The 72,089-nt window shown below is 41.1% G+C and overlaps 2 protein-coding genes and 2 pseudogenes across 2 annotated transcripts; all 4 read left to right on the top strand.

Moving 5' to 3' along the window:
- Positions 1–13,073: 13,073 nt before the first annotated feature.
- LOC142842052 (spindlin-2-like) lies at positions 13,074–22,014 on the top strand. The gene is made up of 3 exons (XM_075959031.1): positions 13,074–13,373; positions 21,424–21,761; positions 21,855–22,014. The coding sequence occupies exons 1-3, from the start codon at positions 13,074–13,076 to the stop codon at positions 22,012–22,014; spliced, it is 798 nt and encodes a 265-aa protein (XP_075815146.1).
- A 916-nt stretch (positions 22,015–22,930) lies between these two features.
- On the top strand, positions 22,931–31,635 carry LOC142842051 (spindlin-2-like; annotated as a pseudogene).
- A 10,135-nt stretch (positions 31,636–41,770) lies between these two features.
- On the top strand, positions 41,771–50,341 carry LOC142842050 (spindlin-2-like; annotated as a pseudogene).
- A 367-nt stretch (positions 50,342–50,708) lies between these two features.
- Positions 50,709–67,075, top strand: LOC142842049 (spindlin-2-like). Its single transcript, XM_075959030.1, has 3 exons — positions 50,709–50,738; positions 66,242–66,737; positions 66,876–67,075. The coding sequence occupies exons 1-3, from the start codon at positions 50,709–50,711 to the stop codon at positions 67,073–67,075; spliced, it is 726 nt and encodes a 241-aa protein (XP_075815145.1).
- Positions 67,076–72,089: the final 5,014 nt, after the last annotated feature.

Below are 72,089 nucleotides of genomic sequence, written 5' to 3'. Positions count from 1 at the left end.
CTGCTTGCTAGAAGAAAGCAAGGGCTCTCATCTAAAAGAGGCTTGCTGACTCACCTTCAGCTGCAAAACCCTGCAGCCCTTAAGATTTCCTGCCACAAAACATTTAAATGGTGTTGATAAAAGCCAACTGAATGCTTGTATGTTTTCAGCAGTAGCAGGAAAAAACCTGTTCTGTTTTAAAATGCCGGCTTTCTGGGCCATCCTGCCTGGGCAAACTCTGACTGTTTGAGGCAGGAGGGCCAGCTCCAGAGAGTGGGCTTGAGTGTTGTCTGTTGCAGCCTCTTGGATGGCAAGGACCTTGAAACACTCTAGACTTGTGGCACTGAATGCGGCTCTGTTCGGTACCGCAGCCACAAGGTTGGAATGGCAGAAAGCTAAGGAATGGGCTACATCTGGCCAGCAAAGCCACGGCTTTAGTCCTACTGAGATTGCTTGGTAAATGAAAGACTCATGTGGTCAGAAAAACAGAGAGAGAAATAGAGTAAAGAGAGATTCAAAGACAAAGAAAATTTTTAAATGATTTACAGTGTGTTAAAAATATGTGGAGTCGGTTTTCTCCATTCATCATGTTTGCCCTGGATCATTGGGCTACTGGCGGCCCTGTTTAGTTGCTGAGGAATCCCATCAGGACGGGTGAGTGTGTGCTATCCAGCGGCAGACTGTCCTGGAAGAGAGCACAAACCCCCTCCCCCAGCTCCTTCTGCAGGGCTGTCTTTCTTTTGCACGACCCAGCACCCCCAGCACCCCTCCCCATCCCTGCCCTGCTGTATGCTAGGACCAGTGCTCAAGTACAGTTTCAAGCTTCTAAACTAAGGCGACCCACCCAGAGTGGTGAGTGCCTGCCTACCGGACAAGCCTAAGGGTCCCCTGTAAGGGACCCTGGCACTTTCAGCTCAGGAGTCAGGCTTCCTGCGCGCTCCTGGATACCACCCCCCCTTGCTCCATTCATCCTGTTGGCCCTGGATCATTGGGCTACTGGTGGCCCTGTTTAGTTGCTGAGGAATCCCATCAGGACGGGTGAGTGTGTGCTATCCAGGGGCCGACCATCCGGAAGAGAGCACAAACCCCCTCCCCCAGCTCCTTCTGCAGGGCTGTCTTTCTGTTGCACGACCCAGCACCCCCAGCACCCCTCCCCAACCCTGCCCTGCTGTATGCTAGGACCAGTGCTCAAGTACATTTTTAAGCTCCTAAACTAAGGCGACCCACCCAGAGTGGTGAGCGCCTGCCTACCGGGCAGGCCTCAGGGTCCCCTGTAAGGGAGCCTGGCACCTTCAGCTCTGGTGCCAGGCTTCCTGCGCACTCCAGGATACCATACCCCCCTTGCTCCATTCATCCTGTTGGCTCTTGATCATTGGGCTACTGGCGGCCCTGTTTAGTTGCTGAGGAATCCCATCAGGACGGGTGAGTGTGTGCTATCCAGGGGCAGACTGTCCCGGAAGAGAGCACAAACCCCCTCCCCCAGCTCCTTCTGCAGGGCTGTCTTTCTTTCGCACGACCCAGCCCCCCCAGCACCCCTCCCCAACCCTGCCCTGCTGTATGCTAGGACCAGTGCTCAAGTATAGTTTTAAGCTCCTAAACTAAGGCGACCCACCCAGAGCGGTGAGTGCCTGCCTACCGGGCAGGCCTCAGGGTCCCCTGTAAGGGAGCCTGGCACCTTCAGCTCTGGTGCCAGGCTTCCTGCGCACTCCTGGATACCATACCCCCTTGCTCCATTCATCCTGTTGGCTCTTGATCATTGGGCTACTGGTGGCCCTGTTTAGTTGCTGAGGAATCCCATCGGGTCGGGAACGGTTCCTACTTCTACACTGAAGAGATATACCCAGAGAGTCAATCACAGCAAAGACTGGACAAGACACCAGGCCTCTCCTGGCTCCATTTGAATGAAGAGATGGGAAGGCGCCAATACAAGAATTCCTCCAACAACCTGAAAGGCAACATGACACCACCAGAAACCAGGGATCCCGAAATAAGAAGAATTGTACACCCTACTCCTGAAGAAATAGAAGAAATCGACTCAAAAGTTAACTATATGAAAATAATAGAGGACCTTAAACAGGAGGTGAAAAACTGCCATAAACAATTAGAGATTACAAACAAAAAGGTAGAGGAAATGAATAAATCGCTCAAAGACACGCAAGAAAACCAAGAGAAACAAGAAAAAGCAATCAAACAGGTTAGGGAAGCGGTTCAAGACATGAAGAATGAAATGGAAGCAATGAAGAAAGCACAAACCGAGGGAAGAATGGAGATGGAAAATCTGGGTAAACGAACAGGAACGACAGAGACAGGTACTAACAACAGATTACAAGAGATAGAAGAAAGAATATCAGACACTGAAGATACCATAGAGAAAATAAACACACTGATCAAAGAAAACAGCAAAACCAACAAATTCTCATCACAAAACATTCAGGAAATTTGGGACACAATAAAAACACCAAACCTAAGAATAATTGGAGTAGAAGAAGGAGAAGAAGTGCAGCTCAACGGTACAGAAAATATACTTAATAAAATTATAGAAGAAAACTTTCCAACCTGAAGAAAGAGGTACCTATGAAGGTTCAATAAGTATACAGAACACCAAATAGGCTGGATCAAAAGAAAACATCCCCTCGCCATATAATAATCAAAACACAAAATATACAGAATAAAGAAAGAATATTAAGAGCCGCAAAGGAAAAAGGCCAAGTTACTTATAAAGGTAAACCTATCAGACTTACACCTGACTTCTCTATGGAAACCATGGAAGCCAGAACGTCCTGGATAGATGTACTGCAAAAACTAAGAGATCATGGATGCAAGCCCAGACTACTATATCCAGCCAAGCTTTCGTTCACTATAAATGGAGAAAACAAATTTTTCCAGGATAAAAACAAATTTAAACAATACGTAGCCACAAATCCAGCCTTACAGAAAATTATAGAAGGAAAATCACTAACCAAGGAGTCCAACAATGCCCACAATACCTCAGTCATCTAGAGACCTTTCACCAGCGCATCTCAAAGAAGGGAAACACACAAACCCTACTACTAAAAAAGTGACCGGAGTTAACAACCACTGGTCATTAATATCACTTAATGTCAATGGGCTCAACTCACCTATAAAAAGGCACAGACTAAGGGATTGGATACGAAAACAGGATCCAACATTCTGCTGTCTACAAGAAACACACCTCAACCACAAAGACAGGCACCTACTCAGAGTAAAGGGCTGGGAAAAGGCCTATCAAGCAAATGGACCTAAGAAACAAGCAGGTGTGGCCATACTAATCTCTAACAAAGTTGACTTCAAACTTAAATCAATCAGAAGAGATGGAGAGGGACATTTTATACTCATAACAGGAACAATTCATCAGGATGAAGTCTCAATTCTGAATATCTACGCCCCTAATATAAAAGCACCCACGTATGTAAAAGAAACATTACTAAAACTCAAGGCAGCCATCAAACCACACACACTATTAGTAGGAGACTTCAACACTCCTCTCTCACCAATGGACAGGTCAATCAAACAGAAACCTAACAGAGAAATTAGAGAATTAAAGGAGGTAATGAAGCAAATGGACTTAACAGACATCTATAGATTATTCCGCCCGAACAGGAAAAATATACCTTCTTCTCTGCAGCTCATGGAACCTTTTCGAAAATTGACCACATACTCGGTAGCAAAGCTAACTTACACAGTTACAAAAAAAATATTAGTAACCACCTGCGTCTTATCAGATCACCATGGATTAAAGTTAGAATTCAACAACAATGCTACCCCCAGAAAGCCTACAAACTCATGGAAACCGAAAAGTCAACTACTGAACCATACCTGGATTAAGGAAGAAATAAAGAAAGAAATTAAAGTCTTCCTTGAATTCAATGAAAATAAAGAAACAACATACTCAAACTTATGGGACACTATGAAAGCAGTGCTAAGAGGAAAGTTCATCGCACTAAGTGCCCACTTAAAGAAAACAGAGAAAGCACATATGGAAGACTTAACAGCCCACCTGAAAGCTCTAGAAAAAAAAAGAAGCAGACTCACCTAGGAGGAGTAGAAGATTGGAAATAATCAAACTGAGGGCTGAAATCAACAAAATAGAAACACAGAAAACAATACAAAGAATCAATGGAACAAAAAGCTGGTTCCTGGAGAAAATCAACAAGATTGATAAACCCCTATCCAAACTAATCAAACGGCAGAGAGAGAACACGCAAATTAATAAGATCAGGAATGAAAAGGGGGACATAACCACAAACACAGAGGAAATTCAGAGAGTCGTTAGATCTTACTACAAAAGCCTGTATGCCACTAAACTGGAAAATGTAAAAGAAATGGACACTTTTTTAGATAAATACCATTTACCAAAATTAAACCAGGACCAGGTGAACAATCTAAACAGACCTGTAAGTCGCGAAGAATTAGATGCTGTTATTAAAAACTTCCCTACCAAAAAAAGCCCAGGGCCAGAGGGGTTCAATGCGGAAATCTACCAGAACTTCCAAGAAGACCTAATTCCTATACTCCTCAATGTATTCCACAATATAGAAACAGAAGGGTCATTACCAAATTCCTTTTATGAAGCTACAATTACTCTGATACCAAACCCACACAAAGACTCAACCAGGAAAGAGAATTACAGGCCGATCTCACTCATGAATATTGACACAAAAATCCTCAACAAAATACTGGCAAGCCGAATCCAAGAACACATCTGAAAAATTATACATTATGATCAAGTAGGCTTCATTCCTGAGATGCAGGGCTGGTTCAACATACGAAAATCTATCAATGTAATCCAGCATATAAATAAACTGAAAGAAAAAAACCATATGATCATTTCCTTAGATGCTGAAAAAGCATTTGACAAAATTCAGCATCCATTTATGTTAAAAGTCTTGGAGAGATTAGGGATACAAGGGTCATACCTAAATATAATAAAAGCTATATACAGCAAACCAACAGCTAACATCAAATTAAGTGGAGAGAAACTCAAAGCCATCCCGCTTAACTCAGGAACACGACAAGGCTGTCCACTTTCGCCATACCTCTTCAATATAGTGCTGGAAGTTCAAGCAATAGCAATAAGACAACATAATGGGATCAAGGGGATTCGAATTGGAAAGGAAGAAGTTAAACTTTCGTTATTTGCAGATGATATGATGGTGTACATAAGCGACCCCCAAAACTCCACCAAAGAACTTTTACAGCTGATAAACAGCTTTAGTAATGTGGCAGGATACAAGAGCACCTCCGAAAAATCAGTCGCCCTCTTATACACAAAGGATATGGAAGCAGAGAGGGAAATCAGCGAAGCTTCTCCATTCACGATAGCCACAAACAGCATAAAATATCTTGGGGTAAATCTAACCAAGGAAGTGAAAGATCTATTTGACAAGAACTTTAAGGCATTGAAGAAAGAAATTGAGGAGGATACCAAAAAATGGATGGACATCCCTTGCTCTTGGATTGGGAGGATCAACATAGTAAAAATGGCAATTCTACCAAAGGCAATTTATAGATTCAATGCAATCCCCATCAAGATCCCATCAAAATTCTTCACAGATCTTGAGAGGACAATAATCAACTTTATATGGAAAAACAAAAAAACCAGGATAGCCAAAACAATCCTATACAATAAAGGATTGTCTGGAGGCATTACCATCCCTGACTTCAAACTCTATTACAGAGCTACAGTAATGAAAACAGGGTGGTACTGGCATAAAAACAGAGAAGTCGACCAATGGAATCGTATAGAAGACCCAGATTTAATCCCACAAACCTATGAACACCTCATTTTCGATAAAGGTGCTAAAAGTGTACAATGGAAGAAAGACAGCGTCTTTAACAAATGGTGCTGGCACAACTGGATGTCAACCTGTAGAAGAATGAAAATAGACCCATATATATCACCGTGCACAAAACTCAAGTCCAAATGGATTAAAGACCTCAATATCAGCCCAAAAACACTGAACCTGATAGAAGAGAAATTGCGAAATACCCTACAACAGATGGGCACAGGTGATCGCTTCTTAGGTATAACCCCAGAAGCACAGACATTAAGGGCAACATTGAATAAATGGGACCTACTAAAACTGAGAAGCTTCTGTAAAGCAAAGGACACTGTCACTAAGACACAAAGGCAACCTACTGACTGGGAGAAGATCTTCACCAACCCCGCAACAGACAAAGGTCTGATCACCAAAATATATAGAGAACTCAAGAAATTAGACTTTAAAAGGCTAATTAACCCAATTAAAAAATGGGGCACTGAACTGAACAGAGAATTCTCAACAGAAGAAGTTCAAATGGCCAAAAGACACTTAAGGTCATGCTCAATCTCCTTAGCAATCAGGGAAATGCAAATCAAAACAACTTTGAGATATCATCTTACACCTCTCAGAATGGCTAAAGTCAAAAACACCAAGGATAGCCTTTGCTGGAGAGGCTGTGGAGGAAGGGGTACACTCATCCATTGCTGGTGGGAATGCAATCTTGTGCAACCACTGTGGAAGTCAGTGTTTCGGTCTCAGGAAATTCGGGATCAACCTACCCCTCGACCCAGCAATACCACTCTTGGGAATTTACCCAAGAGATGCTCTATCATATGTCAAAAGCATTTGTTCAACTATGTTCATAGCAGTATTATTTGTAATAGCCAGAACCTGGAAACAACCTAGATGCCCTTCAATGGAAGAATGGATGAAGAAAGTATGGAATATATACACACTAGAGTACTACGCTGCGGTAAAAAACAATGACTTCTCGAATTTTGCATGCAAATGGATGGAAATAGAAAACACTATCCTGAGTGAGGTATCCCAGACCCAAAGAGATGAACATGGGATGTACTCACTCATAATTGGTTTCTAGCCATAAATAGGGGTCACGGAGTCTACAATAGGCAAATCTAAAGAAGCTAAGTAAGAAGATGAACCCAAGGAAAAACATATAGTTATCCTCTTGAATAAGGGAAGTAGACAAAATTGCCGGGGAGAAAAGTGGGATGTTGTGGGTGGTGTCGGATGGGGGTAAGGGGAGATGGGGAGAGAAAAGTTAGAAGAAAAGGAGGGGGGACTTGGGGAAACAGGAGGATCGGGATAATGGAAGGTTGGATAGGGGAGCACGGAACCCCATTTCTTAGTTAAAGGACCCACTTTAGGATGGGCAGGAGACTTGACCCAAGAGGGGCTCCCAGGTTCCCAAGATGAGGCCCCCAGTTAGTTCCTTGGGCAGCTGAGGATAGGGAACCTGAAATGACCCTATCCTAGAGCAATACTGACCAATATCATGCATATCATCCTAGAACTTTCATCTGGCGATGGATGGAGATAGAGACAGAGACCCACACTGGAACACTGGATAGAGCTCCCAAGGTCCCAATGAGGAGCAGATGGAGGGAGAACATGAGCAAAGAAGCAGGACCACGAGGGGTGCACCCACCCACTGAGACAGTGGAGCTGATCTATTGGGAGCTCACCAAGGCCAGCTGGACTGTGACTGAAAAAGCATGGGTTAAAACTGGACTCTCGGAACATGGCGAACAATGAGGGCTGATGAGACACCAAGGACAATAGCACGCAGTTTTGATCCAACGCAATGTACTGGCTTGGTGGCAGCCTAGCCAGTTTGGATGCTCACCTTCCTAGAAATGGACGGAGGGGGGAGGACCTAGGATTTACCACAGGGCAGGGAACCCTGAATGCTCTTTGGACTGGAGAGGGAGGGGGAGAAAAGTGGGGGGAAAGGGAGAGGGGTGGGAGGAGGGGGAGAAGAATGGGAGGAGGGGGAGGAAATGTGAGGCTGGGAGGAGGTGGAAATTTGTTTTTTTTTTCTTTTTTTTTCTTTATTCTCCTTTTATCAATATAAAAATAATTAAAAAAATTAAATAAATAAAAAATAAAAAAAGAACTTCCAATTTTAGCCTGCACATATATTTAACACACTGTAAATCATTTAAAAATTTTCTTTGTCTTTGAATCTCTCTTTACTCTATTTCTCTCTCTGTTTTTCTGACCACACGAGGCTTTCATTTACAATGCAATCTCAGTAGGACTAAAGCCATGGCTTTGCTGGGCAGATGTAGCCCATTCCTTAGCTTTCTGCAATTCCAACCTTGTGGCTGAGGTACCGAACAGAGCCGCATTCAGTGCCACAAGTCTACAGTGTTTCAAGGTCCTTGCAATCAAAGAGGCTGCAACAGACAACACTCAAGCCCTCTTTCTCTAGCTGGCCCTCCTTCCTCAAACAGTCAGAGTTTGCCCAGGCAGGATGGCCCAGAATGCCGGCATTTTAAAACAACACAGTTTTTTTTCCTGCTACTTCTGAAAACATACAAGCATTCAGTTGGCTTTTATCAACACCATTTAAATGTTTTGTGGCAGGACCTCTTAAGGGCTGCAGGGTTTTGCACCTGAAGCTGAGTCAGCATGCCTCTTTTAGATGAGAGCCCTTGCTTTCATCTAGCAAGGAGAGCAGACCGAGATATCACTGATACCAAGAAAACATGCTTTACTCTTTCCCAAGCTTTCTCAGGCTTTCAGAAGATTCAGTTGTCCACAAGGCTACACGCCATTCTATAGCTATTTGAGCAGATAGGCTGCGTCCCCAGCACCACGGCCGCATGAAGGTTATACCTGAAACAAGTACACAAGAACTGTATTCTTTTAAACACTGCTGGCCCATTAGATTCAGCATTTTAACCCATTTCTAATAATCAGTGTAGTATAACGAGCTGCACTTACCAGGAAAAATTCAGCATGTCTAACATGGTGGCTGGCTGCATCGACATCTGCCTCAGAGAGCAGAGCTATGGCATCTGCCGGGGAGAGAGGAGCATGGCTTCTCTGAGCTCACTACCTCTTCCTCCCAGCATTATATTTTGTTTACCCCACCTACCTATGTTCTAAACAATCAGCAGAAGCAGATTCTTTCTTTAATTAATCAATAAACTTCTTCCGTCACTTTATCCTTTCAACAGCTTGCCCATATAAATCTCCCATGTGTCTTCTGTTGTATAATCTTTCATTTGTAAAGAACTTGCACTCTCAGGGGAGGATTTTTCTGACATCTCTGTGGATGGAGATCATATGAGGAAGATCAGATGAGCAACCATGACAACTCTAATGCTGTAGAGTTAGGTGGACCAGAGATTGATGGCTGACATTCCTGTGCTATGCATCAGATGCCACTGAACTCTGGCCCTGTTGACAGACAGGCAGACATCAAGTTGGTCACACATACTTAACTCATTCAGGTTCACAGATACTGTAAATGGAGTTTTAATTCTTCTCCTAAACTAATAAAGAAACCAAGATTAGGAGAAGAGAAGAGCCTGAAGTAAGGCCTCAAAATGGGTCATTTTGCAAAGGAAAGGTTACCTGCCTCCATGTATGCTGTCTCCCTTTCTTAGTCAAATCCATCCTTCCAGTATCTAGCTAACAGCTAACCATAGGATTGAACCCAACTGCCTTTGATTTCTGAAATAAGTGCTGTCCCCTTAAGGTCTCATAACAGCACAGGAAGGTTTGTAAGACTGTCCCAGCAACAATTTAAAGCAATTCTAGGACACCAAAGATGCAGCAAATTTGGTAAATTGGTAATATAGATCGTTCTGATGGGACAAAATAATATAGAATTAAAAAAAAAAACAGATTGGTGTACTCAGGATGAATTTATGTGATATGGCACACACAGGCTTCTGGTTCTGAATACTTCATGCTCGGTGGGTTTTGGAGATTGTCGTGACCCTGAACCTAGCTGGAGGCTTTGGGGCCTTGAAAGGACAAGACTTAATATTTCAGGACATCCTTGTACTTGGTGCCCACTGTTTACTGATTTCCTTACAGAGAATGAGCAGCCATCTACTCCTGCTGCCATGCCTTCCCCACATGAACAGAGAGAAGACCCTATACACACAGGTCGCTTGTAATACATGTGAAGGCATAAGTCACAAACAAACTCCCACAGCAGTTTAGAACTGTGATTAATAGAATGATTAGTTCTTGAAAGGGGAAAAACTTAGAGATCACAATCCCTGACAAAAGCCCTCTGCAGGATCAGAAAAGGAGCCTAGTAGCCGGAAGGGAAGCTCAAGCAAGAGATCAAGCTGAAGGTAGAAGTTGCTTTTTAAAAGAGAGAGAGACCACAACTCAATGGGCTGGTATCTCAGTGGCTATTCAGGAAACATCACAGAGAAAGGATCTGCTTCATGCAGGAGAGTCACTGATAATTTCCCTTTAAGAAAAAAACCATCAAAACAACAAATAACATCATCAGCATTCAACAACATGTCTATGATTTCTTTGCCTTGCCTTTGATTGTGCAGGAAATGATGCTGATAGTTAATCTGTGCAATTAATGCAAATTTCCTTGTAACTGACAAGACAGAATTGACAGGTTATCTTAAACACAGCAGGGAGTCACTCTACGATGGAACTGGTTCATCGTCACCTGTGTGACAGTGACATAATTAAGATCTTTCCTTTGTCTATAAATCTCAGAATGTTCAACATGATATGTTGTCATACAGATATCTTAGGGTTTTTTCCCACTGGTAGTTTCCTTGGTATGCTTACATAATTTTTGCCAGATCCAATCAGTTTTGCCATGCACTCTCAGCTCCACGTCATTGTGTTCCCCTTATGTTCCAGTCCAGGCATTTTAGACCTCTTGTAACTGTTGTAAGAGTATCTCATGTTCCACCTAAATGATTTAGTGTTTTATTTAGGCTGGGTTTTATCTTCCATCACTGAGTTCATTGACTTTCCTTGGGCATAATTCCTGGGACACTGAGCCTAACTCCTGGGGGATTCCTCCAGTTATTTCTCCTTTCTTAGATAGTTTACACTCTCACTATTCCTGTGAGAGTGTTTCTGTAGCAAATATTCTTCTCAAGATGAGAAGAAACTTCAATATTATAATCCATTTGTTATTGTGATTTAAATACACACACAAACACACACAAGTTAATGAACATATTCTGATGATATCTCAATTTAGGGGGCCATTCTGGGGATGTCAAGATCGATATCTCTCGAGTGGTTCTCAGAAGGCCATAGGGTGATCCTCTCTAGGTACTTAAGCAGGGAGGAGAAGTTGACTGCACTGTGACATGTCCCTAGGAACTATGTGTGCCTTGTCCCATAGTCAGACTGATGACTGACTATCTTGAAAACCACCATGGAACTTTTGTTTGGCAAATGATGGAGATCTAGTCAGGGTCAAAATCAGAAAGCTAGATGGAGCTTCCAAGCTCCAGTGGAAGAGCTGATGGATGGAGAAAAAGAGCAAGGATGTCAGGAATATAAGGGCTTGGTCCACACTATGAGACACTGTGCCTTAACTAAGGGGATTTCAACTAATCCAGTGACCTGGGAATGAAAGAATATGGTATCAAACTGGAAGCTCTGAATGTGGCTGAAAATTGGGGCAGACGGAGAAGCCAAAGATAATGGCACTTGCAATTGTCTGCATATCATACACTGGCTTTTTGTGATCATATTTTTTGTGGATGCATACCTGGCTAAATCTAGATGGATGAAGGGAGGGCTTGGACTTTCCACAGCTCAATGTACCCTGCCCTCTATTTGGACTGGTGTTTGAGAGGAGAGGTTTATTTGCGGAGCAAGAAGAATGTGGGAGGAGGAAAAAAGTGGAAAGTTTGATATTTATTATTATGAAGTAACGGAAAAATCAATAGAAAATAACCAATGAGGACATTGGAGCTAGGAAAAAAAAAACATTCATGTGAGTTGTTGTCTCGGACCAAAAATTATTTTACAGAAAAAAAAAAACAACACATAAAGGGGTTGAGTTACTTGTAAAATATGACTCAAGTAATTGGGAAGAAGAATGGGGTTTTTATTTTGGGTCTTCATGGGGCTGTATGAGCAGCATTTTAGAATCTGTATGCTGGATATTTCTGGGGGTTAGTAGGGAAGAAACCTGGCTAGGAGGAGTTTTATGACATAAATAGAGCCTTGATGATGTCACAAAGCTTTGGTTGCGGGTGGCAACTCTGTTCCACATGAAGCACTAGTCTTTTTTGAAGGTGGGCTTACTATCTTCATGGTGGCTGAGGAGGTCAGTTCAGCTCTTGGGCTCCACAACTGTTCAACCGAATTTCCAGAAGTTGGAATCTAGAGAGCCAAGATATTTTCTTTTGGTAAATATGTTTAGGAAGCAACTAGGACCTCTGTAGTCAAAGAAAGGTTTCCTTCAAATCTGCTCTGAGTCCAAATTTTATGTCGTTAACAGCTCCTGTATTTGATAACTGGGAGACGGTTAATGTCAGGTAATCTCCCCACTCTATCTTTGCTAAAAATGTCCAATTCCTCAGTCCACTTAAATGGCAAAGATCCTCTTTGTCCATATGTGTTTTAAAAGATAATTATTTCTAATAGGTGCTGTTGCCCAGATTAATTTCTTTCTTTTGGCAGTTTGACTCACAGTACTCACTTCTCTAATGAAGACACAGAATATCTTTATGTAATCAACCTGGATCTGGATCAGGAGACACAATAGAGAGAGCCAGTGGACTGGAGTGCCATGACCTTGGACAGGTGGTTATAGATCAGTCAACTAACCAATAGCTTGAGTGGTAAGGAGAGGAGTGGCTGTTCTTTGAATTCTTTGCCATCTGTTCAGATATTTCTTTCTCACTTTAGGTATAGGCATAGCTTCCTCTCTCATTGATGTAGTAAGTCAGGAAGTAGGTTTCTCTGTAGAGGTCAATTGCATTTGCAGCAGGAATATGTCTCTGATACACATATACTGAGCGGTAGACAAGAGTTTGATAATTTTCCTATTAATTTCTTAAGAACAAATTACATTTAGGTATCCAAATCTATTCAGCCCTGCCTTTTTCACCTGCTCCAAAGTTATTCCTAAAAAGAGCCTTGACCTCACATCCTCACCTTCTTATCCTTGCAGGCACTTATGGTGGAGGAAACCACTTTGTGTCTGATTTAAACTGAAGAGTTCTTCCTATGCAGAGATTGGCAGCTATGAAGCCCAAGCACAGAAACAGAGCCAAGAGACAGTGGAACAGGAGTGCTGTGGCCTATCTCAGAAAGTCTCCCGCCATGATGAAGAAGCCTCTTAGTATGAGTTGCATGCCACATCTCCAGAAGAAGAATGGGCCTTCGCTCCAGAAGCAAAAACGTAGTAAGCCTTTTGAGGCCCTGGAGAATATTGTTGGCCGCAGAATTTCTCATGGCTTGAAGGAAGCCAATGAACCAGTCACCCATTGGAAAGCCATCATTCTAGATCAACTGCCAACATATCCCTCTCTCTATTTGTTGAAATATGATGGGATTGATTGTGTCTATGGCTTGGAGCTTCATAGTGATGAAAGGATTTTAAACCTGAAGATCCTTGAAGGCGTAAGTCACAAACAATGCCACACCAATTTGGGATTGTGATTAATAGGGTGATATTTATTTAAAGGGGAAAAAACTTACAGATCACTGTCCCAGGCAACGGCCCTCTACGCAACGCAACCAGGAGTCTAGTCGCCGGCGGAGCAGGAAGTGAAGAGAGAGAGGAGAGGGAAGTCCCCGCTTTTTTAAAGGGAGAGAGACCACGCCCCAAGGGGCTGGTATCTCAGTGGCGATAGGTTGGAGGAGTGCGAGGACCTCCAGCAACACTTCCCCCTTCTGTTTAAATAAGAGAGTTCTAAACCTACTATGAAATTATATACAATAAGTACAAATATCCTATTCTAACTAGCTTAGGTCTTGTATAATAAATAACTTGGCCAAGTCATAAGAGAAAGTAACTACATTTATATAGTCTTCAACCCCATCAAAGATCTGAGAAGGGAAATAATGTTACCTGGGTAATTAGGAAGTTCAGTAAAACAACTTACAAAACATGCATCAAATCACAGAGACAACTAGCTACCTAGGCAATCACCCAAAGTCACATTAGCAGCGTTGAAGCAACCAACTTTGGCTAAGGCCAAACATAACTGACACACCATTTTCAAAGGCAAGCAACTTTCAAAACTATCGTACCCTGTCTTGGCAGGATAAGACAGCCCTGTTTTATCCATTGATGCATGCTCTGTATCTTTGTCAGTGGTTGAGGTATGGGCATTTTTTTGCCCCAAGGCCAGTTCTGCCAAAAAGAAATGCTCCAGGTGGAGTGTCTTTGGTGCTCAACATTCTCTCGGGAATAGAGTGGTGTTGCCAGGAGCAATTGTGTCTCACTACCACAAAACTCTGAGTTAGATTAAAGGCCATTTTCTACAGCTCTTTGAAGAAGTTGAAGATTATCTATCTATACTGAGTATAATCTCTATATATCTAAAGAACCTGATTAGTCTAATTATAAATGACAAACTTAGATGACTATTAGTCTATATAATTCTCAATATCTATCTAACTTAAAGACTAAGACAATAAACGACTGTGAAACAAATGAGGACAATGACCTCCAAATATAAACAATGTACAAATATACATTGCAGTAGGTAAATATATATCAATACACAAACATTATATAAGTATCTTAATCAGAGGTAGAAATGTACACTGCAATATGGTAAATATATACAATATATATATATATATATATATATATATATATATCAATACAATATATGTCAATACATAAAAAATGTTTTAAACAGAGGTAGAAACATGAATGCATACAATAGTCAATACAATTTAACTTTGTATCAATATACAAGAATCTATATCAATATATTTGTCTAACAACAGTAACTCACAATTACAAATCTATTATCCCATCATCCCTCTTTTTTTTCAAAATGATCCCTGAGCTTATAAAATTCCTCCCCCAAGCCTCAATCGTATACTAATTATAATCAACCCCTAAATGATGTCCCTAAACCCAAGGGCAAACTTTACTGGGAGAGGGGACGTCGTCCTCTAAAATTACTTCCAGCTGTCATAGGGGCGACGTTCTTTCTGGGGGATCCTGTGAAAGTAAAATGATGGTTAAATTTCAAGATCAATGTCTTTTAAAATTGCCAATAGTCTCTGAGTATTTTGTGCAGGTCTGGCCAAAATATTGTATAAGATGTGCACCATTTCAGCTAAACAAGTTGGAACTGTCTCGTGCAGCTGGTACCCAAAGCAGGTCTTGTTGTAGAGCTATCAGTATCATGACGTCATATCAACCAGGTGGAGTTGTTGTTATGGGGCCCCATCTTCTTCCTGGAAACTTCAAATGTCACTTCAGGAAAAACTCATTGTTCATTATGAAAAACTTAAGCATTAATCATATAGACATATATATATATATATATATATATATATATATATATATATATATTCAATGAAAGACATGATAGATATATTCAATGAAAAGTATGATAGATATGAAGAAAAGCAAAGATGTTTTCTAAACTCATATTTATTTCTGTCCCATATCATGGCTCTTGACATGAGACAGAAACTCCAGAAACTCTGGGTTTTTCTCTTACTAACAGGCTTGGAATGGGAGAAGGACTGAGCCAGAGTCCAACTTCAAAACCAGCTTTATAAATTTAGAAATATGGTTTAATATTACTTACAAACCCATTCAGTTTTCTTGATATTTCCTATTGGGCAGGTATTTTTCCATCTGTCAGTATCCAAACATCCACGGTCCCTTGAATTTCTCAAAGATGAGTGTTTTCCTGTGGAGATAAGAACAGAATCCTGCCCCCATTTTATATGTTTTTCTTACCACCTGTATGAATATCATCATTGTGGATGAGTTGTCATTTCTCCTTTCCAAGAGGTTTCTCCTCTTCAAATCGAAACTTTATTAATTTTGATGGTATCCACAGTTTTTCTTCTCCTGTGGAAACAAGAGCAAAACCCCTTCCCCAACGTAGCACATCTCCTGGCTTCCATTGAGAGGTCAGCACATCTTTGAAATAAATCGGTTGATTTAGTTCAGCAGACTTTTCCATTATCCAATGTCTCTCTGCTGCTGTCGTTCCTTTCTCATTAGCGTTAAGAAAATTCAAGGTTAATAAAGCATTATGTAATCTATTTCTGGGGGTATTTTCAGTCCCTTTCTGTTTGTTCAGCATATCCTTTATAGTACGATTTGATCTTTCTATAACTGCCTGACCTGTAGGATTATTTGGTATACCTGTAATGTGTTTTATATTATATTAATCAAAAAAAGAGTTTCATTTTCTTAGATACATATTCTGGACCATTATCTGTCTTTATTTGCGCAGGTATACCCATGATGGCCATAACTTCCAATAAATGTGTGATTACTGAATCAGCCTTTTCTGAGCTCAGGGCAGTAGCCCATTGAAAACCTGAATACGTGTCTATGGTATGGTGTACATATTTTAATTTACCAAATTCCATAAAGTGGAACACATCCATCTGCCAGATTTCATTTCTCTTAGTACCCTTTGGGTTACTCCCTGCAGGCAACGGTGTTTGATTATAGAAAGAACAAGTAGGACATCTCTTTATAATGTCCTTAGCTTGTTGCCAAGTAATGGAAAATTCTTTCTTTAGGCCTTTACTATTGACATGATGCTTCTTATGAAATTCTGAGGCCTGCAACACACGTCCAATCAATAATTGATCAATCTCAGCATTGCCTTGGGCTAGAGGACCAGGCAGACCTGTATGGGACCGGATGTGTGTTATGTACATCGGACAAAGCCTGTTCCTGATTATGTCTTGTACCTGGATAAACAATGAAGTCAACTCTGTGTCATCTGGTATAAATTCAGCTGTCTCAATATGCAAGATAACTCTTTCTGCATATTGTAAATCTGTAACTATATTAAGAGGTTCTTTAAAATCCCTTAGCACCATAAGAATGGCATATAATTCTGCCTTCTGGACAGAATTATAAGGGCTTTGTTCCACCTTACTCAATTCATCTGACTTGTAACCTGCTTTCCCTGATTTATTTGGATCAGTATAGAAAGTACGGGCTCCAGTTATTGGAGCATCACGTACAATTCTAGGAAGAATCCAAGAAGTTCTTTTTATGAGGTTAAGTCTACCACTTTTGGGATAGTTGCTATTAATTTCTCCCCAAAAATTAGCACAAGCTCTTTGCCACGGTTCATTGTCTTCCCATAACTTTTTTATTTCTTCAGTAGTAAAAGGCACTGTAATTTCTGCTGGGTCTATACCTGCTAGTTGACGAAGTCTCAGCTTACCTTTTATAATTAATTCAGAGACTTTTTCCACATAAGTTTTTAATTTTTTCCTTGGTTTATTAGGTATAAATATCCACTCTAAAATAATATCTTCCCTCTGCATTAGAATCCCTGTAGGAGAAATTCTGGAAGGCAATATGACTAGGATGCAGCTAAGATTTGGGTTCACCCTATCCACATGTGCCTCCTGTAATTTTTCCTCAATCATTGTCAGTTCCTTTTCTGCTTCAGCTGTCCATTCTCTTGGACTATTCAAATCTTTATCACCATCTAAGGTTTTGTTTAAATGAACTACTAGATCAGGTGTTATCCCAACAGCTGGTCGTAGACTGGAAATGTCTCCTAACAATCTTTGGAAGTCATTAAGAGTCTTTAAGCGGTCTCTCCTAATTTGTGCCTTTTGCGTTTTAATTTTCTCTAACCCTATTCTGTAACCTAGGTAATTAATAGAGTTTTCTCTTTGAATCTTTTCAGGGGCAATTTGTAATCCCCACCTAGGCAAGACTTTCTGTACTTCTTCAAACATCCTTTCTAAAGTATCTTTATTTGAATCAGATAACAAGATGTCATCCATGTAATGATAAATGATGGACTTGGGGAATTGTTTACGAATTATTTCCAATGGCTTACTTACAAAATATTGGCACAGTGTAGGATTATTGAGCATACCCTGTGGGAGGACAGTCCACTGATATCTCTTATTAGGCTGAGAATTATTATAAGTAGGCACTGTGAAGGCAAATTTTTCTCTATCCTTTTCTTGTAATGGTATAGTGAAAAAACAATCTTTCAAATCAATAACTATAAGAGGCCATCCTTTTGGTAACAGAGAAGGCAAAGGAATTCCAGACTGTAGTGGGCCCATAGGTTGAATTACTTTGTTGACAGCTCTTAGATCTGTCACCATTCTCCATTTACCAGATTTCTTTTTTACAACAAACACAGGAGAATTCCAAGGGCTGGTTGATTCTTCAATATGGTGAGCATCTAGTTGCTCTTGCACCAGCTGTTCCAATGCCTGTAGTTTATCTTCAGCTAGAGGCCACTGTTTGATCCATATTGGCTTCTCAGTTAGCCATTTTAAAGGTAGGGCTGTTGGTACCTCTAAAGGTATGGTATTTGCTGTATGTTCTTGTACAGCCTGAATGGCTGGTGACCTTTTTCCATAATACCTCATCATATCCTTCCCCGAATTATGAATTCCTGGAAATACAGGAATGTTAATCTGGGTATTCCATTGCTGTAGCAGGTCACGGCCCCATAAATTTATGGCAATATTGGCTATATATGGCCTTAGTCTTCCTATTTGCCCTTCGGGCCCTATGCATTCAACCCATCTTGTGCTTTGTTTTACACGAGATAGGGTTCCAATTCCTAGGAACTGAACATCTACCTCTTGAAGAGGCCAATTCGGATGCCAAGATTCTGGGGTAATGATACTTACATCCGCACCTGTGTCTAATAAGCCTTCAATAAAAGTGCCATTTATACAGACTCTTAGCTTTGGTCTTTGATCATTAATAGAAGTCTGCCAAAATATATGTTTACTCTGTCCTACTGGGTTTTTTGACTCATCCTCCACATGTAATTCATCATTTAGACCAGTATTACTTTTTACAGCAGAAATTGGAGCTTTTAATTTTCTTGGTAAGGCACGTTCTCCACTGTGACTGGGAATGACTGGGCCACTGTTGGCTTGGGGGCCTGCGAGAGGCCCCCCATGGAGTTTCCCGATGATATCGGATTGCCCCGTCTATCTGTTGTTGACCTACATTCGTTGGACCAATGCCTGCCTTTACCACATCTCCTACATATACCTGAAGGCCGAGGTCTCCTATTTTTGTCATTCCCAGAAGAGATATTATTCCTAGAAATTCTTTGACTGCAATCCCTTTGTAAATGTCCTAATTTACCACAATTAAAACACCTGGCAGTTTGATGTCTCCTCATTGCTTTGGAAATCACTTCTCCTACCCAAGATTCATCATTATAGCTAAACATCTCAACATTCATCGTATGCTGAATCCATTCATCCATAGGTGCTGATCTAGACTTTAAAGGCACAATTATCTTTTTGCATTCTATGTTTGCATTCTCAAAAGATAGAGATTCAAGAAGTATTTGTCTAGCTTCTGGGTCTGTTACCCCTATGTCCAGAGCCTTAATTAATCTTTGCAAAAAGTCAATAAAGGGTTCTCTCTGTCCCTGCCTAATTCTGGTATATGATTCCACCCTTTTTGCTGGATCTTGTATCCTATTCAAAGCATTTAAAGCTGCTTGGTGACATAGACACAGTACTTCATCATCATAAAGAGCTTGGACCTGTAGATCAGCATATTCTCCTGCACCAAGAATTTGATCTTGGGAAACCTCAATACCTTTTGCTCTTCCTTGCTGTTCCATATGTTTGGATTCTTCTCTGAAATAAATTCCAAACATCAAGGAAGGTCCCTTATCTAAAACTGCAGACACTAACTGATGGAAATCATGGGGGATAGCTCTAGCATTAGAAGCCCAAGTCTTTATCATTTCCTTTACATATGCATTGTGCAAGCCAAAATTAACAACAGCTTGCTTAATTTCTTTCAGATCATTCATTGCTATTGGCATCCGTCTAGCTTCTCTGACTCCCTTTGAGCCTTTAGAAGTTGACGCTTTGTCAGAATTAAGCACAGGGTATGTCGCTAGAACCCTGGGTAAGCCAGTTCTAATAGCTGGTGGAGGCATTGTATCCTGTCCTTGTGCCTCCTTACTCTGTTCACCAGCTGCAATAATTTCTCCAATCTTTTCAAATCTTTTTATCATTGTCTCTCTTAAATCCTGAATCTCTTGACCTGTATATATTTCCAGTGATTTCACTGAGGTATCAATTTTTTGGTCCCCATTCTGCACCTGTGATTCCAAAGCTTTAATTTTTTCCTTCAAAGATAACATGTCCTCCTTAAACTTTTCTTGTATATCATGTAGATTCCCATCTTGGAGGTACATTCTGTCTGTTACCTTATCAAAACATTGTGATAAACTCTGAAGGTCAAATTCAACAGCCTGAACCCTTTCAGGTAACTTTCTAATACCCTTGGATATGGAATCAATTTTGTCTGTCATAGTATCCACTTGTTCAGATAACCTCTGATTTTCAATAATTTTAATCCTGTCAATTAGTTGTTCATTATTAGTTCGTAAAGATTCTATCATTCTTAGGAGTGCCATATTCTTCTGTTCATTATTAGTTTGTAAAGATTCTATCATTCTTAGGAGTGCCATATTTTTCTGTTCATTATTAGTATGTAAAGATTCAATCATTCTTAGGAGTGCCATATTCTTCCTTAATGATAGAATATGGAAAAGAAAACTGAAGCCTAGTAACAAGCAAATTAAGGTATTCCCATAATCATATAAACCTTGTATGATGTAATTCATTGTATTAGTAAATATAAAATTACTAATCCATTGTATTAGTGAAAACAAAGCAGTAAAATTTGCGTTAGAAACGAAAATTGCCATATTACCTATTATCCAGCAGGTGGCGCTGTTGCAGAATCGCGATGAAAACATGGTCCTGTTTCAGTGCCTTAGTAGATGTTAAAAACTGGAAAACGCAAGTTTCTCAACAAAGTAAATGTAATTAAATCAATTCCAGAGATGGAACCAGAAACCCAGAATCCAGGGGTAGAGAAGAGCAATCTGAAAGCTGCTTATGCCTCCACGTGACAGAGTCACCCTGAGGGGTTGCAGCTTTCAGTAACCGCGTGCTCTGGTTCGCGCCACTTTAAGAGCTGTGCTTGCAAGGGAGATTAAAAAACAACTCAGAAAAGAGCAAACCATGGGAGGCCAAGGCCGCCGCTGCAAGGCACAGGCAGCAGCTGAGAAAGCAAGGGCTCCCGCCAAGCCGAACTTGCGGCCGCCAAGCCGAACTTGCAGCCGCCAATCCGAACTTCTGGCCGCCAAGCCGAACTTGCGGCTGCAAGCCGGGAGAGGTTCTAAAACCAAACGTTGGGTGCCAAAATGAAGGCGTAAGTCACAAACAATGCCACACCAATTTGGGATTATGATTAATACGGTGATATTTATTTAAAGGGGAAAAAACTTACAGATCACTGTCCCAGGCAACGGCCCTCTACGCAACACAACCAGGAGTCTAGTCGCCAGGGGAGCAGGAAGTGAAGAGAGAGAGGAGAGGGAAGTGGCCGCTTTTTTAAAGGGAGAGAGACCACGCCCCAAGGGGCTGGTATCTCAGTGGCAATAGGTTGGAGGAGTGGGAGGACCTCCCGCAACAGATCCTGCCTAATAATGTGCCATTTCCTCAGGTGACAGACACTCATCTCTCAAACACCATAGTTGGCAGAGCAGTGAAACATACATTCATGGGCACAAATGGCTCTAAGAATGACTGGAACGGGATGGTCCTAGAAGAGGTGCCAATCATGAAGACCTGGTTTTATATTACCTACAAGAAAGATCCGGTCTTGTACATTTACCACCTCCTGGATGACTACCTGGAAGGCAACCTCCACATCATGCCAGGCTCTAAGGAAGAGTGGAGTGGCGTGGTCCCAGATGAGGTGCAGACCATAACGACCTGTTTCTACATTGTCAACGAGAATGATCCGGTCCTGTACCTTTACCACCATCATGATGATTCCATTGAAGGCAACCTCCACATCACGCCTGAATGTCCTCCAGTAGAGGTGACTTTGGAATTAGGCAGGGATTCCTTGGAGGGCAAAAGAGTGCAGTACAAGAAAAAAGATGAAACCCAAGAGATAGGTAAAATTATTGGCCAAGTTCCCAACAAACCTTCTGTGTATTTCATCAAGTTTGATAATGACTTCCATATCTATGTCTATGATTTGGTGAAGATCTGTTAAAGTGAAATTCTCAAATTTTGAGGGGCAGACTTAATTCTCTCTTTGGGAATGTGTTTTTTAAGAGATACCTCAGGTCTTCTATGAATCCTGGTATCTTTTCCAATGGATTATTCTTTCTCAGAAAATAAAATATTGTTAACATGTTGTGTTATTTGGTCAATGATTGACTGTGTTTGGTGGATGGGGCATCACAGAAATACATGCCTCAAAACAAAGCAGGATTTATGGTCTTTTCCCCCTGGAGAGTAAAGGACTGGGGATGCGTGGTGTGGTAAAGGACAAGATGGCTGTCTAGGAAGCAGTGGAGAGGGGACAAAAAGTTGTATGATTTCGGGGCAGTATAAAGCTTGAGGGAAAATCATGTCAAATGGAAAGATGTGACAGATATCAGCATGAGGTATTGGGACTTAAGAGGATAAAGAGTAGATTAATCAGGAAGGGACACAAATGTATACTCAAAATCAGAGAAAATTAGGTTTCATTTGATGAATGGTTTAATTCGTACTGGCTGTAAGTCACAGGATGTTTGATCTCCACTGGAGCCTGTTGCTTAGTGAAAAGTGTCTCTGCCCAGTTGCTCTCCTGCAGTGAGTTGGACATCAAGCTACCTACTTAGTTTTGCCAGAATTCTGTCTGCCACCTTTGTCATGCCTGGAATCGGTATGCCTTGAACTCTCATAGGTCTTATCCATGCCATCCAACTCTTGTCAGTTCATTTAATGATTTCCCTGCCATATCTGGAAAACAGTGTTCCCTTTCATTGACCATGTTCTGTAGTACTTGGGCTATAAAACTCATGAACACACTCACCCACACACAGGATAAACATGTACATATGATGCCCACTAGTGTGTGACATGCACACATAGGATGAATGCACCGAGCTTCATAAAATCAGTAAAGTAGGGAGTCCATGATGCTAGAGGGAGTGTGGCAAAGACCCCACAAACCCATCAAACATCCAAATACCAGTATGGTAGTGATGTCTGACTCCCATCCTGTAAGGAATATGCCATCCTGTAACTGGGCTATTTTTGGTTCCTTCACCTTCACAAACATGGTTAAAATGTTAGAGTTGTCAAACTGGGGGTTAGGGTCCAGCATGTAGATGAACTGTCTCAGGACAGGTGATTTGGCTACAATTTGGGTGAGAAATTGTACCAGGGAATTCTGGTACACCCTCTCCTCTTCTTCTCCCTGTCCTCATCATCACTCTCGTGGATGGGCCTGGAGCACAAAGAAGGTAAAATGGAATAAGTCTCCTCCTTAGTGGAAAACCTTGTCAATCCTTAATTTGGCCTGACTTTCTGAGGGAATGCAGCACATTTTATCCTACTAGGACTCCTCATTCATTGGTTCACTCATTTTTCCAATGAATGATTGAATTCATCCATTCTTCCTTGTCTCTCTCACTTCTTCCTTCCCTTCTCTCATTTCCCCCTTGATTGTAGAAATTTGAGCAGCGGGCTTCGTCCCCATGGGGCCGCCTTGAAGGTTATGCTCCGAAATAACAACACAAAAACTATTCTTTTAAACACAGCCTGGCCCATTATTTTCACCCTCTTAACCCATGTCTAATAATGTATGTAGGAGCACGAGATGCGCTTACCAGGAATGATATAGCATGTCAAACCTGGTGGCTGGCTGTATCGCCATCTGCCTCAGAGTGCAGAGCTACCATTTCTGCCCATGGCAGAGGTGCATGGCATCTCTAAGCTCAATTCCTATTCCTCCCAGCATTCTCTTATGTTTATTCCACCCACCTATGTTCTACCCTTTCAGGCCAAACAGTTTCTTTATTTAATTAACCAATGACCTATACTCCATCATTACTCCTATTTCTGTTTAAACAAGAACGGGAATTTTAACTTTAACATAGCAAAATTACATATAACAAAACAGTTATCAAGCAAGAATTACAGTTACAATATTTATATCTATTTTATCTTTTATCATAACAATGGAAAACTATAACTATCTATCTATTCTTCAACTCCATCAGAGACTCCAGAATAATACAGTATTACCTAAGCAAACAAAAAGTAAGCCATTTTCAAACTCTAGAAATGACAGAGACATCTTGCTGCCTGGACAGTCACCCAAAGTTCCTCTGTACCGTTGGTGTTTCCTTCCTCAGCCTACAGGCCCATAGTTTCCAGCAGACATTTCCATGAAGCAGGAAATTTCAAAGGCAGTCACTATCTGCTTGTCTTGAAGAATGTTTTGCTGACTCACTCCTGAATCAGGAATACGAAAAGATCATCTCACCTTTAGGCAAGTTCAGTAGTCCTCTCTCTGAGTGTTTTCTGTGTACGGTTTATGCAACAATCCAGGCAAGAGCAGTTTCTTCCCCAAATGGCTATCAAACTCCATAAGGATCCTCTTTGATGCCCATCTTCTTCCTGAAGTAGATATGTGCTGCCAAGAGTAGAGTGTCTCACTGTCATGAAAAACCCTAAGGTACTAAAACATTAAATAGCCTATTTTGTAGTCTAGAGAGATATGAATAATGCCTATCTAACTGAAATATATATATATATCTATGTAGCTAGAAAATCTAACTAACATGACTACAAACTTGACTATTATTAATGATTATCCATTAATAACCTATATACATTACATTTTTAAATGAACTACACAATCACAATACCTTAATTAAGATCAAAAATGCATATACATATAACAAAATTGACCTAAAATCTCTATCAGTAAAGCAAAATCTATACTAACGCAAATATTCATATCTATATCACATCCCACTTTAAATGTAAAAGAACGTTTATAAGCCATATTTGGGGACGTGGGTGCAGTTTTTTCTCTCCAAAATGCTTCCTGCTGAATGGTGGCATCATTATTGATTTATCTCAGTTGGCAGTTGAGCGAAGCAATTTTTTAAAGGTGTTCTTAGCAACCTTTAAGTAGGGTGTGGTCCATCCAACCATATTAGGATAGAGGCATCCACAGACTATCACCCTCTGTGAAAACAAAATAGAAACTCCTTTCCAAAGCATCATGTCCTTAGATCCAAATTTCAAAGTCAAGGCATTTTCAAAATATCTATGTTGGATTATTTCAGCAGCTTTTATAAAGAAACATCTTTTAGCAGCTATTGCTACTGCCTCAAAATTCAAATGATTCAAAAAGAGCATAATAGCATACAATATCAAAATTCGCTGTGAATTTTCCATCTTTGTGTGCTTCAATTTTACCTCTATTTTGTTTACTTTTCCTTTGTTTTTTTTTTTGCCTTTTGAGACAGGTTCTCTGTATCTTTGACCTGGAATAACTCTGTATGCCTGTCTGTCCTTGAAGTCTCCGAGATCTGCCTCTCTCTGCCTTTCAGGCATTGGGATTACAGGTGTATGCTACTACACATTGAACTCACAAAGATCTGTTTGTCTCTGCCTTCAAGTCACTGGGATTAAAGGCACGTGCTACCTCACCTTGAAGGTACAGAGGTCAATCTCCCTCTGCCTCCCATGTGTTGGGTTTACAGGTGTGTACTACCACACCCAACAACTCTCTTCCTTTTTTTAACTTTAAGAACTTCAAATTTTAGCCTGCACATATTTTTAACACACTGTAAATCATTTAAAAATTTTCTTTGTCTTTGAATCTCTCTTTACTCTATTTCTCTCTCTGTTTTTCTGACCACATGAGTCTTTCATTTACCAAGCAATCTCAGTAGGACTAAAGCCGTGGCTTTGCTGGCAAGATGTAGCCCATTCCTTAGCTTTCTGCCATTCCAACCTTGTGGCTGAGGTACCGAACAGAGCCACATTCAGTGCCACAAGTCTACAGTGTTTCAAGGTCCTTGCCATCCAAGAGGCTGCAACAGACAACACTCAAGCCCTCTTTCTGTAGCTGGCCCTCCTTCCTCAAACAGTCAGAGTTTGCCCAGGCAGGATGGCCCAGAAAGCCGGCATTTTAAAACAACTCAGTTTTTTTTCCTGCTACTGCTGAAAACATACAAGCATTCAGTTGGCTTTTATCAACACCATTTAAATGTTTTGTGGCAGGACCTCTTAAGGGCTGCAGGGTTTTGCAGCTGAAGCTGAGTCAGCAAGCCTCTTTTAGATGAGAGCCCTTGCTTTCTTCTAGCAAGCAGAGCAGACCGAGAAATCGCTGCTACCATGAAAACATGCTTTACTCTTTCCCAAGCTTTCTCAGTCTTTCAGTGGATTCAGTTGTCCACAAGGCTGCAAGCCATTCTGTAGTTATTTGAGCAGCGAGGCTGTGTCCCCAGCACCACGGCTGCATGAAGGTTATGCCTGAAATAAATACACAAAAACTGTATTCTTTTAAACACTGCTGGCCCATTAGATTCAGCATTTTAACCCATTTCTAATAATCAGTGTAGTATAACGAGGTGCACTTACCAGGAAAAATTCAGCATGTCTGACATGGTGGCTGCCTGCATCGACATCTGCCTCAGAGAGCAGAGCTATGGCATCTGCCGGGGAGAGGGGAGCATGGCTTCTCTGAGCTCACTACCTCTTCCTCCCGGCATTCTATTTTGTTTACTCCACCTACCTAGGTTCTAACCTATCAGCTTAAGCAGATTCTTTCTTTAATTAATCAATAAACTTCTTCTGTCACTTTATCCTTTCAACAGCTTGCCCATATAAATCTCCCATGTGTCTTCTGTTGTATAATCTTTCATTTGTAAAGAACTTGCACTCTCAGGGGAGGATTTTTCTGACATCTCTGTGGATGGAGATCATATGAGGAAGATGAGATGAGCAACCATGACAACTCTAATGCTGTAGAGTTAGGTGGACCAGAGATTGATGGCTGACATTCCTGTGCTATGCATCAGATGCCCCTGAACTCTGGCCCGGTTGACAGACAGGCAGACATCAAGTTGGTCACACATACTTAACTCATTCAGGTTCACAGATACTGTAAATGGAGTTTTAATTCTTCTTTTAAACTAATAAAAAAACCAAGATTAGGAGAAGAGAGGAGCCTGAAGTAAGGCCTCAAAATGGGTCATTTTGCAAAGGAAAGGTTACCTGCCTCCATGTATGCTGTCTCCCTTTCTTATTCAAATCCATCCTTCCAGTGTGTAGCTAACAGCTAACCATAGGATTGAACCCAACTGCCTTTGATTTCTGAAATAAGTGCTGTCCCCTTAAGGTCTCATAACAGCACAGGAAGGTTTGTAAGACTGTCCCAGCAACAATTTAAAGCAATTCTAGGACACCAAAGATGCAGCAAATTTGGTTAATTGGTAATATAGATCGTTCTGATGGGACAAAATAATTTAGAATTAAAAAAAAAACAGATTGGTGTACTCACGATGAATTTATGTGATATGGCACACACAGGCTTCTGGTTCTGAATACTTCATGATCAGTGGGTTTTGGAGATTGTCGTGACCCTGAACCTAGCTGGAGGCTTTGGGGCCTTGAAAGGACAAGAGTTAATATTTCAGGACATCCTTGTACTTGGTCCCCACTGTTTACTGATTTCCTTACAGAGAATGAGCAGCCATCTACTCCTGCTGCCATGCCTTCCCCACATGAACAGAGAGAAGACCCTATACACACAGGTCGCTTGTATCACATATGAAGGCATAAGTCACAAACGAACTCCCACAGCAGTTTAGAATTGTGATTAATAGAATGATTAGTTCTTGAAAGGGGAAAAACTTAGAGATCATAATCCCGTACAAAAGCCCTCTGCAGGATCAGAAAAGGAGCCTAGTAGCCGGAAGGGAAGCTCAAGCAAGAGATCAAGCTGAAGGTAGAAGTTGCTTTTTAAAAGAGAGAGAGACCACAACTCAATGGGCTGGTATCTCAGTGGCTATTCAGGAAACATCACAGAGAAAGGATCTGCTTCATGCATGAGAGTCACCGATGATTTCCCTTTAAGAAAAAAACCCATCAAAACTCCCAATAACATCATCAGCATTCAACAACATGTCTATGATTTCTTTGCCTTGTCTTGGGTTGTGCAGTAAATGATGCTGATTGTTAATCTGTGCAATTAATGAAAATTTCCTTGCAACTGAATAGACAGAATTGACAGGTTATCTTAAACACAGCAGGGAGTCACTCTACGATGGAACTGGTTCATCATCACCTGTGTGACAGTGACATAATTAAGATCTTTCCTTTGTCTATAAATCTCAGAATGTTCAACATGATTTGTTGTCATACAGATTTCTTAGGGTTTTGTCCCACTGGTGGTTTCCTTGGTATGCTTACATAATTTTTGCCAGATCCAATCAGTTTTGCCATGCACTCTCAGCTCCACGTCATTGTGTTCCCATTATGTTCCAGTCCAGGCATTTTAGACCTCTTGTAACTGCTGTAAGACTATCTCATGTTCCACCTAAATGATTTAGGGTTTTATTTAGGCTGGGTTTTATCTTCCATCACTGAGTTCATTGACTTTCCTTGGGCGTAATTCCTGGGACACTGAGCCTAACTCCTGCGGGATTCCTCCAGTTATTTCTCCTTGCTGAGACAGTTTACACTCTCACTATTACTGTGACAGTGTTTCTGTAGCAAATATTCTTCTCAAGATGAGAAGAAACTTCAATATTACAATCCATTTGTTATTGTGACTTAAATACACACACACAAAAACACACAAGTTAATGCACATACACTGATGATATCTCAATTTATGGGGCCATTCTGGGGATGTCAAGATCGATATCTCTCGAGTGGTTCTCAGAAGGCCATAGGGTGACCCTCTCTAGGTACTTAAGCAGGGAGGAGAAGTTGACCGCACTGTGACATGTCCCTAGGAACTATGTGTGCCTTGTCCCATAGTCAGACTGATGACTGACTATCTTGAAAACCACCATGGAACTTTTGTTTGGCAAATGATGGAGATCAAGTTAGGGTCAAAATCAGAAAACTAGATGGAGCTTCCAAGCTCCAGTGGAAGAGCAGATGGATGGAGAAAAAGAGCAAGGATGTCAGGAATATTAGGGCTTGGTCTAAACTATGAGACACTGTGCCTGAACTAAGGGGATTTCAACTAATCCAGTGACCTGGGAATTAAAGAACTTGGGATCAATCTGGAAGCTCTGAATGTTGCTGACAATTGGGGCAGAAGGAGAAGCCAAAGATAATGGCACTGGCAATGGTCTGCATATCATACACTGGCTTTTTGTGATCATATTTTTTTGTGGATGCATACCTTGCTAAATCTGGATGGATGAAGGGTGGGCTTGGACTTCCCACAGCTCAAAGTACCCTGCCCTCTATTTGGACTGGTGTTTGAGCGGAGAGGTTTGTTTGCGGAGCAAGAAGAATGTGGGAGGAGGAAGAGAAGTGGAAAGTTTTATAATTATTATTATGAAGTAATGGAAATATCAATAGAAAATAACCAATGAGGACATTGGAGCAAGGGAAAAAAAACATTCATGTGAGTAGTTGACTCAGACCAAAAATTATTTTACAGAAAAAAAAAAACAACACATAAAGTGGTTGAGTTACTTGGAAAATATGACTCAAGTAAGTGGGAAGAAGATTGGGGTTTTTATTTTGGGTCTTCATGGGGCTGTATGAGCAGCATTTTAGGACCTGTATGCTGGATATTTCTGGGGGTTAGTAGGGAAGAAACCTGGCTAGGAGGAGTTTTATGACATAAATAGAGCCTTGATGATGTCACAAACCTTTTGTTCGGGGTGGCAACTCTGTTCCACATGAAGCACTAGTCTTCTGTGAAGGTGGGCTTACTATCTTCACGGTGGCTGAGGATGTCAGTTCAGCTCTTGGGCTCCACAACTGATCAACCGAATTAGGCAGCTGAACATTTCCAGAAGTTAGAATCTCGAGAGCCAAGATACTTTCTTTTGGTAAATATGTTTAGGAAGCAACTAGGACCTCTGTAGTCAAAGAAAGGTTTCTTTCAAATCTGCTCTGGGTCCAAAATTTATGTCGTTAACAGCTCCTATATTTGATAGATGGGGGACGGTTAATGTCAGGTATTCTCCCCACTCTATCTTTGCTAAAAATGTCCAATTCCTAAGTCCACTGAAATGGCAAAGATCCTCTTTTCCATATGTGTTTTAAAAGATAATTATTTCTAACAAGTGCTGTCCAACAGATTAATGTTTCTTTCTTTTGGCAGTTTGACTCACAGTACTCACTTCTCTAATGAAGACACAGAATATCTTTATGTAATCAACCTGGATCTAGATCAGGAGACACAATAGAGAGAGCCAGTGGACTGGAGTGCCATGACCTTGGGCAGGTGGTTATAGATCAGCCAACTAACCAGTAGCTTGAGTGGTAAGGAGAGGAGTGGCTGTTCTTTGAATTCTTTGCCATCTGTTCAGATATTTCTTTCTCACTTTAGGTATAGGCATAGCTTCCTCTCTCATTGATATAGTAAGTCAGGAAGTAGGTTTCTCAGTAGAGGTCAATTGCATTTTGCAGCAGGAATATGTCTCTGATACACATACACTGAGCTGTAGACAAGAGTTTGATAATTTTCCTATTAATTTCTTAAGAACATATTACATTTAGGTATCCAAATCTATTCAGCCCTGCCTTTTTCACCTGCTCCAAATTTATTCCTAAAAAGAGCCTTGACCTCACATCCTCACCTTCGTATCCTTGCAGGCACTTATGGTGGAGGAAACCACTTTGTGTCTGACTAAATCTGAAGAGTTCTTCCTATGCAGAGATTGGCAGCTATGAAGCCCAAGCACAGAAACAGAGCCAAGAGACAGTGGAACAGGAGTGCTGTGGCCTACCTAGGTAAGTCTACCGCCATGATGAAGATGCCTCTTAGTATGAGTTGCATGCCACCTCTCCAGAAGAAGAATGGGCCATCGCTCCAGAAGCAAAAACTTAATAAGCCTAGTGAGGCCCTGGAGAATATATTGGCCGCAGAATTTCTCATGGCTGGAAAGAAGCCAATGAACCAGTCACCCATTGGAAAGCCATCATTCTAGATCAACTGCCAACATATCCCTCTCTCTATTTGTTGGAATATGATGGGATTGATTGTGTCTATGGCTTGGAGCTTCATAGTGATGAAAGGATTTTAATCCTTAAGGTCCTGCCTAATAAGGTGCCATTTCCTCAGGTGACAGACACTCATCTCTCAAACACCATAGTTGGCAGAGCAGTGAAACATACATTCATTGGCACAAATGGCTCTAAGAATGACTGGAACGGGATGGTCCTAGAAGAGGTGCCAATCATGAAGACCTGGTTCTATATTACCTACAAGAAAGATCCGGTCTTGTACATTTACCACCTCCTGGATGACTACTAGGAAGGCAACCTCCACATCATGCCAGGCTCTAAGGAAGAGTGGAGTGGCGTGGTCCCAGATGAGGTGCAGACCATAACGACCTGTTTCTACATTGTCAACGAGAATGATCCGGTCCTGTACCTTTACCACCATCATGATGATTCCATTGAAGGCAACCTCCACATCACGCCTGAATGTCCTCCAGTAGGGGTGACTTTGGAATTAGGCAGGGATTCCTTGGAGGGCAAAAGAGTGCAGTACAACAAAAAAGATGGAACCCAAGAGATAGGTAAAATTATTTGCCAAGTTCCCAATAAACCTTCTGTGTATTTCATCAAGTTTGATAATGACTTCCATATCTATGTCTATGATTTGGTGAAGATCTGTTAAAGTGAAATTCTCAAATTTTGAGGGGCAGACTTAATTCTCTCTTTGGAATGTGTTTTTTCAGAGATACCTCATGTCTTCTATTAATCCTGGTATCTTTTCCAATGGATTATTCTTTCTCCAAAAATAAAAATTTGTTAACATGTTGTATTGTTTGGTCAATGATGGATTGTGTTTGGTGGATGGGGCATCACAGAAATACATGCCTCAAAACAAAGCAGGATTTATGGTCTTTTCCCCTTGGAGAGTAAAGGACTGGGGATGCGTGGTGTGGTAAAGGACAAGATGGCTGTCAAGGAAGCAGTGGAGAGGGGACAAAAAGTTGTATGATCTCGGGGCGGTATGAAGCTTGAGGGAAAACCATGTCAAATGGAAAGATGTGACCGATATCAGCGTGAGGTATTGGGACTTAAGAGGATAAAGAGTAGATTAATCAGGAAGGGACACAAATGTCTACTCAAAATCAGAGAAAATTAGGTTTCATTTGATGAATGGTTTAATTCGTACTGGCTGTAAGTCACAGGATGTTTGATCTCCACTAGAGCATGTTGCTTAGTGAAAAGTGTCTCCACCCTGTTGCTCTTCTGCAGTGAGATCGACATCAAGCTATCTACTTAGTTTTGCCAGAATTCTGTCTGCCACCTACTTTGTCATGCCTGGATTCGGTATGCCTTGAACTCTCATAGGTCTTATCCATGCCATCCAACCCTTGTCAGTTCATTTAAATAATTGCCCTGCCATATCTGGAAAACAGTGTTCCCTTTCATTGATCATGTTCTGTAGTACTTGGGCTATAAAACTCATGAACACACTCACCCACACACAGGATAAACATGTACATATGATGCCCACTAGTGTGTGACATGCACACATATGATGAATGCACCAAACTCCATAATATCAATAAAGTCGGGAATCCATGATGCTAGGTGGAGTCTGGCAAAGTCCCCACACACCCATCAAATCGCCAAAAACCAGTATGGTACTGATGTCTGACTCCCATCCTGTAAGGAACCTGCCATCCTGTAATGGGGCGATTTTTGTTTTCTTCACCTTCACAAACTTAGTTAAAATGTTAGAGTTGTCAAACTGGGAGTTAGGGTCCAGCATGTAGATCAGCTGTCCCAGGTCATGTGATTTGGCTACAATTTGGGTGAGAAATTGTACCAAGGATTTCTGGTACACCCTCTCCTCTTCTTCTCCCTGTCCTCATCATCACTCTCATGGGTGGGCCTGGAGCACAAAGAAGGTAAAAAGGAATAAGCCTCCTCCTTAGTGGAAAACCTTGTCAATCCTTAATTTGGCCTGACTCTCTGAGGGAATGCAGCACATTTTATCCTACTAGGTCTCCTCATTCATTGGTCCACTCATTTTTCCAATGAATGATTGAATTCATCCATTCTTCCTTGTCTCTCTCTCTTCTTCCTTCCCTTCTTCCATTTCCCCCTTGTTTGTAGAAATTTGAGCAGCGGGGCTGCGTCCCCATGGGGCTGCCTTGTAATGTTATGCTCCGAAATAACCACACAAAACCTATTCTTTAAACACTGCCTGGCCCATTATTTTCAGCCTTTGAACCCATTTCGAATAATGTATGTTGCAGCACGAGGTGCGCTTACCAGGAAAGATTTAGCATGTCTGACCTGGTGGATGGTTGTATCGCCATCTGCCTCAGAGTGCAGAGCTACCATGTCTACCCATGGGAGGGGTGCATGGCGTCTCCCAGCTCACTTCCTATTCCTCCCAGCATTCTGTTATGTTTATTCCACCCACCTATGTTCTAACCTTTTAGGCCAAACAGTTTCTTTATTTAATTAACCAATGACCTATACTCCATCATTACTCCTATTTCTGTTTAAACAAGAACGGGAATTTTAACTTTAACTTAGCAAAATTACATATAACAAAACAGTTATCAAGCAAGAATTACAGTTACCATATTTATAGCCATTTTATCTTTTATCATAACAGTGGAAAACTATAACTATCTATCTATTCTTCAACTCCATCAAAACTCCAGAAGAAGACAACATTACCTAAGCAAACAAAAAGTAAGCCATTTTCAAACTCTAGAAATGACAGAGACATCTCGCTGCTTGGACAGTCATCCAAAGTTCCTCTGTAGCATTGGGGTATCCACCTTCAGCCTACAGACCCATAGTTTCCAGCAGACATTTCCATGAAGCAGGAAATATCAAAGGCAGTCACTATCTGCTTGTCTTGAAGAATGTTTTGCTGACTCACTCCTGAATCAGGAACACGAAAAGATCATCTCACCTTTAGGCAAGTTCAGTAGTCCTCTCTCTGAGTGTTCTCTGTGTACAGTTTATGCAATCGTCCAGGCAAGAGCAGTTTCTTCCCCAAATGGCTATCAAACTCCATAAGGATCCTCTTGATGCCCATCTTCTTCCTGAAGTAGATTTGTGCTGCCAAGAGTAGAGTGTCTCACAGTCATGAAAAACCCTAAGGTACTAAAACATTAAATAGCCTATTTTGTAGTCTAGAAAGATATGAAAAATGCCTATGTAACTGAAATATATATCAATGTAACTAGAAAATCTAACTAACTTGACTACATACTTGACTATTATTAATGATTATTCATTAATAACCTATATACATTACATTTTTAAATGAACTATACAATCACAATACCTTAATTAAGATCAAAAATGCATATACATATAACAAAATTGACCTAAAATCTCTATCAGTAAAGCAAAATCTATACTAATGCAAATATTCATATCTATATCACATCCCACTTTAAATGTAAAAGAACATGGTTTATAAGCCATATTTGGGAACGTGGGTGCAGTTTTTTCTCTCCAAACTGCTTCCTGCTGAATGGTGGCATCATTAATGTTTTATCTCAGTTGGCAGTTGAGCGAAGCAATTTTTTAAAGGTGTTCACAGCAACCTTTAAGTAGGGCGTGGTCCATCCTACCATATTAGGATAGAGGCATCCACAGACTATCACCCTCTGTGAAAACAAAATAAGAAACTCCTTTCCAAAGCATCATGTCCTTAGATCCAAATTTCAAAGTCAAGGCATTTTCAAAATATCTATGTTGGATTATTTCAGCAGCTTTTATAAAGAAACATCATTTAGCAGCTATTATCCTGCCTCAATATTCAAACGATTAAAACAGAGCATAATAGCACACAGTATCAAAATTGGCTGTGAATTTTCCATTTGGTGCGCTTCAATTTAACCTCTATTTTAATTATTTTCCCTTTTTATTTTTTGCCTTTTGAGACAGGTTCTCTGTATCTTTGACCTGGAATAACTCTGTATACCTGTCTGTCCTTGAAGTCTCAGAGATCTGCCTCTCTCTGCCTTTCAGGCATTGGGATTAAAGGTGTATGCTACTACACATTGAACTCACAAAGATCTCTTTGTCTCTGCCTTCTAGGCACTGGGATTAAAGACATGTGCTACCTCACCTTGAAGGTACAGAGGTCAATCTCCCTCTGCCTCCCATGTGTTGGGTTTACAGGTGTGTACTACCACACCCAACAACTCTCTTCCTTTTTTTAACTTTAAGAACTTCAAATTTTAGCCTGCACATATTTTTAACACTCTGTAAATCATTTAAAAATTTTCTTTGTCTTTGAATCTCTCTTTACTCTATGTCTCTCTCTGTTTTTCTGACCACATGAGTCTTTCATTTACCAAGCAATCTCAGTAGGCCTAAAGCCATGGCTTTGCTGGCCAGATGTAGCCCATTCCTTAGCTTTCTGCCATTCCAACCTTGTGGCTGAGGTACCGAACAGAGCCGCATTCAGTGCCACAAGTCTACAGTGTTTCAAGGTCCTTGCCATCCAAGAGGCTGCAACAGACAACACTCAAGCCCTCTTTCTGTAGCTGGCCCTCCTTCCTCAAACAGTCAGAGTTTGTCCAGGCAGGATGGCCCAGAAACCCGGCATTTTAAAACAACACAGTTTTTTTTCCTGCTACTGCTGAAAACATACAAGCATTCAGTTGGCTTTTATCAACACCATTTAAATGTTTTGTGGCAGGACCTCTTAAAGGCTGCAGGGTTTTGCAGCTGAAGCTGAGTCAGCAAGCCTCTTTTAGATGAGAGCCCTTGCTTTCTTCTAGCAAGCAGAGCAGACCAAGAAATCGCTGCTCCCAAGAAAACATGCTTTACTCTTTCCCAAGCTTTCTCAGGCTTTCAGTGGATTCAGTTGTCCACAAGGCTGCAAGCCATTCTGTACTTATTTGAGCAGCGAGGTTGTGTCCCCAGCACCACGGCTGCATGAAGGTTATGTCTGAAATAAATACACAAAAACTGTATTCTTTTAAACACTGCTGGCCCATTAGATTCAGCATTTTAACCCATTTCTAATAATCAGTGTAGTATAACAAGGTGCACTTACCAGGAAAAATTCAGCATGTCTGACATGGTGGCTGGCTGCATCGACATCTGCCTCAGAGAGCAGAGCTATGGCATCTGCCGGGGAGAGGGGAGCATGGCTTCTCTGAGCTCACTACCTCTTCCTCCCGGCATTCTATTTTGTTTACTCCACCTACCTAGGTTCTAACCTATCAGCTTAAGCGGATTCTTTCTTTAATTAATCAATAAACTTCTTCTGTCACTTTATCCTTTCAACAGCTTGCCCATATAAATCTCCCATGTGTCTTCTGTTGTATAATCTTTCATTTGTAAAGAACTTGCACTCTCAGGGGAGGATTTTTCTGACATCTCTGTGGATGGAGATCATATGAGGAAGATGAGATGAGCAACCATGACAACTCTAATGCTGTAGAGTTAGGTGGACCAGAGATTGATGGCTGACATTCCTGTGCTATGCATCAGATGCCCCTGAACTCTGGCCCGGTTGACAGACAGGCAGACATCAAGTTGGTCACACATACTTAACTCATTCAGGTTCACAGATACTGTAAATGGAGTTTTAATTCTTCTTTTAAACTAATAAAAAAACCAAGATTAGGAGAAGAGAAGAGCCTGAAGTAAGGCCTCAAAATGGGTCATTTTGCAAAGGAAAGGTTACCTGCCTCCATGCATCCTGTCTCCCTTTCTTATTCAAATCCATCCTTCCAGTGTCTAGCTAACAGCTAACCATAGGATTGAACCCAACTGCCTTTGATTTCTGAAATAAGTGCTGTCCCCTTAGGGTCTCATAACAGCACAGGAAGGTTTGTAAGACTGTCCCAGCAACAATTTAAAGCAATTCTAGGACACCAAAGATGCAGCAAATTTGGTTAATTGGTAATATAGATCGTTCTGATGGGACAAAATAATGTAGTATTAAAAAAAAAAACAGATTGGTGTACTCACGATGAATTGATGTGATATGGCACACACAGGCTTCTGGTTCTGAATACTTCATGATCAGTGGGTTTTGGAGATTGTCGTGACCCTGAACCTAGCTGGAGGCTTTGGGGCCTTGAAAGGACAAGAGTTAATATTTCAGGACATCCTTGTACTTGGTCCCCACTGTTTACTGATTTCCTTACAGAGAATGAGCAGCCATCTACTCCTGCTGCCATGCCTTCCCCACATGAACAGAGAGAAGACCCTATACACACAGGTCGCTTGTATCACATATGAAGGCATAAGTCACAAACAAACTCCCACAGCAGTTTAGAATTGTGATTAATAGAATGATTAGTTCTTGAAAGGGGAAAATCTTAGAGATCACAATCCCTGACAAAAGCCCTCTGCAGGATCAGAAAAGGAGCCTAGTAGCCGGAAGGAAAGCTCAAGCAAGGGACCAAGCTAAAGGTAGAAGTTGCTTTTTAAAAGAGAGAGAGACCACAACTCCATGGGCTGGTATCTCAGTGGCTATTCTGGAAACATCACAGAGAAAGGATCTGCTTCATGCATGAGAGTCACCGATGATTTCCCTTTAAGAAAAAACGCATCAAAACTCCCAATAACATCATCAGCATTCAACATGTCTATGATTTCTTTGACTTGCCTTTGATTGTGCAGTAAATGATACTGATTGTTAATCTGTGCAATTAATGCAAATTTCCTTGTAACTGAATAGACAGAATTGACAGGTTATCTTAAACCAGCAGGGAGTCACTCTATGGTGAAACTGGTTCATCATCACCTGTGTGACAGTGACATATTTAAGACCTTTCCTTTGTCTATAAATCTTAGAATGTTCAACATGATATGTTGCCATACAGATTTCTTAGGGTTTTGTCCCACTGGTGGTTTCCTTGGTATGCTTACATAATTTTTGCCAGATCCAATCAGTTTTGCCATGCACTCTCAGCTCCACGTCATTGTGTTCCCATTATGTTCCAGTCCAGGCATTTTAGACCTCTTGTAACTGTTGTAAGAGTATGTCATGTTCCTCCTAAATGATTTAGGGTTTTATTTAGGCAGGGTTTCATCTTCCATCACTGAGTTTATTGACTTTCCTTGGGCATAGTTCCTGGGACACTGATCCTAACTACTGGGGGATTCCTCCAGTTATTTCTCATTGCTGAGACAGTTTCCACTCTCACTATCACAGTGACAGTGTTTATGTAGCAAATATTCTTCTCAAGATGAGAAGAAACTTCAATATTACAATCCATTTGTTATTGTTATTTATTTATTTATTTATTTTTAATCTTTTTTATTGAGAAAATGAGAAAAAAAAAACAAGTTTCCAACTCCTCCCAGCCTCCCATTTCCCTCCTCCTCCTCCCACCATTCTCTCCCTCCTCCCAACCTTCTCTCCCTCCCCCCCACTACTTTGCCCCTCCCTCTCAGGTCCAAAGCGCTGTCAGGTTTCCCTGACCTGTGGTAAGTCCTAGTCCTCCCCCTACTGACCATATCTAGGAAGGTGAACATCCAAACTATTAGGCTCCCACAAAGCCAGCACATTACGTAGGATCAAAACCCCTTGCCATTGTCCTTGGCATCTCATCAGCTCTCATTGTTCGCCATGTTCAGAGTGTCCAGTTTTATCCCATCATTTTTCAGTCACAGTCCAGCTGGCCTTGGTGAGCTCCCAATAAATCAGCTCCGCTGTCTCAGTGTGTGGGTGCACCCCTCGTGGTCCCGATTTCTTTGCTCTTGTTCTCCCTCCTTCTGCTCCTCATTTGGACCTTGGGAGCTCAGTTCAGTGCTCCAGTGTGGGTCTCTGTCTCTATCTCCATCCATCACCAGATGAAGGTTCTATGATGATATGCAAGATGTTCGTCAGTATTGCTATAGGATAGGGTCATTTCAGGTTGCCTATCCCCAGCTGCCCAAGGAATTAACTGGGGACCTCGGCTTGGGCACCTGGGAGCCATTCTAGGTTCAAATCTCTTGCCAACCCTAAGGTGGCTCCCTTAACTAAGAATTGTGCTTCCGTGCTCCCCTATCCATCCTTCCTTTATCCCAATCCTCCTTTTTCTCCAAGTTCCCCCTTCCTCCCCTTCTCCCTTTTCTCTCCCCATCTCCCCTTACCCCCATCCCACCCCTCCCCCAAGATCTCAATTTTCTCTCCTGCAGCTTTGTCTACTTCCCATAACCAAGAGGATAACTATATGTTTTCCTTTGGTTCACCTTCTTACTTAGCTTCTTTAGGATCACCAATTGTAGGTTCCATGTCCCTTATTTATGGCTAGAAACCAATTATCAGTGAGTACATCCCATTTTCATCTTTTTGGGTCTTGGTTACCTCACTCAGGATAGTGTTTTCTATTTCCATCCATTTGCATGCAAAATTCGAGAAGTCATTTTTTTTGACCACAGCATAGTACACTAATGTGTAGATATTCCACACTTTCTTCATCCATTCTTCCATTGAAGGGCATCTAGGTTGTTTCCAGGTTCTGGCTATTACTAATAATACTGCTATGAACATAGTTGAACAAATGCTCTTGTCATATGATAGGGCATCTCTTGGGTATATTCCCAGGAGTGGTATTGCTGGGTCCAGGGGTAGGTTGATCCCGAATTTCCTGAGAAACCGAAACACTGACTTCCAAAGTGGTTGCACAAGATTGCATTCCCACCAGCAATGGATGAGGGTACCCTGTCCTCCACAGCCTCTCCAGCAAAGGCTATCATTGGAGTTTTTTTTTATTTTAGCCATTCTGACAGGTGTAAGATGATATCTCAAAGTTGTTTTGATTTGCATTTCCCTGATCGCTAAGGAGGTTGAGCATGACCTTAAGTGTCTTTTGGCCATTTGACCTTCCTCTGCTGAGAATTCTCTGTTCAGATCAGTGACCCATTTTTTAATTGGGTTAATTTGCATTTTAAAGTCTAGTTTCCTGAGTTCTCTATATATTTTGGAGATCAGACCTTTGTCTGTTGTGGGGTTGGTAAAGATCTTCTCCCAGTCAGTAGGTTGCCTTTTCATCTTGGTGAAAGTGTCCTTTGCTTTACAGAAGCTTCTTGGTTTTAGTAGGTCCCATTTATTCAATGTTGCCCTTAATATCTGAGCTGTTGGGGTTATACATAGGAAGCGATTTAAATACACAGACACAAACACACACAAGTTAATGCACATACACTGATGATATCTCAATTTATGGGGCCATTCTGGGATGTCAAGATCGATATCTCTCGAGTGGTTCTCAGAAGGCCATAGGGTGACCCTCTCTAGGTACTTAAGCAGGGAGGAGAAGTTGACTGCACTGTGACATGTCCCTAGGAACTATGTGTGCCTTGTTCCATAGTCAGACTGATGACTATCTTAAAAACCACCATGGAATTATGTTTGGCAAATGATGGACATAAAGTTAGGGTCAAAATCAGAAAACTAGATGAAGCTTCCAAGCTCCAGTGGAAGAGCAGATGGATGGAGAAAAAGAGCAAGGATGTCAGGAATATAAGGGCTTGGTCCACACTATGAGACACTGTGCCTGAACTAAGGGGATTTCAACTAATCCAGTGACCTGGGAATGAAAGAACATGGGATCAAACTGGTAGCTCTGAATGTGGCTGACAATTGGGGCAGAAGGAGAAGCCAAAGATAATGGCACTTGCAATTGTCTGCATATCATACACTGGCTTTTTGTGATCATATTTTTTGTGGATGCATACCTTGCTAAATCTGGATGGATGAAGGGTGGGCTTGGACTTCCCACAGCTCAAAGTACCCTGCCCTCTATTTGGACTGGTGTTTGAGTGGAGAGGTTTATTTGTGGAGCAAGAAGAATGTGGGAGGAAGAAAAGAAGTGGAAAGTTTGATAATTATTATTATGAAGTAATGGAAAAATCAATAGAAAATAACGAATGAGGACATTGGAGCTAGGAAAAAAAAACATTCATGTGAGTTGTTGACTCAGACCAAAAATTATTTTACAGAAAAAAAAAAAAAACACATAAAGGGGTTGAGTTACTTGGAAAATATGACTCAAGTAATTGGGAAGAAGATTGGGGTTTTTATTTTGGGTCTTCATGGGGCTGTATGAGCAGCATTTTAGGACCTGTATGCTGGATATTTCTGGGGGTTAGTAGGGAAGAAACCTGGCTAGGAGGAGTTTTATGACATAAGTAGAGCCTTGATGATGTCACAAAGCTTTGGTTGGGGGTGGCAACTCTGTTCCACATGAAGCACTAGTCTTCTGTGAAGCTGGGCTTACTATCTTCACGGTGGCTGAGGAGGTCAGTTCAGCTCTTGGGCTCCACAACTGTTCAACCAAATTTCCAGAAGTTGGAATCTCGAGAGCCAAGATATTTTCTTTTGGTAAATATGTTTAGGAAGCAACTAGGACCTCTGTAGTCAAAGAAAGGTTTCTTTCAAATCTGCTCTGGGTCCAAAATTTATGTCGTTAACAGCTCCTATATTTGATAGCTGGGGGACGGTTAACGTCGGGTATTCTCCCCACTCTATCTTTGCTAAAAATGTCCAATTCCTCAGTCCACTTAAATGGCAAAGATCCTTTTTGTCCATATTTGTTTTAAAAGATAATTATTTCTAATAGGTGCTGTTGCCCAGATTAATGTGTCTTTCTTGGCAGTTTGACTCACAGTACTCACTTAAGACCAAGTTAAATTTAGGTGTCCAGATCTATTCAGCCCTGCCTTTGTCACCTGCCCCAAAGATCTTCCAGAAGTGAGCCTCGAACTCACATCCTCACATTCTTATGCTTACAGGCACTTATGATGGAGGAAAACACTTTGTGTCTGATTTAAACTGAAGAGTTCTTCCGATGCAGTGATTGGCAGCTATGAAGCCCAAGCACAGAAGGAGAGCCAAGAGACAATGAAACAGGAGTGATGTGTCCTATCTCAGTAAGTCTATCACAATGATGAAGATGCCTCTTTCTATGAGATCCTCTCCAGAAGAGGAATGAGCCATCTCTCCTGAAGCAAAAACTGAGTAGGCCTTTTGTGGCCCTTGAGAATATTGTGGCCTCAGAATTTCTCATGGCTTGAAGGAAGATAATGAACCAGTCACCCAGTCAAAAGCCATCATTCTAGTTCAACTGCCAACAAATCCCTCTCTCTATTTGTTGAAATATGATTGGATTGGTTGTGTCTATGGCTTGGAGTTTCACAGCGATGAAAGGATTTTAAACCTTAAGATCCTGCCTAATAATGTGCCATTTCCTCAGGTGACAGACACTTATCTTTCAAACACCATAGTTGGCAGAGCAGTGAGACATACATTTGTTTGCAAAAATGGCTCTAAGGATGACTGGAAGTGGATTGTCCTATTGGAGGTGCTAATCATGAAGACGTGGTTCTATATTACCCACAAGAAAGATCCATTCTTGTACATTTACCACCTCCTGGATGACTACCTTGAAGGCAACCTCCACATCATGCCAGGCTCTAAGGAGGAGTGGAGTGGTGTAGGGATAAGTCCCGCCTCTTAGAAATGTATTTGCCTCGGGCTAATATTTGCCTATTAATTTGGCGAGAGTGCTCCCAGCTGCTCTTTCTGCTTTCCTGGTCTATGCGAGAATGCTGGTTCTATAAGTCTATTTTTCCATTAAAGATATATATATATATATATATATATATATATATATATATATATACAATCTGTCTGCATTTGATTACACCGTTACATTTTGCCATCCACCCTCAGGATATTTCCCCTCTCCCCCAAGTCAAGCGCATTGGCCACTACCTAACACAGCACGCTCCCAGGTGCTGTTTTTTAGTTCCTGATTGGGGTTCCCAGTTCTTAGTCCCAGACACACTCGGCCACACAGTCCCATTCTGTCTGCCTTGGCTAAGTTTGCAGCAGAACCCCACTGCCTGAATTAGCAGAAGCTCAAGTACCTGCGGTTTTGCAACAAAAGTCGCCACAGTAGCAGATTTGGTCTGATAGAAAGTGACTTGGCCAGGAGGTGGTTGTGCACGCCTTTGATCCCAGCACTTGGGAGGCAGAAGCAGGTGGATTTCTGTGAGTTTGAGGCCAGCCTGGTCTACAAGAGCTAGTTCCAGGACAGACTCCAAAAACACAGAGACCACCACTGGCAGGAACCGATCATTGCATTTATTTTTTTTTCTGTTATACATAAATAGGCTGAACACATTACTGTTCAAGAATTTCACAGTTTTTTTTAATTGTACCATGTGGGAGATTTTACAAGAGGTGTCTATCAACCCACATCTATGGATCCTTTTTGGATTCGTAGTTTTCATTGGCCCTAAATGGTTTGATAATAGAAATATGATAAAGTCTTTACGAGACAAATCCAGGATTCTTAAGGCAGAGATTGAAAACTTAAAAACAATTGAGAATGACAACAATTTTATCAAGAATCAGTTTGAAATTCTCCAGGCTGATGTTAAGGAGAAATTCATTACTATGGAAGAGGGAACAGCTGATGTGGATCGTAAGCTTCAGTCCCTTTCTGTAGGAAATGAAACATTAAGTGAGAGAATCAAAACTGCTGAATGTCACAATCGGATTTTGTCTAAAGCTTACGAGAGATTGACAGAAAGATTGTCAATAAAAGAAGGCACAGTTTTTGCCATAAAGATTAAGTCCAAAAATGAGATGTTATCTCTAACAGACAAATGTCATACTTTAGAATCCTCAATGAAGGCTTTGGAACATAATTCTGGACAGGAGATTCAGACATTGCAGAAGGCAATGGTGGATAGAATTGAAAAGATTGAGGAATTCTTAAATTCTGATGAAGAAGAGCAAAGGGTAGAAAGGCAAATTTTAACTACATCTGTGGGTAAATCTCTCCGGGACAATTTCCACAACACTCTACCTACAGCTCTACCTGCCTTTCCAGTAATAACAACAGAGAAGGTGATTGGTTCCAGAAACACTAGGGTCATCAAGGATGATACATGGGAGCCTGTCCGTATGAATGATCTCAAGGAAATAAAACAGGCTGTCATGCCTTATGGGATGCAAGCCTCTTTTTTAAAAGAGATGATAAGATCTTGGGGCACAACAAGCAGAGCAACCCCCTCGGACTGGCTCCAGCTGAGCTCTGCAGTACTTGAGAGTGGACCGCAATTGAAATGGCAATGCTTATTCAGGCAAGAGGCTAGACTCTTAGAACAGCAGAAAAAAGCCAAAGGAATTGACATTTCCCTAGATAAAATTCTAGGTGACGGGCTCTTTTCCAACCCTCAGGAACAAGCTAATTTGGATGAAAACACACTCTCCATGTGTACTACAGCAGCCTTAAGGGCTTGGGACAGGGTACAAGGCCCAGGAGAGAGAATGGAATCATTTGTCAGAGTTAAACAGGGTCAGAGAGAACCCTTTAGTGACTTTTACAGAGACTAACTAAGGCTGTACAAATAAGGATATCTGACCCAGAAGCAAGATGTATAATGATTGAGTCTTTGGCTTATGAAAATGCAAATGTGGAATGCAAAAGGATTTTGGGGCCTTTAAAGCTCAGATCAGCGCCCTTGGAAGAATGGGTCTTGCATACACTCAATGTTGATACATTTGATTATGGCACTGAAGCATGGGTAGAAGAAGCAATTTCCAATGGTAAAAGGAGACACCAGAATACCATATGTTTTAATTGTGGCAAAATGGGTCATATAAAAAGGAATAGTAGACAACAGATTTTCAGAAATAATAATAATAATAATAATAATAATAATAATGCATCTTTCAGAAATAATAATAATAATAATGCATCTTCTAGAAATAACAGAAATAGGAGGACTCAGCCTTCAGGTATATGTAGAAGATGTGGAAAAGGCAGACATTGGAAGAATGAATGCAGGTCTACAAGAGATAGATAAGACAACCTGATACAGAAGGGAAACATGAGAAGGGGACCCTCACAGGCCCCCATGACAAACAAGTTTCAGTCATTTCCAATTTCTGCAGAGAATGTGCCTCAGAAGGACAATTAGGAAGCCCCATGCCTACTGTTACAAGCAATAATGTTCAGAAAGATAAGTTACGTGTGTTTTGGCAAACTTCTATAAATGTTCAAAGACCTAAACTGAGAGTGTGTGTAAATGGCATTTTTATTACTGGCCTGCTGGACACAGGTGCTGATGTAAGTATCATTACCCCAGAATCTTGGCATCCATATTGGCCTCTTCAGAATGTAAGTGTTCAGCTCCTGGGAATTGAAACCCTATCTCGAGTAAGGCAGAGCACGAGATGGGGTGAATGTATAGGGCCAGAGGGACAAAAAGGAAAATTAAGGTCATATGTAGCCAATTTGCAATGAATTTATGGGGTCGTGAACTATTACAACAATGGAATACCGAAATTAACATTCCTGCTACTTCTAGAGCCTATATTTCTGAGAATAATATTAAAGATATTACAAATGGAGAAAACCGTCCATCCGGGCTGTACAAGAACAAGCAATTGATGTCCCTTCAGAGATACCAACAGCCTTGCCTCTAAAATGGTTGACTGAGAAACCAATAGGGACAAAGCAATGGCCTTTAGCTAAGGAAAAGTTACAGGCTTTAGAACAGCTGGTACAAGAACAATTAGATGCTGGACATATAGAAGAATCTACCAGCCTCTGGAATTCTCCTGTATTTGTGGTTAAGAAAAAAATCAGGTAAATGGAGAATGGTGACAGATCTCAGGGCCATCAACAAGGTTGTTCAACCTATGGGCCCTCTGCAATCTGGAATTCATTTGCCCTCTTTATTACCAAAAGGATGACCTCTCATAGTTATTGATTTAATGGATTGTTTTTTCACTATACTTTTGCAAAAAGAAGATAAAGATTTGCATTCACACTGCCTACTTATAACAATTCTCAACCTTTGAGGAGGTACCGCTGTGCCATCCTCCCCATGGTATGTTAAATAGCCCCTCCCTGTGCCAATATTTTGTGAACCAACCAATGAATATGATATACAAGAAATTTCCCAAATCTCTAGTATACCAATACATGGACGACATTTTGTTATCCGATTCAAACATGGATAACTTGAACAGACTCTTGAAGAAATGAAGATACTTTTACCTAAATGGGGATTGCAAATCGGTCATGAAAAGATTCAAAAGTAGATTCTGAATTATTTAGATTATAATTATTTAGGTTATAAAATAGGTTTGCAAAAAATTAAGACACAAAAAGCACAAATTCGGAGAGATCACCTATGGACACTTAATGACTTTCACAGAGTTTTAGAAGACATTTCCAGTCTACGACCAGCTTTTGGACTAACACCTGATCTAATAATTCATTGAACAAAACCTTGGATGGTGATAAAGATTTAAACAGTCCCAGAGAATTAACAGTTGAAGCAGAAAAGGAACTGACAATGATTGATGAAAAATTACAACAGGCATACGTGTACAGGGTGAATCCAGAGCTCGAATGTATTCTCGTCATACTACCATCAAAAATTTCTCCTAGAGGAATTTTAATGCAGAGAGATGATATTATTTTGCAATGGATCTTTTTACCAAATAAACAAAGTAAGAAACTGAAAACTTATGTGGAAAAAGTCTCTGAGTTAATTATAAAAAGCAAGCTGAGACTTCGTCAACTAACAGGCATAGACCCAGTGGAAATTATAGTGCCTTTCATTGCTGATGAACCAAAGTAATTATGGGAAGATAATGAACCATGGAAAAGAGCTTGTGCTAATTTTTTTGGGAGACATTAATAACAACTATACAAAAATCAAGAGGCTTAACTTCATAAAGAGAACTTCTTGGATTCTTCCTCGAATCGTTCATGATGCTCCAATAACTGGAGCCCATACATTATATACTGATGCCAATAAATCAGGGAAGGCAGTTTACAAATCAGAAGACTTGGGTGAGGTGGAACAAAGTACTTATAATTCTGTCCAGTAGGTGGAATTATATGCAATTCTTATGGTGCTAAGGTATTTTAAAGAACCTATTAATATAGTTACAGATTCACAATACGCAGAAATAATTATTTTACATATTGAAACTGTTGAATATATACCTGATGTTTAATTTTTTCTCCAAGTTCAAGATTTGATCCGGGACAGGCTTTGCCCTATGTACATAAGATAAACCCAATCCCTTATGGGTCTGCCAGGTCCTCTAGCACAAGGTAATGCAGAAATTGATCAATTATTGATTGGTAGTGTGCTACAAGCCTCTGAGTTTCATAAAAAACATCATGTTAATAGCAAAGGTTTGAAGAAAGAGTTTTCAATTACATGGCAACAAGCTAAGGGGATTGTAAAGAAATGCCCTACTTGCTCTTTCTATAACCAAACGCCACTGCCTGCAGGGGCTAATCCAAAGGGCACCCAAAGGAATGAAAACTGGCAGATGGATGTGTTCCACTTTGTAGAATTTGGCAAATTAAAATATGTTCATCACACCATTGACACTTATTCAGGCTTTCAGTGGACAACTGTTTTAAGTTCAGAAAAAGCTGATTCAGTAATCACTCATTTATTAGAAGTCATGTATATCATGGGTATACCTACACAAATAAAGATGGATAATGGTCCTGCTTATGTCTCTAGAAAAATAATACGGTTTTTGGATTATTACAATATCAAGCATGTTACAGGTATACCATACAATCCTACAGGTCAAGAAGTCATAGATAGATCAAATCGACCTATAAAGGATATGTTGAACAAACAGAAAGGGGTGGAAAACACCCCCAGAAATAGGTTAAATAATGCTTTGTTCACCTTGAATTTTCTCAACGCTAATGAGAAGGGAACAATGGGAGCAGAAAGACATTGGATAATGGAAAAGTCTACTGAACTAAATCAACCAGTTTATTTCAAGGAAGTGCTAACCTCACAATGGAAGCCAGGAGATGTGCTACTTTGGTGAAGGGGTTTTGCTCTTATGTCCACAAGTCAGGAAAAATTGTGGATACCGTCAAAATTAGTAAAGGTTCGGTTTGAAGAAGAGAAGCCACTTGGAAAAGATAAATAACAATTCTTTCATAAGGATGGCGAGCATACTGATGGTAAGAAATACAGATAGGTTAGAGGCAGAGTTCTTTTCTTATCTCCACAGGAAAATACCCATCTTCAAAGAAATTAAGGGACCCTGAATATTTAATTACTGATGGATAGACACATTTTGTAAGTATTAATTATATATATATATATATATATATATATATATATATATATATATCTGTATTATTAAACATTTCTTTATAAATATGTAGAGATGGTTTTAAAGTTGGACTCTGGCTCAGTCCCTCTCTAATTCCAAGCCTATTAGTAACAGAAAAACCCAGAGTTTCTGTACTTTCTGTCTCATGTCAAGAGCCATGATATGGGACAGAAAGAAATATGAGTTTAGAAAACATCGTTGCTTTTCTTCATATCTATCATACTTTTCATTGAATATATCTATCATGCTTTTCAGTGAATATGTATATATATATATATATATATGTCTATATGATTAATGGTTAAGTATTTCAAAATGAACAATGAGTTTTTCCTTAAGTGATATTTGAAGTTTCCAGGAAGAAGATGGGGCCCCACAACAACAACTCTACCTGGTTGACATGACGTCATGATACTGATAGCGCTACTACAAGACCTGTTTTGGGTACCAGCTGCACAAGACGATCCCAACTTGGTTAGCTGAAATCCTGCACATCTTGTACAACATTATAGCCAGACCTCCACAAAATACTCAGAGACTATATGCAATTTTGAAATACATTGATCTTGAAATTTAACCATCATTTTACTTTCATAGAATCCCCCTGAAAGAGCGTCGCCCACATGACAGTTGGAAGTAATTCTAAAGGACATCCCCTCCCCCATTAAAGTTTACCCCTGGGTTTAGGGGCATCATTTAGGGGTTGGGATGTTGGGGGAGAAATTTTATAAGCTCAGGGATCATTTTGAAAAAAACAAGGGAATGATGGGATAATAGATTTATATTTGTGAGTTACTGCTTTTAGACAAATATATTGGTATCGATTCTTGTATATTGATACAAATTTAAATTATATTGACTATTGTATGAATGCATGTTTGTATCTCTGTTTAAAACCTTTTTTATGCAATGATATATATATTTACCATATTGCAGTGTACATTTCTACCTCTGATTACGATACTTGTATAACGTTTGTGTATTGATAAATATTTACCATATTGCAATGTATATTTGTACAGTGTTTATATTTGGAGGTCATTATCCTCATTGTTACACACTTGTTTATTGTCTTAGTCTTTGAGTTAGACAGATATTGAGAATTATATAGATAAATAGTCATTTAAGTTTGTCATTTGTAATTAGACTAATCAGGTTCTCTAGATATATAGAGATTATACTCATTATAGATAGATAACCTTCAATCTCTTCAAAGATCTGTAGAAAATGGCCTTTAATCTAACTCAGAGTTTCATGAGAGTGAGACACAATTGCTCCTGGCAACACCGCTCTATTCCCGAGAGAACATTGAGCACCAAAGTCTCTCCACCTGGAGCCTTTCTATTTGGCAGAACTGGAAAGATAGTTTTGAAAAGCTCCTTGCCTTTGAAAATGGCATGTCAGTTATATTAGGCCTTGGCCCAAGTTGGTTGACTCAACATTGCAAACGAGACTTTGGGTGATTGCCCAGGTAGTCAGTTATCTCTGTCAATTGTTGCACATTTTGGATATATCTCATTTGTTAAGTAATATTTATTCCCTTCTCAGATATTTGACGGAGCTGAAGATTATACAATTGTAGTTACTTCTACATCATTTAGACTCCTTGAGATAGAATGTTTAGCAAAACTTTTGTTCTCAATATTGTTTGTTATATTTATTATTTGTTATTAGTGTATATAGTTTTATTTGGTTTAGTTCTGTCTTATTTAGACAAAAAGGGGAGATGTAGGGATAAGTCCCACCCCTTAGGGGGCATGTACCCCTCGGGCTAATGATTGCCTATAAATTTGGCATCCTTGCTCCCAGCCGCTGCTTCTGCGTTTCTGGTCTCTGTGGGAAGGGTGGTTCTGTAAGTCTATTTCTCCATTAAAGCACTCTATATGTTTACAATCTGTCTGCATTCATTTACACCATTACCAAGTGGCATGGTCCCAGATGAGGTGCAGACCATTACAACCTGTTTCTAAATTGTCAACGAGAATGATCCAGTCCTGTACCTTTACCACCATCTCGATGACTCCATTGAAGGCAACCCCCACATCATGCCAGAATATCCTCCAATAGAGGTGACTTTGGATATGTCAAGGATTCCTTACAGGCAAAATAGTGCAGTAAAACAAAAAAAGATAGAACCCAAGAGATAGGTAAAATTATTTACCAAGTTCCCACCAAACTTTCCGTGTATTTCATCAAGTTTGATAATGACTTCCATATCTATGTCTATGATTTGGTGAAGATCTGTTAAAATGAAATTCTCAAATTTAGAGGGGCAGACTTAATTCTCTCTTTGGGAATGTGTTTATTCAGAGATATCTCAGGTCTTCTATTAATCCTGGTATCTTTTCCAATGGATTATTCTTTCTCAGAAAATAAAAATTTGTTAACATGTTGTGTTATTTGGTCAATGATGGATTGTGTTTGGTGGATGGGGCATCACAGAAATACGTGCCTCAAAACAAAGCAGGATTTATGGTCTTTCCTCCTTGGAGAGTAAAGGACTGTGGCTGCGGTGTGTGGTAAAGGAAAAGATGGCTGTCTAGGAAGCACTGGAGAGGGGACAAAAAGTTGTAGCATCTCAGGGCGGTGTAAAGCTTGAGGGAAAACCATGTCAAATGGAAAGATGTGACCGATATCAGAGTGAGGTATCGCGACTTAAGAGGATAAAGAGTAGATTAATCAGGAAGGGACACAAATGTATACTCAAAATCAGAGAAAATTAGGTTTCATTTGATGAATGGTTTAATTCGTACTGGCTGTAAGTCACAGGATGTTTGATCTCCACTAGAGCATGTTGCTTAGTGAAAAGTGTCTCCGCTCAGTTGCTCTTCTGCAGTAAGTTGGACATCAAGCTACCTACTGAGTTTTGCCAGAATTCTGTCTGCCACCTACTTTGTCATGCCTGGATTCGGTATGTCTTGAACTCTCATAGGTCTTATCCATGCCATCCAACCCTTGTCAGTTCATTTAAATAATTGCCCTGCCATATCTGGAAAACAGTGTTCACTTTTACTGATCATGTTCTGTAGTACTTGGGCTATAAAACTCATGAACACACACACCCACACACAGGATAAACATGTACATATGATGCCCACTAGTGTGTGACATGCACACATATGAATGCACCGAGCTCCATAAAATCAGTAAAGTAGGGAATCCATGATGCTAGGTGGAGTGTGGCAAAGACCCCACACACCCATCAAACCGCCAAATACCAGTATGGTACTGATGTCTGACTCCCATCCTGTAAGGAACCTGCCATCCTGTAACTGGGCTATTTTTGGTTCCTTCATCTTCACAAACTTGGTTAAAATGTTAGAGTTGTCAAACTGGGAGTTAGGGTCCAGCATGTAGATCAGCTGTCCCAGGTCAGGTGATTAGGCTACAATATGGGTGAGAAATTGTACCAGGGAATTCTGGTACACCCTCTCCTCTTCTTCTCCCTGTCCTCATCATCACTCTCGTGGGTGGGCCTGGAGCACAAAGAAGGTAAAATGGAATAAGCCTCCTCCTTAGTGGAAAACCTTGTCAATCCTTAATTTGGCCTGACTCTCTGAGGGAATGCAGCACATTTTATCCTACTAGGTCTCCTCATTCATTGGTTCACTCATTTTTCCAATGAATGATTGAATTCATCCATTCTTCCTTGTCTCTCTCTCTTCTTCCTTCCCTTCTCTCATTTTCCCCTTGATTGTAAATTTGAGCAGCAGGGCTGCATCCCCATGGGGCCGCCTTGTAAGGTTATGCTCCGAAATAACAACACAAAAACTATTCTTTTAAACACAGCCTGGCCCATTATTTTCAGCCTCTTAACCCATTTCTAATAATGTATGTTGCAGCACGAGGTGCGCTTACCAGGAAAGATTTAGCATGTCTGAACTGGTGGCTGGCTGTATCACCATCTGCCACAGAGTGCAGAGCTACCATTTCTGCCCATGGGAGGGGTGCATGGCGTCTCACAGCCCACTTCCTATTCCTCCCAGCATTCTGTTATGTTTATTCCACCCACCTATGTTCTAACCTTTCAGGCCAAACAGTTTCTTTATTTAATTAACCAAAGACCTATACTCCATCATTACTTCTATTTCTGTTTAAACAAGAACGGAATCTTTAACTTTAACATAACAAAATTACATATAACAAAACAGTTATCAAGCAAGAATTACAGTTACAATATTTATACCTATTGTAACTTTTATCATAACAATGGAAAACTATAACTATCTATCTATTCTTCAACTCCATCAAAGACTCCAGAAGAATACAGTATTACCTAAGCAAACAAAAAATAAGCCATTTTCTAACTCTAGAAATGACAGAGACATCTCGCTGCCTGGACAGTCACACAAAGTTTCTCTGTACCATTGGTGTTTCCATCCTCAGCCTAAGGCCCATAGTTTCCAGCAGACATTTCCATGAAACACGAAGTTTAAAAGGCAGTCACTATCCTCTTGTCTTGAAGAATGTTTTGCTGACCCTTTCCTGAATCGGGAACACCAAAAGATCAACTCACCTTTAGGCAAGTTCAGTAGTCCTCCCTCTGAGTGTTCTCTGTGTAAAGTTTATGCAATTGTCCAGGCAAGAGCAGTTTCTTCCCCAAATGGCTATCAAACTCCATAAGGATACTCTTTGATATTCATCTTCTTCCTGAAGTAGATTTGTGCTGCCAGGAGTAGAGTGTCTCATTGTCATGAAAAATGCTAAGGTACTAAAACATTAAATAGCCTATTTTGTAGTCTAGAAAGATATGAAGAATGCCTATCTAACTGAAATATATATCTATGTAGCTAGAAAATCTGACTAACATGACTACAAACTTGGCTATTATTAATGATTATCCATTAATAACCTATATACATTACATTTTTAAATGATCTACACAATCACAATACATTAATTAAGATCAAAAATGCATTTACATATAACAAAGTTGACCTAAAATCTCTATCAGTAAAGCAAAATCTACACTAATGCAAATATTCATATCTATATCACATCCCACTTTAAATGTAAAAGAACATGGTTTATAAGCCATATCTGTGAACATGGGTGCAGTTTTTTCTCTCAAAACTGCTTCCTGCTGAATGAGATAAAACATCGTTAATGTTTTATCTCAGTTGGCACTTGAGTGAAGCAATTTTTTTAAAGGTGTTCACAGAAACCTTTAAAAAGGGCGTGGTCCATCCTACCATATTAGGATAGAGGCAATCCACAGACTATCACCCTCTTGAAAACAAAATAAGAAACTCCTTTCCAAAGCATTATGTCCTTAGATCCAAATTTCAAAGTCAAGGCATTTTCAAAATATCTATGCTGGATTATTTCAGCAGCTTTTATAAAGAAACATCTTTTAGCAGCTATTGCTCCTGCCTCAAAATTCAAACGATTCAAAAAGAGCATAATAGCATACAATATCAAAATTCGCTGTGAATTTTCCATCTTTGTGCGCTTCAATTTAACCTCTATTTTGTTTATTTTTCCTTTTTATTTTTTGCCTTTGAGACAGGTTCTCTGTATCTTTGACCTGGAATAACTCTGTATACCTGTCTGTCCTTGAAGTCTCAGAGATCTGCCTGTCTCTGCCTTTCAGGCACTGGGATTAAAGGTGTATACTTCTACATGTTGAACTCACAAAGATCTGTATGTCTCTGCCTTTTAGGCACTGGGATTAAAGGCGTGTGCTACCTCTCCTTGAAGGTACAGAGGTCAATCTCCCTCTACCTCCCAAGTGTTGGGTTTAAAGGTGTGTACTACCATACCCAAAAATTCTCTTCTTTTTTTTAACTTTAAGAACTTCAAATTTTAGCCTGCACATATTTTTAACACACTGTAAATCATTTAAAAATTTTCTTTGTCATTGAATCTCTCTTTATTCTATTTGTCTCTCTGTTTTTCTGACCACATGAGTCTCTCCTTTACCAACCAATCTCAGTAGGACTAAAGCCGTGGCTTTGCTGGCAAGATGTAGCCCATTCCTTAGCTTTCTACCATTCCAAACTTGTGGCTGAGGTACCAAACAGAGCCGCATTCAGTGCCGCAAGTCTACAGTGTTTCAAGGTCCTTGCCATCAAAGAGGCTGCAACAGACAACACTCAAGCCCTCTCTCTGTACCTGGCCCTCCTGCCTCAAACAGTCAGAGTTTGCCCAGGCAGGATGGCCCAGAAAGCCGGCATTTTAAAACAACACAGTTTTTTTTTCCTGCTACTGTTGAAAACATACAAGCATTCATTTGGCTTTTATCAACACCATTTAAATGTTTTGTGGCAGGACCTCTTAAAGGCTACAGGGTTTTGCAGCTGAAGCTGAGTCAGCAAGCCTCTTTTAGATGAGAGCCCTTGCTTTCTTCTAGCAAGCAGAGCAGACCGAGACATCGCTGCTACCAAGAAAACATGCTTTACTCTTTCCCAAGCTTTCTCAGGCTTTCAGTGGTTTCAGTTGTCCGCAAGGCTGCAAGCCATTCTATAGTTATTTGAGCAGCAAGGCTGTGTCCCCAGCACCACTGCCGCATGAAGGTTATGCCTGAAATAAATACACAAAAACTGTATTCTTTTAAACACTGCTGGCCCATTAGATTCAGCATTTTAACCCATTTCTAATTATCAGTGTAGTATAACGAGGTGCACTTACCAGGAAAAATTCAGCATGTCTGACATGGTGGCTGGCTGCATCGACCAACTGCCTCAGAGAGCAGAGCTATGGCATCTGCTTGGGAGAGGGGAGCATGGCTTCTCTGAGCTCACTACCTCTTCCTCCCGGCATTCTATTTTGTTTACTCCACCTATCTATGTTCTAACCTATCAGTGGAAGCAGATTCTTTCTTTAATTAATCAATGACCTTCTTCCGTCACTTTATCCTTTCAACATCATGCCCATATAAATCTCCCATTTGTCTTCTGTTGTATAATCTTTCATTTGTAAAGAACTTGCTCTCTCAGGGGAGGATTTTTCTGATATCTCTTGGATGGAGATCATATGAGGAATATTAGATGAGCAACCATGACAACTCTAATGCTGTAGAGTTAGGTGGACCAGAGATTGATGGCTGACATTCCTGTGCTATGCATCAGATGCCCCTGAACTCTGGCCCTGTTGACAGACAGGCAGACATCAAGTTGGTCACACATACTTAACTCATTCAGGTTCACAGATACTGTAAATGGAGTTTTAATTCTTCTTTTAAACTAATAAAGAAACCAAGATTAGGAGAAGAGAGGAGCCTGAAGTAAGGCCTCAAAATGGGTCATTTTGCAAAGAAAAGGTTACCTGTCTCCCTTTCTTATTCAAATCCATCCTTCCAGTGTCTAGCTAACAGCTAACCATAGGATTGAACCCAACTGGCTTTGATTTCTGAAATAAGTGCTGTCCCCTTAAGGTCTCATAACAGCACAGGAAGGTTTGTAAGACTGTCCCAGCAACAATTTAAAGCAATTCTAGAGCTCCAAAGATGCAGCAAATTTGGTTTATTGGTAATATAGATCGTTCTGATGGGACAAAATAATGTAGCATTTAAAAACATATTGGTGTATTCACAATGAATTGATGTGATATGGCACACACAGGCTTCTGGTTCTGAATACTTCATGCTCAGTGGGTTTTGGAGATTGTTGTGACCCTGAACCTAGCTTGAGGCTTTGGGGCCTTGAAAGGACAAGACTTAATATTTCAGGACATCCTTGTACTTGGTCCCCACTGTTTACTGATTTCCTTACAGAGAATGAGCAGCCATCTACTCCTGCTGCCATGCCTTCCCCACATGAACAGAGAGAAGACCCTATACACACAGGTCGCTTGTATCACATATGAAGGCATAAGTCACAAACAATCTCCCACAGCAGTTTAGAATTGTGATTAATAGAATGATTAGTTCTTGAAAGGGGGAAAACTTAGAGATCACAATCCCTGACAAAAGCCCTCTGCAGGATCAGAAAAGGAGCCTAGTAACCGGAAGGGAAGCTCAAGCAAGAGATCAAGCTGAAGGTAGAAGTTGCTTTTTAAAAGAGAGAGAGACCACACCTCAATGGGCTGGTATCTCAGTGGCTATTCAGGAAACATCACATAGAAAGGATCTGCTTCATGCAGGAGAGTCATGTCCCACTGGTGGTTTCCTTGGTATGCTTACATAATTTTTGCCAGATCCAATCAGTTTTGCCATGCACTCTCAGCTCCACGTCATTGTGTTCACCTTATGTTCCTGTCCAGCCATTTTAGACTTGTAACTGTTGTAAGAGTATCTCATGTTCCACCTAAATGATTTAGCGTTTTATTTAGGCTGGGTTTATCTTCCATCACTGAGTTCATTGACTTTCCTTGGGCGTAATTCCTGGGACACTGAGCCTAACTCCTGGGGGATTCTTCCAGTTATTTCTCCTTGCTGAGACAGTTTTCACTCTCACTATTTTTTTTTTAACATTTTTTATTGATAAAAGAAGAATAAAGAAAAAAAACAAATTTCCACCTCCTTCCAGCCTCCCCTTTCCTTCCCCCTCCTCCCACTCCTCTCCCTCTCCTCCCACTCTTCTCCCCCTACTCCCACCCCTCTCCCCTTCCCCCCACTCCTCTCCCCCTCTCTCTCCAGTCCAAAGAGCAGTCAGGGTTCCCTGCCCTGTTGTAAGTCCTAGGTCCTCCCCCCTCCGTCCATATCTAGGAAGGTGAACATCCAGACTGGCTAGGCTCCAACCAAGCCAGCAGATTGCGTAGGATCAAAACTGCGTGCCATTGTCCTTGGCGTCTCATCAGCCCTCATTGTTCATCATGATCAGAGAGTTCAGTTTTATCCCATGCTTTTTTTTGTAATAGTCCAGCTGGCCTTGGTGAACTCCCAGTAGATCAGCTCCACTGTCTCAGTGGGTGGGTGCACCCCTCGGGGTCCCGACTTCTTTGCTCATGTTCTCCCTCCTTCTGCTCCTCTTTGGGACCTTGGGAGCTCAGTCCAGTGCTCCAGTGTGGGTCTCTGTCTCTATCTCCATCCCTCGCCAGATGAAAGTTCTAAGATGATATGCAAGATATTCATCAGTATTGCGCTAGGATGGGGTCATTTCAGGTTCCCTATCCTCAGCTGCCCAAGGAACTAACTGGGGACCTCAGCTTGGGCTCCTGGGAGCCCCTCTAGGGTCAATTCTCCTGCCCACCCGAAAGTGGGTCCCTTAACTAAGGATTGTGGTTCCGTGCTCCCCTATCCAACCTTCCTTTATCCCGATCCTCCTACTTCCCCAAGTCCCCCCTCCTTCCCTTCTACCTTTTCTCTCCCCATCTCCCCTTACCCCCTTCCCACCCCACCCCCAAGATCCCACTTTTCTCCCCGGCAATTTTGTCTACTTCCCTTATCCAAGAGGATAACGATATGTTTTTCCTTGTGTTCACCTTCTTACTTAGCTTCTTTAGGTTCGCCAATTGTAGATTCTGTGACCCCTATTTATGGCTAGAAACCAATTATGAGTGAGTACATCCCATGTTCTTCTTTTTGGGTCTGGGATACCTCACTCAGGATAGTGTTTTCTATTTCCATCCATTTGCATGCAAAATTCGAGAAGTCATTGTTTTTTACCGCAGCGTAGTACTCTAGTGTGTATATATTCCATACTTTCTTCATCCATTCTTCCATTGAAGGGCATCTAGGTTGTTTCCAGGTTCTGGCTATTACAAATAATACTGCTATGAACATAGTTGAACAAGTGCTTTTGACATGTGATAGAGCATCTCTTGGGTAAATTCCCAAGAGTGGTATTGCTGGGTCCAGGGGTAGGTTGATCCCGAATTTCCTGAGAAACCGAAACACTGACTTCCACAGTGGTTGCACAAGATTGCATTCCCACCAGCAATGGATGAGGGTACCCCTTCCTCCACAGCCTCTCCAGCAAAGGCTATCCTTGTTGTTTTTGACTTTAGCCATTCTGACAGGTGTAAGATGGTATCTCAAAATTGTTTTGATTTGCATTTCCCCGATTGCTAAGAAAATTGAGCACGACCTTAAGTATCTTTTGGCCATTTGAAGTTCTTCTGTTGAGAATTCTCTGTTCAGTTCAGTGCCCCATTTTTTAATTGGGTTAATTAGCATATTAAAGTCTAGTTTCTTGAGTTCTCTATATATTTTGGAAATCAGACCTTTGTCTGTTGCGGGGTTGATGAAGATCTTCTCCCAGTCAGTAGGTTCCCTTTGTGTCTTAGTGACAGTGTCCTTTGCTTTACAGAAGCTTCTCAGTTTTAGTAGGTCCCATTTATTCAATGTTGCCCTTAATGCCTGTGCTTCTGGGGTTATACCTAAGAAGCGATCACCTGTGCCCATCTGTTGTAGGGTATTTCCCACTTTCTCTTCTATCAGATTCAGTGTTTTCGGGCTGATAATGAGGTCTTTAATCCATTTGGACTTGAGTTTTGTGCACGGTGATAGATATGGGTCTATTTTCATTCTTCTACAGGTTGACATCCAGTTGTGCCAGCACCATTTGTTGAAGATGCTTTCTTTCTTCCATTGTATACTTTTAGCTCCTTTATCGAAAATGAGGTGTTCATAGGTTTGTGGGGTAAAATCCGGGTCTTCTATACGATTCCATTGGTCGACTTCTCTGTTTTTATGCCAGTACCACCCTGTTTTCATTACTGTAGCTCGGTAATAGAGTTTGAAGTCAGGGATGGTAATGCCTCCAGAAGATCCTTTATTGTATAGGATTGTTTTGGCTATCCTGGGTTTTTTGTTTTTCTATATAAAGTTGATTATTGTCCTCTCTAGATCTGTAAAGAATTTTGATGGGATCTTGATGGGGATTGCATTGAATCTATAAATTGCCTTAGGTAGAATTGCCATTTTTACTATGTTGATCCTCCCAATCCAAGAGCAAGGGATGTCCATCCATTTTTTGGTATCTTCATCAATTTCTTTCTTCAATGCCTTAAAGTTCTTGTCAAATAGATCTTTCACTTCCTTGGTTAGGTTTACCCCAAGATATTTTATGCTGTTTGTGGCTATCGTGAATGGAGAAGCTTCTCTGATTTCCCTCTCTGCTTCCATATCCTTTGTGTATAGGAGGGCGACTGATTTTTTGGAGTTGATCTTGTATCCTGCCACATTACTAAAGCTGTTTATCAGCTGTAAAAGTTCTTTGGTGGAGTTTTGGGGGTCGCTTATGTACACTATCATATCATCTGCGAATAACGAAAGTTTAACTTCTTCCTTTCCAATTCGAATCCCCTTGATCCCATTATGTTGTCTTATTGCTATTGCTAGAACTTCCAGCACTATATTGAAGAGGTATGGCGAAAGTGGACAGCCTTGTCGTGTTCCTGAGTTAAGCGGGATGGCTTTGAGTTTCTCTCCGTTTAATTTGATGTTAGCTGTCGGCTTGCTGTATATAGCTTTTATTATATTTAGGTATGACCCTTGTATCCCTAATCTCTCCAAGACTTTTAACATAAATGGATGTTGAATTTTGTCGAATGCTTTTTCAGCATCTAATGAAATGATCATATGGTTTTTTTCTTTCAGTTTATTTATATGCTGGATTACATTGATAGATTTTCGTATGTTGAACCAGCCCTGCATCTCAGGAATGAAGCCTACTTGATCATAGTGGATAATTTTTCGGATGTGTTCTTGGATTCGGTTTGCCAGTATTTTGTTGAGGATTTTTGCATCGATATTCATGAGTGAGATCGGCCTGTAATTCTCTTTCCTGGTTGAGTCTTTGTGTGGTTTTGGTATCAGAGTAACTGTAGCTTCATAAAAGGAATTTGGTAATGACCCTTCTGTTTCTATATTGTGAAATACATTAAGGAGTATAGGTATTAGGTCTTCTTGGAAGTTCTGGTAGAATTCCGCGTTGAAACCATCTGGTCCTGGGCATTTTTTGGTAGGGAGGTTTTTGATAACCTCTTCTAATTCTTCGCGACTAACAGGTCTATTTAGATTGTTCACCTGGTCCTGATTTAACTTTGGTAAATGATATTTATCTAAGAAAGTATCCATTTCCTTTACATTTTCCAGTTTTGTGGCATATAGGCTTTTGTAGTAAGATCTAATGATTCTCTGAATTTCCTCTATGTCTGTGGTTATGTCCCCCTTTTCATTTCTGATCTTATTAAGTTGCAAATTCTCTCTCTGCCGTTTGATTAGTTTGGATAGGGGTTTGTCAATCTTATTAATTTTCTCCAGGAACCAGCTTTTTGTTTCATTGATTCTTTTGATTGTTCTCTGTGTTTCTATTTTATTGATTTCAGCCCTCAGTTTGATTATTTCCAGTCTCCTACTCCTCCTAGGTGAGTCTGCTTCTTTTTTTTCTAGAGCTTTCAGGTGGGCTGTTAAGTCTCCAATGTGAGCTTTCTCTGTTTTCTTTAAGTGGGCACTAAGTGCTATGAACTTTCCTCTTAGGACTGCTTTCATAGTGTCCCATAAATTTGAGTATGTTGTTTCTTTATTTTCATTGAATTCCAGGAAGACTTTAATTTCTTTCTTTATTTCTTCCTTAATCCAGGTATGGTTCAGTAGTTGGCTGTTCAGTTTCCATGACTTTGTGGGCTTTCCGGGGGTAGCCTTGTTGTTGAATTCTAACTTTAATCCATGGTGATCTGATAAGACACAGGTGGTTAGTAATACTTTTTTGTAACTGTGGATGTTTGCTTTGTTACCGACTATGTGGTCGATTTTCGAGAAGGTTCCATGAGCTGCAGAGAAGAAGGTGTATTCTTTCCTATTTGGGTGGAATGTTCTATAGATGTCTGTTAAGTCCATTTGTTTCATTACCTCCATTAATTGTCTTATTTCTCTGCTAGGTTTCTGTCTGATTGACCTGTCCATTGGTGAGAGAGGAGTGTTGAAGTCTCCTACTATTAGTGTGTGCGGTTTGATGGCTGCCTTGAATTTTAGCAATGTTTCCTTTATGTACGTGGGTGCTTTTATATTAGGGGCATAGATGTTCAGGATTGAGACTTCATCCTGATGAACTGTTCCTGTTATTAATATAAAATGCCCCTATCCATCTCTTCTGATTGATTTAAGTTTGAAGTTAACTTTGTTAGAGACTAGTATGGCCACACCTGCTTGTTTCTTAGGTCCATTTGCTTGATATGCCTTTTCCCAACCCTTTACTCTGAGTAGGTGCCTGTCTTTGTGGTTGAGGTGTGTTTCTTGTAAACAGCAGAATGTTGGATCCTGTTTTCTTATCCAATCTCTTAGCCTGTGCCTTTTTATAGGTGAGTTGAGCCCATTGACATTAAGTGATATTAATGACCAGTGGTTGTTAACTCCGGTCATTTTTTTTAGTCGTAGAGTTTGTGTGTATCCCTTCTTTGGTTTGTGTTGATGAAGGGTCTCTAGATGCCTGAGTTATTGTGGTCATTATTGGACTCCTTGGTTAGTGATTTTCCTTCTATTACTTTCTGTAAGGCTGGATTTGTGGCTGCATATTGTTTGAATTTGTTTTTATCCTGGAAAATTTTATTTTCTCCATTTATAGTGAACGAAAGCTTGGCTGGGTATAGTAATCTGGGCTTGCATCCATGGTCTCTCAGTTTCTGCAGTACATCTATCCAGGACCTTCTGGCTTTCATGGTTTCCATGGAAAAGTCAGGTGTAAGTCTGGTAGGTTTACCTTTGTAAGTAATTTGGCCTTTTTCCTTTGCCGCTCTTAATATTTTTTCCTTATTCTGAATTTTTTGTGTTTTGATAATTATATGGCGAGGGGATGTTTTTTTTTTTGATCCAGCCTATTTGGTGTTCTGTATGCTTCTTGCACCTTCATAGGTATATCTTTCTTTAGGTTGGGAAAGTTTTCTTCTATAATTTTATTAAATATATTTTCTGGACCATTGAGCTGCACTTCTTCTCCTTCTTCTACTCCTATTATTCTTAGGTTTGGTCTTTTTATTGTGTCCCATATTTCCTGAATGTTTTGTGATGAGAGTTTGTTGGACTTGCTGTTTTCTTTGATCAGTGTGTTTATTTTCTCTATGGTATCTTCAGAATCTGAGAGTCTTTCTTCTATCTCTTGTATTCTGCTGGTTATGCTTGTTTCTGTAGTCTCTATTCGTTTACCTAGATTTTCCATGTCCAGCCGGCCCTCTGTTTGTGTTTTCTTCTTTGCCTCTATTTCAGTTTTCAAGTCTTGAACTGTTTCCATTATCTGTTTGATTGTTTTTCCTTGGTTTTCTAGGGTATCATTCACTGATTTATTCAATTCTTCAAACTTTCTGTTATATTTCTCATCCATTTCTATAAGGGCGTTTTTTACATGCTGTTTAAGGGCGTCAATAACTTTCATGAAGTCAATCTTTTCTCCTTCTTGATTAAGGTGTTCATGTCCTTCCGTTGTGAGGTCGCTGGTTTCTGGTGGCTTCATGTTGCTTTTCAGTTTGTTGGGCGAATTCCTGCCTTGGCGTCTGCCCATCTCTTCTTCCAAATACTCCCTTATGGGTCTTTTTTTACCAGATCAGGTCTCCTTGCCTACCCAAGGCGGCCTCCCCAATGTTGGCTCTCCTGGCACCAAGGGATCAGGTCTCCGTGCCCAACCCTGGCTCGTCCCAATGCTGATTCTCCCCACTGCTGGTTCTCCTGGGGCCGAGAGATCAGGCCTCCGTGCTGGTTGGGCAGCTCGCAAACAAAGCGCCTACCCTGCTGGGTGCAGGCAGGCCACAGAAGCAAAGGAACTGCAGCCCGCCTGGACGCAAAAGAGGGCGGGGGGGGGGCGAAGGGGGGGGTCTGGACGGAAGCTGGGTGGGCCAGGAAGAAAGAGGCAGTAACCAGGGAATAGAGGTCCTGCAGAGAGCTCAAGAAAGACAGGAGGCCAAGGGACCCCCGAGATCCCTGTCCCTGGCTGGCGCCGCGGGCCAGAAACTCACCCCAACGCTGGTTCTCCTGGGGCCGAGAGATCAGGCCTCCGTTTTGGTTGGGCAGCTCGCAAACAAAGCACCTACCCTCCTTGGTGCAGGCAGGCCACCGAAACAAAGGAAGTGCAGCCCGCCTGGCCGCCCCGAGGACTGGGACCCAGCTCCCAATGCCACGCGCCAAAAGAGGGCAGGGGGGGGGCAAGTGGGGAGGGCTCTGGACGGAAGCTGGGTGGGCCAGGAAGAAAGAGGCAGTACCCAGGGAATAGAGGTCCAGCAGAGAGCCAAAGAAAGACAGGATGCCAAGGGACCCCCAAGATCCCTGTCCCTGGCTGGCGTCGCGGGCCAGAAACTCACCCCAAGGCTGGTTCTCCTGGGGCCGAGAGATCAGGCCTCCGTGATGGTTGGGCAGCTCGCAAACAAAGTGCCTACCCTCCTTGGTGCAGGCAGGCCACCGAAACAAAGGAAGTGCAGCCCGCCCGGCCGCCCCGAGGACTGGGACCCAGCTCCCAATGCCATGCGCCAAAAGAGGGCAGGGGGGGCAAGTGGGGAGGGCTCTGGACAGAAGCTGGGTGGGCCAGGAAGAAAGAGGCAGTAACCAGGGAATAGAGGTCCTGCAGAGAGCCCAAGAAAGACAGGAGGCCAAGGGACCCCCGATATCCCTGTTCCTGGCTGGCGCCGCGGGCCAGAAACTCACCCCAACGCTGGTTCTCCTGGGGCCGAGAGATCAGGCCTCCATGCTGGTTGGGCAGCTCGCAAACAAAGCGCCTACCCTCCTTGGTGCAGGCAGGCCACCGAAACAAAGGAAGTGCAGCCCGCCCGGCCGCCCCGAGGACTGGGACCCAGCTCCCAATGCCACGCGCTAAAAAAGTTCAGGGGGGGGCAAAGTGGGGAGGGCTCTGGACGGAAGCTGGGTGGGCCAGGAAGAAAGAGGCAGTACCCAGGGAATAGAGGTCCTGCAGAGAGCCCAAGAAAGACAGGATGCCAAGGGACCCCCGAGATCCCTGTCCCTGGCTGGCGCAGCGGGCCAGAAACTCCTCACTCTCACTATTACTGTGACAGTGTTTCTGTAGCATATATTCTTCTCAAGATGAGAAGAAACTTCAATATTACAATCCATTTGTTATTGTGATTTAAATACACACACAAACACACACAAGTTAATGCACATACTCTGATGATATCTCAATTTATGGGGCCATTCTGGGGATGTCAAGATCGATATCTCTCGAGTGGTTCTCAGAAGGCCATAGGGTGACCCTCTCTATGTACTTAAGCAGGGAGGAGAAGTTGACTGCACTGTGACATGTCCCTAGGAACTATGTGTGCCTTGTCCCATAGTCAGACAGATGACTGACTATCTGGAAATCCACCATGGAATTTTGTTTGGCAAATGATGGAGAGCAAGTCAGGGTCAAAATTAGAAAACTAGATGGAGCTTCCAAGCTCCAGTGGAAGAGCAGATGGATGGAGAAAATGAGCAAGGATTTCAGGAATATAAGGGCTTGATCCATACTATGAGACACTGTGCCTGAACTAAGGGGATTTCAACTAATCCAGTGACCTTGGAATGAAAGAACATGGGATCAAACTGGAAGCTCTGAATGTGGCTGACAATTGGGGCAGACGGAGAAGCCAAAGATAATGGCACTCGCATTTGTCTGCATATCATACAGTGGTTTTTTGTGATCATATTTTTTGTGGATGCATACCTTGCTAAATATGGATGGATGAAGGGTGGGCTTGGACTTCCCACAGCTCAAAGTACCCTGCCCTCTATTTGGACTGGTGTTTGAGTGGAGAGGTTTATTTTCAGAGCAAGAATAATCTGGGTGGAGGAAAAGAAGTGGAAAGTTTGATAATTATTATTATGAAGTAATGGAAAAATCAATAGAAAATAACCAATGAGGACATTGGAGCTATGAAAAAAAAACATTCATGTGAGTTGGTGACTCAGACCAAAAATTATTTTAGAGAAAAAAAAAACACATAAAGGAGTTGAGTTACTTGGAAAATACGACTCAAGTAATTGGGAAGAAGATTGGGGTTTTTATTTTGGGTCGTCATGGGGATGTATGAGCAGCATTTTAGGACCTGTATGCTGGATATTTCTGGGGGTTAGTAGGGAAGAAACCTGGCTAGGAGGAGTTTTATGACAAAAGTAGAGCCTTGATGATGTCACAAAGTTGTGATAGGGGGTGGCAACTCTGTTCCACATGAAGCACTAGTCTTCTGTGAAGGTGGGCTTACTATCTTCACGGTGGCTGAGGAGATCAGTTCAGCTCTTGGGCTCCACAACTGTTCAACGGAATTAGGCAGCTGAACATTTCCAGAAGTTGGAATCTCGAGAGCCAAGATATTTTCTTTTGGTAAATATGTTTAGGAAGCAACTAGGACCTCTGTAGTCAAAGAAAGGTTTCTTTCAAATCTGCTCTGGGTCCAAAATTTATGTCGTTAACAGCTCCTATATTTGATAGCTGGGGGACGGTTAATGTCAGGTATTCTCCCCACTCTATCTTTGCTAAAAATGTCCAATTCCTCAGTCAACTTAAATGGCATAGATCCTCTTTTTCCATATGTGTTTTAAAAGATAATTATTTCTAATAGGTGCTGTTGCCCAGATTAATGTGTCTTTCTTTTTGCAGTTTGACACACAGTACTCACTTCTCTAATGAAGACACAGAATATCTTTATGTAATCAACCTGGATCTGGATCAGGAGACACAATAGAGAGAGCCAGTGGACTGGAGTGCCATGACCTTGGCCAGGTGGTTATAGTTCAGCTAACTAACCAGTAGCTTGAGTGGTAAGAAGAGGAGTGGCTGTTCTTTGAATTCTTTGCCATCTGTTCAGATATTTCTTTCTCACTTTAGGTATAGGCATACCTTCTTCTCTCATTGATGTTGTAAGTCAGGAAGTAGGTCTCAGTAGAGGTCAATTGCATTGTGCAGCAGGAATATGTCTCTGATACACATATACTGAGCGGTAGACAAGAGTTTGATAATTTTCCTATTAATTTCTTAAGAATATATTACATTTAGGTATCCAAACCTATTCAGCCCTGCCTTTTTCACCTGCTCCAAAGTTATTCCTAAAAAGAGCCTTGACCTCACATCCTCACCTTCTTATCCTTGCAAGCACTTATGGTGGAGGAAACCACTTTGTGTCTGATTTAAACTGAAGAGTTCTTCCTATGCAGAGATTGGCAGCTATGAAGCCCAAGCACAGAAACAGAGCCAAGAGACAGTGGAACAGGAGTGCTGTGGCCTATCTCAGAAAGTCTACCGCCATGATGAAGATGCCTCTTAGTATGAGTTGCATGCTACATCTCCAGAAGAAGAATGGGCCATCACTCCAGAAGCAAAAACTTAGTAGGCCTTGTGAGGCCCTGGAGAATATTGTTGGCCGCAGAATTTCTCATGGCTGGAAGGAAGCCAATGAACCAGTCACCCATTGGAAAGCCATCATTCTAGATCAACTGCCAACATATCCCTCTCTCTATTTGTTGAAATATGATGGGATTGATTGTGTCTATGGCTTGGAGCTTCATAGTGATGAAAGGATTTTAAACCGTAAGATCCTGCCTAATAATGTGCCATTTCCACAGGTGACAGACACTCATCTCTCAAACACCATAGTTGGTAGAGCAGTGAAACATACATTCATGGGCACAAATGGCTCTAAGAATGACTGGAACGGGATGGTCCTAGAAGAGGTGCCAATCATGAAGACCTGGTTTTATATTACCTACAAGAAAGATCCCGTCTTGTACATTTACCACCTCCTGGATGACTACCTGGAATGCAACCTCCACATCATGCCAGGCTCTAAGGAAGAGTGGAGTGGCATGGTCCCAGATGAGGTGCAGACCATAACAACCTGTTTCTACATTGTCAACGAGAATGATCCGGTCCTGTACCTTTACCACCATCATGATGATTCCATTGATGGCAACCTCCACATCACACCTGAATGTCCTCCAGTAGAGGTGACTTTGGAATTAGGCAGGGATTCCTTGGAGGGCAAAAGAGTGCAGTACAACAAAAAAGATGGAACCCAAGAGATAGGTAAAATTATTTGCCAAGTTCCCAAAAAACCTTCTGTGTATTTCATGAAGTTTGATAATGACTTCCATATCTATGTCTATGATTTGGTGAACGTCTGTTAAAGTGAAATTCTCAGATTTTGAGGGGCAGACTTAATTCTCTCTTTGGGAATGTGTTTTTTCAGAGATACCTCAGGTCTTATGTTAATCCTGGTATTTTTTATAATGGATTATTCTTTCTCAGAAAATAAAAATTTGTGTACATGTTGTGTTATTTGGTCAATGATGGATTGTGTTTGGTGGACAGGGCATCACAGAAATACATGCCTCAAAACAAACCAGGATTTATGGTCTTTTCTCCTTGGAGAGTAAAGGACTGGGGATGTGGTGTGGTAAATGACAAGATGGCTGTCTAGGAAGCACTGGAGAGGTGACAAAATATTGTATGATCTCAGGGCAGTATAAAGCTTGAGGGAAAACCATGTCAAATGGAAAGATGTGACAGATATCAGAGTGAGGTATCGCGACTTAAGATGATAAAGAGTAGATTAATCAGGAAGGGACACAAATGTATACTCAAAATCAGAGAAAATTAGGTTTCATTTGATGAATGGTTTAATTCGTACTGGCTATAAGTCACAGGATGTTTGATCTCCACTAGAGCATGTTGCTTAGAGAAAAGTGTCTCTGCCCAGTTGCTCTTCTGCAGTGAGTTGGACATCAAGCTACCTACTTAGTTTTGCCAGAATTCTGTCTGCCACCTACTTTGTCATGTCTGGATTCGGTATGCCTTGAACTCTCATAGGTCTTATCCATGCCATCCAACCCTTGTCAGTTCATTTAAATAATTGCCATGCCATATCTGGAAAACAGTGTTCCCTTTCATTGATCATGTTATGTAGGACTTGAGCTATAAAACTCATGAACTCACTCACCCACACACAGGATAAACATGTATATATGATGCCCACTAGTGTGTGACATGCACACATATGATGAATGCACCGTGCTCCATACAATCAGTAATGTAGGGAATCCATGATGCTAGGTGGAGTGTGGCAGAGACCAACAAACCCATCAAACCACCAAATACCAGTATGGTACTGATGTCTGACTCCCATCCTGTAAGGAACCTGCCATCCTGTAACTGGGCTATTTTTGGTTCCTTCATCTTCACAAACTTGGTTAAAATGTTAGAGTTGTCAAACTGGGAGTTAGGGTCCAGCATGTAGATCAGCTGTCCCAGGTCAGGTGATTTGGCTACAATTTGGGTGAGAAATTGTACCAGGGAATTCTGGTACACCCTCTCCTCTTCTTCTCCCTGTCCTCATCATCACTCTCGTGGGTGGGCCTGGAGCACAAAGAAGGTAAAATGGAATAAGCCTCCTCCTTAGTGGAAAACCTTGTCAATGCTTAATTTGGCCTGACTCTCTGGGGGAATGCAGCACATTTTATCCTACTAGGTCTCCTCATTCATTGGTTCACTCATTTTTCCAATGAATGATTGAATTCATCCATTCTTCCTTGTCTCTCTCTCTTCTTTCTTCCCTTCTTCCATTTCCCCCTTGATTGTAGAAATTTGAGCAGCGGGGCTGCATCCCCATGGGGCTGCCTTAAGGTTATGCTTCGAAATAACAACACAAAAACTATTCTTTTAAACACTGCCTGGCCCATTATTTTCAGCGACTTAACCCATTTCTAATAATGTATGTTGCAGCACGAGGTGCGTTTACCAGGAAAGATTCAGTATGTCTGACCTGGTGGCTGGCTGTATCGCCATCTGCCTCAGAGTGCAGAGATACCATGTCTGCCCGTGGGAAGGGTGCATGGCATCTTTCAGCTCACTTCCTATTCCTCCCAGCATTCTGTTATGTTTATTCCACCCACCTATTTCTAACCTTTCAGGCCAAACAATTTCTTTACTTAATTAACCAATGACCTATACTCCATCATTACTCCTATTTCTGTTTAAACAAGAACGGAATCTTTAACTTTAACTTAGCAAAATTACATATAACAAAACAGTTATCAAGCAAGAATTACAGTTACAATATTTATTTCTATCTTTTATCATTACAATGGAAAACTATAACTATCTATCTATTCTTCAACTCAATCAAAGACTCCAGAAGAATACAACATTACCTAAGCAAACAAAAAGTAAGCCATTTTCAAACTCTAGAAATGACAGAGACATCTCGCTGCCTGGACAGTCACCCAAAGTTCCTCTGTACCGTTGGGGTATCCATCTTCAGCCTACAGTCCCATAGTTTCCAGCAGACATTTCCAGGAAGTAGGAAATTTCAAAGGCTGTCACTATCTACTTGTCTTGAAGAATGTCTTTCAGACTCTTTCATGAATCAGGAACACCAAAAGATCATCTCACCTTTAGGCAAATTCAGTGGTCCACTCTCTGAGTGTTCTCTGTGTACAGTTTTTGCAATCGTCTAGGCAAGAGCAGTTTCTTGCCCAAATGGCCTTCAATCTTCTTAAGGATTCTATTTGATGCCCATTTTCTTCCTGAAATAGATATGTGCTGCCAGTAGTAGAGTGTCTCATTGTCATGAAAAACCCTAAAGTACTAAAACATTAAAGCCTATTTTGTAGTCTAGAAAGATATGAAGAATGCCTATCTAAATGAAATATGTATCTTTGCAGCTAGAAAATCTAACTAACATGACTACAAACTTGACTATTATTAATGATTATCCGTGAATAACCTATATACATTACATTTTTAAATGAACTACACAATCACAATACCTTAATTTAGATCAAAAATGCATACATATAACAAAATTGACCTTAAATCTCTATCAGTAAAGCAAAATCTATACTAATGCAAATATTCATATCTATATCACATCCCACTTTAAATGTAAAAGATCGTTTATAAACCATATTTGGGAACATGGGTGCAGTTATTTCTCTCCAAACTGCTTCCTGCTGAATGGTGGCATCATTAATGTTTCATCTCAGTTGGCAGTTGAGCAAAGCAAATTTTTGAAGGTGTTCACAGCAACCTTTCAGAAGGGCGTGGTCCATCCTACCATATTGGGATAGAGGCAATCCACAGATTATCATCCTCTGTTAAAACAAGATAAGAAACTCCTGTCCAAAGCATCATGTCCTTAGATCCAAATTTCAAAGTCAATGCATTTTCCAAATATCTATGTTAGATTATTTTAGCAGCTTTTATGAAGAAACATCTTTTAGCAGCTATTGCGCCTTTCTCAAAATTCAAACGAATCAAACAGACCATAATAGCATACAATATCAAAATTCGCTGTGACTTTTCCATCTTTGTGCACTTCAATTTAACCTCTATTTTGTTTATTTTTCCTTTTTATTTTTTGCCTTTTGACACAGGTTCTCTGTATCTTTGACCTGGAATAACACTGTAGACTAGGCTGTATTTTAAATCTCAGAGATATGCCTCTCTCTGCCTTAAGGCACTGGGATTAAAGGCGTGTGCTACCACACCTTGAAGTTACACAGGTCAATCTCTCTCTGCCTCCCAAGATTTGGGATTGAAAGTGTGCATTAGCACACCCAACAACTCTCTTCCTTTTTTTAACTTAAAGAACTTCAAATTTTAGCCTGAACATATTTTGACACACTGTAAATCATTTGAAAATTTTCTTTGTCTTTTAATCTCTCTTTACCTTATTTCCTTCTCTGTTTTTCTGACCACATGAATCTTTCATTTACAAAGCAATCTCAGTAGGACTAAAGCCGTGGCTTTGCTGGCCAGATGTAGCCCATTCCTTAGCTTTATGCCATTCCAACCTTGTGGCTGAGGTACCGAACAGAGCTGCATTCAGTGCCACAAGTCTACAGTGTTTCAAGGTCCTTGCCATCAAAGAGGCTGCAACAGACAACACTCAAGCCCTCTCTCTGTGGCTGGCCTTCCTGCCTCAAAAGTGAGTGTCTGCCCAGGCAGGATGGCCCAGAGACCCGGCATGTTAAAACAGCACAGGTTTTTTCCTGATACTGCTGTAAATATACAAGTATTCAGTTGGCTTTTATCAACACCATTTAAATGTTTTGTGGCAGGACCTCTTAAGAGCTGCAGGGTTGTGCAGCTGAAGCTGAGTCAGCAAGCCTCTTTTAGATGAGAGCGCTTGCTTGCCTCTAGCAAGCAGAACAGACCCGAGAAATCACTGCTACCAAGAAAACATGCTTTACACTTTCCCAAGCTTTCTCAGGCTTTCAGTGGATTCAGTTGTCCACAAGGCTGCTTGCCATTCTGTGTTTTTTTGAGCAGCAAGGAGGCGTCCCCAGCACCATGGCCACATGCAAGTTATGCCTGAAATAATTTCAAAAAAATTGTATTTTTTAAACACTGCCCTTCCCATTAGATTCAGCATTTTAACCCATTTCTAATAATCAGTGTATTATAACGAGCTGCACTTTCCTGGAAAAATTCAGCATGTCTGACATGGTGGCTGGCTGCATCGCCATCTGCCTCAGAAAGCAGAGCTAGGGCATCTGCCAGGGAGAGGGGAGCATGGCTTCTCTGAGCTCACTTCCTCTTCCTCCCAGCATTCCATTTTGTTTACTCCACTTACCTATGTTCTAACCTATCAGCTGAAGCGGATTCTTTCCTTAATTAAGCAATGACATTCTTCCATCACTTTAACCTTTCAACAGCTTGCCCAAATAAATCTCCCATGTGTCTTCTGTTGTATAATCTTTCATTTGTAAAGAACTTGCTCTCTCAGGGGACTATTTTTTGACATCTCTGTGGATGGAGATCATATGAGGAAGATCAGATGAGCAACCATGATAACTCTTATGCTGTAGAGTTAGGTGGAGCAGAGGTTGATGGCTGGCATTCCTGTGCTATGCATCAGATGCCCATGAACTCTAGCCATGTTGACAGACAGGCAGACATCAAGTTGTTCACATATACTTAACTCATTCAGGTTCACAGATACTGTAAATGGAGTTTTAATTCTTCTCCTAAACTAATAAAGAAACCAAGGTTAGGAGAAGAGAGGAGCCTGAAGTAAGGCCTCAAAATGGGTCAATTTGCAAAGGAAAGTTTACCTGCCTCCATGTATGCTGTCTCCCTTTCTTAGTCAAATCCATCCTTCCAGTGAGTAGCTATAGGCAAACCAATGTCGAGCTACAG

The sequence above is a fragment of the Microtus pennsylvanicus genome, chromosome Y (genome assembly GCF_037038515.1).
Source record: "Microtus pennsylvanicus isolate mMicPen1 chromosome Y, mMicPen1.hap1, whole genome shotgun sequence".
Classification (NCBI taxonomy): Eukaryota; Metazoa; Chordata; class Mammalia; order Rodentia; family Cricetidae; genus Microtus; species Microtus pennsylvanicus.
This window is presented reverse-complemented; position numbering and strand designations above follow the sequence as displayed.

Excerpts from the sequence above, each read along its gene's own strand:
- LOC142842052 (XM_075959031.1), top strand. The coding sequence starts at position 13,074 with ATGATGAAGAAGCCTCTTAGTATGAGTTGCATGCCACATCTCCAGAAG. Across the intron at positions 13,374-21,423 it reads ACCTGAAGATCCTTGAAGGC|ATCCTGCCTAATAATGTGCC; the intron begins GTAAGTCACAAA and ends CTCCCGCAACAG. Across the intron at positions 21,762-21,854 it reads AACGAGAATGATCCGGTCCT|GGATTCCTTGGAGGGCAAAA; the intron begins GTACCTTTACCA and ends GGAATTAGGCAG.
- LOC142842049 (XM_075959030.1), top strand. The coding sequence starts at position 50,709 with ATGGAAAGATGTGACCGATATCAGAGTGAG. Across the intron at positions 50,739-66,241 it reads GTGACCGATATCAGAGTGAG|AAGAAGAATGGGCCATCACT; the intron begins GTATCGCGACTT and ends CTACATCTCCAG. Across the intron at positions 66,738-66,875 it reads CCACATCATGCCAGGCTCTA|CTGAATGTCCTCCAGTAGAG; the intron begins AGGAAGAGTGGA and ends TCCACATCACAC.